Genomic DNA, 53,210 nt, shown 5'->3' with positions numbered 1-53,210 from the left:
TCCTCCAATGACAGGCCTCCTTCTATCCTGTACCTGCCTCACCTGTGACATCATCCTACAATCAAGCAAGGTAATAAACAAATCGATCAAATAAGGCAATAAACAAATCCCCCTGGTCACCATTTCTAGGGGCTTTTGAGGATGATCAAGATAACAGGAATGCCACACATCCCTAGGCTGAATTTATCATGACCCTTGTTCTTAGTTCCAATGTGAATATTCTTATCTGAGCCTACTTCCTTGAGACCAGTGGGAATTGTTTGCCAAATTACAAGGGGCTTCCCCATAACGATCCACATTTCCCATTTTTAAATTTCAAATGTAAGATTGCATCTGTCTCAGGTTGTTCTGACAGAAATGCCTTCCTTACCCATCTTGGAATGTGCATTTCTAAAAGTGATGTATTTATGCCTTAGGTTATCTTGACTGCCAGCTTATTAAATTACCCACTCTGTTTTAGGATCCATTTTTAGTTTCAAGTCATGTATTTTGGCTGTCAACATGTTGATGTTGTAAAAGGTAGGTTTTGTCACAATGTGCAGGAATGAAAATAGTCTCAGGACAAATAGGGTTAACAAGATCAAGCTATATAAGCCTTTCTTGAAGCTTGACAAAGGTAAAATATTGACGTTAAGCCATTGATAATTCTGTCAGTGATATCCACAGCATCAAAACTCAGTGGAGCAGCATTCTGTATATTCATAATCTCAGTATGCAAAGTTAAAATGTCCAGAGAGGTGTTAGAATTATGCCAAATACACTCCAAGACTCTTTGAATTTTCTGCCAATTACAGTAACTCTCACTGTACACTTTAGAAGTAGCACAAATCAATTGATATATAGCATGACACTCTGAACCTCCTCTCCAATAATTTGAACAATATTATAAAGAGGATCAAGTCACTGTTCCAATGTCTGTCTAAATCTTGGTGAATACTCAGAGCATTAGTAACATTTTTTCCTAAATGATTATCAAAAGGAGCTGTCTTTACTTCTTATGTCACAGCAATAGTGATACTAACTAGTAATGTAATCAAAGCTCTCACACCAGCAATAATCAAGCCCACTAACCTCTTGCTTCTGTTTAAAGTCTGACTCACTTCTTCCAGTATCTGCAAGCTTTCATTCAGAATGCCAAGGTCCTGTAATACTCATAGCCAGTATAACAAAAGCTGATTAATAGACACCATAACAGACTTGCCAGATTTCAATACATTATCACAAGTAGAAAGTTTACAATCAATGCAACTTACATTAAATACCATAGAAGAAACAAAAGTAGTTTTAACATGACCAATTAATAAAAGATTCCACTTTTAAGGAAACACAGAAATATACTCTTACTACTCTTGACAAAGCAAACAGAAATCCCATCACCAAATGCATTGAAAATGATGGTCTTATTGTAAGTTGACCCCTTTATCCAGGAAGAGCCAAGCAGGAGAATCTCTGGTCTGGACCACACTGCTGGATAAATCAGTGGTCAGGAACACAGGCTCAGTAGACCTCACTGAGTGCAGGAACCCTCATCACCATCAGTAAGGGAATCAGCGGGATGATGGAATTGTTCCATTTGTTGCACCAGCCTCTCTGGCTACCACCTCCCCCCATTTTTTTCCTGTGATAAAGCACAAACATCCCCTCCTGCCCATGTGACTACAGGGTCAGGTCCATGCCATTGGGCTGTCATAGGAGCCATGCATTTCTCTAAAGTGTCAGTGGTGGAAGTGTGAGGATGACAAAGGTGTTCAGCAGCTGAGCATCCATAAGCATCCAGATTTTAAAATTTTAAATAAAAAGAGAATTATTTAAATAATTTTGTGGTATATGGGAAAATTCCTCCTATTTTATTTTATGAAGATCTTGTTTTAAAGTTTCACGGAGCCAATGCATAATCCCTTGTCATTGAGGATAATAAGGAGTCCCAGTAATATGAGTAATATTGAATTGTTGACAGAAATTCAAATTCTTTATTCTAATAGCCAGTTCCATTTTCTGTTTCAGTCTGATTTGGAATTCCCAGCCTAGAAAAACAGCATAGGTAATGAGTAATTATATACTTAATTGCCACTCCTGTTAAAACAATTGCAATAAGAAAGCCTGAGAAGGTATCGATACTCACATGTACATATTTTAATTTTGAAAAATCAGGAATATGAGTAACATCCATTTGCCACAATTGATTTGGTATGAGTCCCAGAGGATTAACACCATTATGTGGTATAGGAAGAAATTGAGGACATTCAGGACAAGTCTTTACAATTTGGCTTGCACATTCCCTAGAAATACCAAATTGTAGTCTCAAGCCATTACTATTTTGATGATGTAACGAATGAGAATGTTTGGCTCACTGTTCCCGTGTAAAGCCTACAATCTGCCTGGTATGTAAATCTGCTGTGGCACTGCCCTCACTAAGGGGAGTGGGCAGTCAAGTATGAACTCTTAAATGTACTATAAAGGAAGGAACAGTACGTTCTCTTAATTGTTGTTGTATAAATAACTGCAAAATTTGACAATTAGCAGTACCTGAAAAAGGAATAGTTTCAAGCAATCGTAAACCATGAGCTGTATATTGGCTACCAGTATACAAGTTAAAGGCTTGATTTTTCAGCATTTCAAAAAGAGTAGCTACGGGGCTGGAGAGATGGCTCAGTGGTTAAGAGCATTGACTCCTCTTCCAGAGGTCCTGAGTTCAATTCCCAGCAACCACATGGTGGCTCACAATCATCTGTGATGGGATCCGATGCCCTCTTCTGGTGAGTCTGGAGACAGCCACAGTGTGCTCATGTACATAAGATAAAAACACAATAAAAAAAAAAAAAAAAAAAAAGAGTAGCTGCACCATGCAATCCAATTATTTGTGCTGAGGTTGGGGTGGTGGGAAAACTCAAGTGAATGAACATGTGATCCAAATACATTTGCCACTTTCTCAATAGATAAGCCATCCGGAAATACAGTAAACATGTCTCTCCATGCTGCATGTGTAAACTGGAAGGAAATACAAAAGAATGTGTAGAAACAAATTGTAACAATTTGTCTTTCACATAATAAGAGCAATAGGCCAAATACCAGAATTCTGCAATGACCAATTAAATTATGGCATGGATTAAGTAATAAATATTTCATCAGGTTCTTTTCCAAAATACTTACTTCACTCTATCCTACAATTTTGTATTAACATAGCACCAGCCTCATAAAAGGGGGTTAAAACTTTCTTTGGTGGTGAAGAAAGATTAATCCACATTAATGATCCATTCTGTCAAAGAACTGATGTGAGTGCATGAGAAGTAGCAAGAATGCAAATAGCCAACAATTGACCATAGTCTATATACTGCATCTGCTGTTGAATAATTGCTTCCTCTACTTTCTGTCAAGCTATTTTGTCCCTGAGTCCTGACCTGTGCAGAGGAGCAAGGATTCATTTCCCCCTTGAGAAAATCAAACAGAAGCTTAAGCTCTCCTATGGTGAGCTTAAGGTGAGGTCTTAGCTAATTAACATCGATTAGAAGCTTTTGAAAATCATTTAAAGTAGATTGTCTTTTCTTATTTGAGTTTTCTATGCTACAGTATATTTAGGACATAAATATTTTGCCAAATATTCAAAAGAATATTGCTTTTGAATATTTTCTGAAGCAACAACTAATCTCCAAGATTTTAAAACTTATTGTATAAGAGCGAGGCACATAGGAAACCGTCTTCACAGGGATCAGCCAACAACATATCATCCATATAATGAATAAAATACACAAAAGGATACAAAGTCCTAACTTCTTGTATTGAAGCAGCAGTGCACTTTTGACATAAGGTAGGGCTATTAGCCATTCCCTGAGGCAAAACTTTCCAATAATATCGCTTCATGTGTTCATTAAAACTAGAAGGTGGCACAGTAAATGCCAACCTTTTATAATCATCGGGATGCACAGCAATAGTATAAAAACGATCCTTTAAATCTATAATAATTTTACATGTATTTTTTTGGATGGCAGCCAGGGTTGGTTAGCCAGGTTGTAATGCTCCCTTATGTTTCATAGGTTCGTTAACCTTTTGTAAATCTTGTGATAATCCCCTCTTGCTTGATTTTTTCTTAATTACAAATATAGGTGAGCTCTAGGGGCAATTGCAATGTTCAATACAGCCAGTGTGCAATTGCTCCTGCACTCTGTGGAGAGAGAGGTCAGAATATTTTCTAAAGTAAGAAAGAGACCACTGATGCACCCATACAGGAACGTCACTTTTCCAAGTAATTTTATCTGCATAGAATGCAGGCTTGTCAACAGCATCCACTAAAAATACCCTAGGCCTGTTTTTCCTTCTCTGGGGGTAACTACATTGTGTTCTTATTTTCCATGATTTTGTTTTCCTAATCCTTGGTTAGGCAAATAACCACAATCACACATTTGTTGTGAACCTTGTTCTTTGGACTATATTAAAAAACTCTCATGTCCTGCATTATATCTTTTCCCACAAATTAACAATCAGGGACGAAACAATGTAAGGTTGAAAATGTCCTTCGTGGCCTTCCTCATCTTCCCAATGTAAAAGATCCCTGCTTTGCTCAGGACTCTGACTTTGCCCTATCCCTTGTAAAAGAGTAATGGGGGTTGTTTTAGGCCAAGATCCAGGCTAGTGAATAGAAGATGCTACACATACATCTGCTCCGGTGTCCAGTAGCTCTGTAAATTTTTTCCATTTAATCTTAAAGAGAGCTCAGGTCTTTCAGTTTTTATCACTTAGACCCAATAAACATCTGAATAGCCAAGTCCTTTTGCTCCTCAAATATTTGGTTTTACTTTCTTTTTTGTCATAGCAAAGGTATAAAAAGTAATTGAGCAATTCTCTGTCCAGGTTGAATGACAGAAATATGGGTAGGTGAAAAAATCATAGTTTTAATTTCCCCAGGATAATCTGTGTCTACAATTCCTGGGCCAATCATTCATCCTGATGCAGTGGTCCTGCTTTTCCCTAGTAAAAATCCTATCGGTCCTCAAAATATGGATTATATTTTCCAGTAGGGTGAGCCTGCATCGCCATTTCAGGAATACTGTGTAGATGGAGGGACTGGGGTCTTGCACTGCCTGGGGTGGCTCAGAAATTAGTCTAAAAGGATTGATTTGTTGAGAAATGAACTACAGTGCTCCATAAGCCTGTTTGGGGCCTGGGGCTGGCACCCTCAACCATCCTTCTGAGGGAGAGAATTTCCTAAGTCATCTCTCTTAAACCTGAATTCGTTAGCTCAATGTGTCCTTCTCTTGCATCTAGGACAGACCTCTGGTTTTTTCTCATTACTATTTTCCTTAGTTATTTTTGGACAGTTTCTCACTTGGTGCCCTATCTGTCTAAACAACCTCAAGGATACCCACTAATTCTCCTCTTTCTTTTCTGGACAGTTGAAACAAAACTTGTCTAGTTTTTTCCTTTAATGCAGTGTCCATGGCCACATCCTGGACATAACAGGGACCAATATCAGAAAACAGTCAATAGAGTCTTTAATAGATCCAGTCTTTATATAAAGTCTTATGGCAGGCTATGTTTAATTTCTCATATGCCAGTTGCTTTGCTAAAAGCATTCCAGCATTAGCATCTCCAAACATTCTTCCTCTTGCTTTCATCAACTTATCAACAAACTCCTGAACAGTCTCATCAGGTTACTGCCTTATTGCTGGATATCTTGGGACAAATGCCCTTTAGTAGGCAAAGTATTGAAAGCCCTGTGAGCAGCAGTGCCAATTTGAGAATATGTACCAGGATTAAAACATAACTGATTCGGTATTTCTTGATATTGAATCCTGCTAACATCTTTTAAGTAACACAATTGTGAGCTATACCATTTAACTCGGCTGTCTGCTGGCATTTTTGAAACAATTCCATTTTCCATAACAAATAATGTCCTCCTTCCAAACCTTCAGGAGCTAACTGTTTCCAGTCTGCAGGCAGAAGAGCCTCAGTGGACAGGCCATCTAACATAGGCGTGGTGAATGGGGCAGTATCTCCATGCTGAGCACAGGCAATTTTTAATTCAGTTAGCTGATTAAAAGGAATTGGAGTGTGGTATCTAACAGGGTTCCCTTGTTCATCCTCTGCTTCATACACAGGGCATTATCAAACATATCTTCCCCTTATTCTACAGCCTGTTTTAGTCCTGCCTGAAGAGGTGATGTGATGGTTTATATATGCTTGGCACAGGGAGTGGCACTATTAGAGTAGGTATATGGCTTTAAGAACCTCATCCTAGCTGCCTGGAATACAGTCATCCACTAGCAGCCTTCAGATGAAGATGTAGAACTCTCAGCTCTGCCTGCATCATGCCTGCCTAGATGCCATGCTCACACCTAGATGATTATGGATGGAGTGAACTGGTGAACTTCTAAGCCATTCAACTTAAATGTTGTCCTTTGTAAGATGTGTCTTTTTCATAGTGTCTGTTCACAGCAGTAAAACCCTATATACACAGAAGTTAGTTCCAGGAGTGGGGAATTGTGGGAAAGGCCTGACCATGCTTTTGTCTGGAAGAATGTGGATTTGAGGACTTTTGATTTTGAAAACTTTAAAATGGAAAGCTTTAAGTGTGACTTAATGGGCTGTCCTAGTAGGAATATGAAAGACTTTTTTACTGAGATTGATTTGAAGTGTGTAGACCTGCCCCAAGATGATTCACTGGGGAAGAATTTCAGTATGTGGCCTAGAGACTGTTTCTGTAGTATTTCATTGAAAAACGAGACTTTTTTCTGTCCTTGTCTCAAGAGTGTACCTGAGACTAAGGTAAAGAGATTTATATTAATTACATTCACAAAGCCAATCTCAAAGGGGCCAACCAGAAACTTCGTTCTCTCTTTAAATCTTACGAAGTGCACTTTAAACAAACACAGCAAATTGAGAAAATTAAAATATAAAATATGTGGTTCGAAGATGAAAGGGACACCAAGAAGTGAAATGGAGCTGAATCCTGTGTTCTAGGATATTAAATTGGATTAAGGGAGTAATGACCTTGGGCAAGATTCTACCCAGGTAACTTTGGATCTGGCATGGTAATACCAGCCTTTATCCCAGGAGGCAAAGACAAGCAGATCTCTGAGTTCAAGGCCATCCAAGTAAAGAGAAAGTTCTAGTGAAAAAAAAAACATTAAATCTAGGCTTGGTAGACCACACCTTTCATCATATTGCATAGGGACAGCCATACAGATCTCTTAGTTCAAAGTCAGTGTACAGAACAAGTTCCAGGATAGCCAAGCTTAGGCAGTGAAAAAGTTGGAAAAACAGAAAGCTTTTGATAATATGAAAGAACAAGGGTGTCTTGGTCCAGCCTCAGAGAGCTGCAAACTTAAAATCCAGCCTGAGTGGGCCCATCCCCCACTGGGTCCAGCACCGAGTCAACACAGCTGCTTCCCTTTGATCGTGTCATGTATGACACAGATAGGTAGAGATGAGGGAGCAAATATGTTGTCCCATCACTGACACGCAGGTCTAAGCACCAGGCACCTGAAGTTACCCTGCAATTGTCCGGGATTCAACCAAGAGGAGCCCAGCAGCCTGACTCTGTCAGTGATCTGAGCACGTTGTCTCCCTAACCCCCTTTCTGACCAGGCTCCCTAGTGAATGGTGGGATGGCATGTGCGGTGTGCCCAGCGGTACCCAACACACAGGTACCATTTGTTAGACGGCTCAGAAGTCACCTTTCTGCTCTCCTTATGGCTGCCTACCCTGACCACAGGCCTCAGGCATGAGGAGGAAACTACCTTACCTATCTCCATAAGGAAGACTGTTGCCAGGAGAGATTGACCTAACAAGAAACAGAGGGTAAATAAGGGACAGAAGCCAGCATGTGACGAGAACCTGGCCCAACTTAGTGGCCCTGAAAGAACCAGAGTTGGGGGTCAATCTAAGGCCAGTGGGAAAGTTCCACCTCAAACCTCTAAGCACAAAGATCCTCCCTTCCAGGGAGTAGTTAGTTCTCGAAGTGCCTGCAAACCAAACTGTCAAACAAAGCTACCTGTGACTCCCAACTGACCTTCCCTTGCATCCCAACTGTCCCACCTGGAATGTCCAGAATGGACCACTGATCACGAGTCAGCTTGGAGGTCACTTTGCCCCATGAATAATACCCTGTGTAGTAACTAATTGTTTGACTTCTGCCCCAATTATTGGCAAGGTATATAACTTCGTGTCAGAGTCTGCCAGGGTTATCTCCCCTTAAAGTGGGAGGACCCTGACATGTCAGAATTAAACTCCTCTTGCTATTGCATCGATCACTGTCTCCATGAGTCTCATTCAAGAGGTCCTAGAAGAGGTTCAATCAGGATCTCACAGCCCCCAAGATTCTCAGACCATTTCTGTTTCCTCACACTGAGTCTGAGAAATCCCATGTTGTGCGTCTTGCTGCTGACCAACTGGATGACCACAGATGTGTACTGAAGATGGCGCATGCTCCAGCTGCCCTGCCACACTGGGCCTCACTCACCCACAGGGACTAGGGCTTCCCTCTCCCCTGGCCCTTCCTCTGCCATAGGAGCTCTACCTGCCCTTCCCCCACTGCCCTTCCCTTGCCTGTAGGTGCTCCACCCTCTTTTCCTCAAGGCAGGAGACATCCTCCCACTGCACGCACACCCAGGAAAGCCAGGGACTGGATGACAGTCACCCCTCATGTCCTGCCGACCAAGAGCTCCATTAAGGTCTAGAAGGTCTCATTCCCCTCTAAGGCAATGTTCTCAAGCTCCCTAGGCTCTGCGTGGGTAGCATACCAGACGATTGTTCCACAGGCAATGATCAGACCATCCATCTTGAAGCAGGGGTCCACTGGACACCTGCCTACCGTGCTCAGCCCAAAAGAATCACAATGCTCAGCTCCGTAGGAACTGAATCTCTCTGGAACCTCCCTACACTTGGCCAAACAAAACACAGGATTGGCCCTGGAGGCAGAGGACAAAGGACAACCCTGGCTCTCCTTTATAAGGGGACAGGCTCCAAGCTTGGGACTTCCTGATCCTAGGTGCTGTATGGCAGCGGGGCAGCCATGGAGCTGCTGGCTGGGATTGGCCTGTGGCCCATGGCCATATTCACAGTCATCTTCATGTTACTGGTGGACCTGATGCACCGGCGCCAGCGCTGGACTTCTCGCTACCCTCCGGGCCCTGTGCCGTGGCCTGTGCTGGGCAACCTGCTGCAGGTGGATCTCTGTAACATGCCATACAGCATGTACAAGGTGAGGGATTTAGTGGTGGATGGTGACTGAGGTTATGTTGTCAAAAGTGGCACATAGTGGGGGTTGAGGCACAGGTTAGATGGGGACCTATGTACCCACAAGAAAACAGTTTTAGCAAGTTTTGGTTGGAAGCCAATAGGACTTTCTAGGGCAAAAGGTTTTGGGGGCAAAGTCCAGGAGGTGAAGCAGGATGTGATAGCAGCATTCATGTCTTGTTGAAGAAGGCAGCAGGCATAGAGTTCCCAAGTCCCTTATGATCCTGTCAAAGACAACGTCTCAGTGTGGTGCAAGGTCTACTATAGCATTTCAGTCAGGGCACCAATCGGAGAGGGGCTGTGGCTGCCTGAGTCTTTTGCTACTATGTGCTCTCTGGCCTCACTGCCCGTCTTGGAGTCCCAGAATTTCTTTATGTGTGCTGACGTGCTAAGGTGTCCCAGGACAGTTTTCCAACTCTGCCAGGGTCTTGGCTGGGGTGTCACATCTACTGTGATTTCTTTGCTGCAGTTAAAAGATAAGAGGCCACAGTGGTAGGCATCCTCAGGCTGGGGATGGAGCCCAGTGAAGAGAATTTTCCCAGGATATATGAGAACATGTTCAATTACACGCAACACACACACACACACACACACACACACACACACCATACATACACACACATACATACACATACATACAGACACACATACACACACAGATACACACACACACACACACACACAGACGTGCACACAAACATGCTCACACACACATATAGGCACTAGAACCTGCATGTGCACACTGAAAACCTTCCCCACGTTTGCAGAGTGAGTCTGGTTCTATGATCTGTGAGGACCTCCACTTCCTATGTGCTCTGTCCCTCTACTTCAGCTTCAAAACCGCTATGGTGACGTGTTCAGCCTGCAGATGGGTTGGAAGCCAGTGGTGGTGATCAATGGACTGAAGGCGGTGCAGGAACTGCTGGTGACCTGTGGAGAGGACACTGCTGACCGCCCTGAAATGCCCATCTTTCAACATATAGGCTATGGGCACAAAGCTAAAGGCAAAAGGCTGTGTGGGGGCAGAGGTGGAATCAGGGCCAGAAAGGGGGGCAGTGAGCAGAGGAAGGTCGGGAGTTAAGCAAACCAAGAAAAAGTCCCTGGAATCCATTATGGAACCTCGTTAGCATGCCGGAGGGTGGGAGAGCTGTGTTTGGGGGGAAGGGTGAGCTTATGGGGGACGCTGATCTCAGAAGAGGAGAGAAATGAACGGTGGAGAGGGCAGCACAGCCAGGTGTCCTTAGTCACACACAGATGTGCCTGCAGGTGTGGTGCTTGCACCTTACGGGCCTGAGTGGCGAGAGCAGAGGCGATTCTCTGTGTCCACCCTGCGCAACTTCGGTGTGGGCAAGAAATCCCTGGAGCAGTGGGTGACAGACGAGGCCGGCCACCTCTGTGATGCCCTCACCGCTGAGGCAGGTGGGTGATGGGTGTGGGCTGCACGTGGGGATAGGGAAATGGGAACAGTATCGACTTTTTTTTGCATCTCCACTCCCAGGGCGGCCCCTCGATCCTTACACCCTCCTGAACAAGGCTGTGTGCAATGTAATTGCATCTCTCATTTATGCCCGCCGCTTCGACTATGGAGACCCTGATTTCATCAAGGTGCTAAAAATATTGAAAGAAAGCATGGGAGAGCAAACTGGCTTGTTTCCTGAGGTAGGAGAACAAGGGCGGCCTTCTGCGCTGGCCATCTTCCCAGAGGAGGCTGTAGGCAGGGGATTTGGCAAGGAGACATCTGGAAGTGCAAACCACAGGATTAGAACCCTGGAACTTGGCAAGCCTGCAGCAATGCGGGAGGGGTGCAGGGAGGACGTAAACCAAGGTCAGGGCTCCTAGAAGGTGAGAACCTGGTCCCTTTGCACACATGGAAGCCACTAACAACTGTGGGATTTTCCAGATATCCTGTTTGATACCACGGGCTACCAGAGAATGAAGGCTAGGACTAAGGAGTCAGGTGATGGGAGGGAACAAACAGGTCCTGTGTCCACCATGGGGGAGGCTGGAAACGGAGCCTGGCTGAGATCAGCACTAAGCCCATGAATGCAGGAGCCAGAGAGATGGTCTGAGGGTGAAGGTGCTTGCCAGGCAAGCATGACGCTTGTGTTTCCTTGCTGGGAGCCATGTAGAAAGGTGAGAACAGACTCCGGATGTTTATCCCGGACTCAACATCTTGGTTGTGGCAACAGCACTCCTCACAACATGTATACACAAACATACATTGACACAACGACGATTATTATTAATAGAAATCTTGTTTACTCAAGTCATTAAATTAAAGGCAGCACTTTCTATGGTTGTCACAGGTTCTGAACATGTTCCCAGCTCTCCTGCGCATCCCAGGGTTAGCTGACAAAGTCTTCCCTGGGCAAAAGACATTTCTCACCATGGTGGATAACCTGGTGACTGAGCACAAGAAGACTTGGGACCCTGACCAGCCACCTCGAGACCTGACTGATGCCTTTCTGGCTGAGATAGAGAAGGTGAGAGACTATGGACTACGTGCCCATGGTGCTGTCGATAACCCAGTGACACACAAGTGTCACCACCTGGAGTCATCAGGATGGTATCATGGTGGCTGTCCACTCCCTGCACTGAGTCTATTGCCTCATTCTGGCCCAGGCCAAGGGGAACCCTGAGAGTAGCTTCAATGATGCAAATCTACGGCTGGTGGTCAATGACCTGTTTGGTGCTGGGATGGTGACTACGTCTATCACTCTAACCTGGGCCCTGCTGCTCATGATCCTGCATCCGGATGTGCAGTGTAAGCCTGGCCGGGGAAGGGGAGAAAGGAGGGGGAGGGGAGGGCACACTCCTTAAGCTTACTTGGGACACTTGTGGCTCCCAGCACTGGTTTGACCCAGACTCCAGCAAGGATGGTGGCCACCTTACTCCCGTGGACCCAGTCCTTATCACAGAGGTAGTGGAGGGACAAGGGGCACCCTCTGCTGTTCGTTAACTGAGCGGATGCTGTCCTTCCAGGCCGAGTACAACAGGAGATAGATGAGGTCATAGGGCAGGTGCGGCATCCAGAGATGGCAGACCAGGCCCGCATGCCCTTCACCAATGCTGTCATCCATGAGGTGCAGCGCTTTGCAGACATTGTCCCAATGAATTTGCCACACAAGACTTCTCGTGACATTGAAGTGCAGGGCTTCCTTATCCCTAAGGTAAGCCTGGGTCCCCACAGTGTCTAAGTCAGTGTTGCCAGCTACCCAGTGGCCTGAGCTGCTCAGGTAAGAAGGGATGGACTTTACACAACCCAACTCTCAACTCCACAGAACCAACTTCCCCTGGGAAGTACGGGAGGAGAAACAAGAGCAACAGCTGTGCCCTGGAATCCACAGCTAGAAGGGCAAGCAAGGGAAAATACGACAGAGTAGTTATAACAGCCACGACCCACAAAGACATGTGACACCGTGTATATACATCTGTCACTTGTCACATATCCCTGTCATGGCATTAATGAGAGCTGAGAAGCTTCTAGGTCTGGGTTTACAAGAAAGGATCCAGTATGTAAGGTAGAAGCTGTCTGTGCCTGTGAACTTGGTGACTACAGTCTAGGAAGTCACACCCTGTCCATGTCCAAACCATGTGCCTCCTGTCAGGGGACGACCCTCATCCCCAACCTGTCCTCCGTGCTGAAGGATGAGGCCATCTGGGAGAAGCCCCTCCGATTCCACCCTGAACACTTCCTGGATGCCCAGGGCAACTTTGTGAAGCATGAGGCCTTCATGCCATTCTCAGCAGGTACCTCTGGGGGGCCTGACTTCCTGTCTATTCCCAGGGTGGCTGGGAGGGTGGAGCTCCAATCAGGCCCCAGACTGACTGAGCCCCTGTCCCACCACAGGCCGCAGAGCATGCCTGGGGGAGCCCCTGGCCCGCATGGAGCTCTTCCTCTTCTTCACCTGCCTCCTGCAGCGCTTCAGCTTCTCCGTGCCGGCCGGACAGCCCCAGCCCAGCGACTATGGCGTCTTTGCTTTTCTCCTTAGCCCTTCCCCCTACCAGCTCTGTGCATTCAAACGTTAGAAGGAAAGAAATTCTAGTCCAGCCTCTACCTTAGTGTCATACACAGAATAAAACAGTTTTGTGGCTGCCACTTCTCTTCTCATTCAAAATCTCATCCCCGTCTGTGTTCAGTCCTTAGAGAAAGGTCTGGACCACACCTTGGCCTTCTCTGGATCCTTCCTTTGGGGACAACTTGAGTGGTATGAGAAATGGGTAACATCCGTTTAGTACAGAGTCATAGCCTCCAGTTTCAGCACTTGAGAACCCGAGACTAGAGTTTGGCAAGTTTGGGGCTAGCCTGGGGTATAAAGCAAGGTTTAGGACTGCTAGCATACACATCATAAGAAGACACTGTTTCGTGAACACAAGTAAAGGCAGGAAGATAAAGGAAAAACTAAGTAAGAAGGAACAGAGAGCAGAGGAGCCAGAGAGCAGGGGTGCTGGAAAGAAAAGAAAGGAAGGAAGACACTGATGTTCAGGATTGGCAGCTGACCATGTGCCATCCATAAAGATCCTTCCGGGGTAATGGGGTTGGTGACAGACTGCAGGCAGAGGTCAGGTCTCCATGGGTCTCAAGGACAGATATAACAGGCTTCCACTAAGACTCAGCACTGCTCCTGTCTGCAGACATGACATGGTGGTCCCCAAGACCCTGTGGTGCCATGAGTGCCTGGAAAGGCTCCCAGGGTGAGGAAGGCTGCTGTCGTCACAGTGGTGACTGCAGAGAAATAACAGAAGCAAAGCAGCAGCAGGCAAAGTGACAGCAGAGCTCAGGGTGTCTGCACACTCCCAGCTGTCTGTCAGATGTGTCAGAGGGTTGGACTCCCAGTCACCAGTGTGACTCAGGCTGAGGACACGTCTCACAGGGGACCTCAGTGAGCCTCACTGTCCAGGGGCTTGGTGGGTGCCACAGAGATGAGCACCCCATGGCTCCCCTGTCTCCACAAACTGAAGTCACACTCAGGGAACCAGGGATCCACTTGCCCAACCCCCTGTTGCAGGTGTAAATGGTGCCACACGGCCCTCAGCCCCAGCTGTGCAGAGACACTGCTGTCAGCGTGTCCTGGCTCTCAGGCAAGGTCTCCCTCAGCCTGACAGGACTCAGGCCCTTGTCCTGGAATGTGCAGACAGAGCTCCCCCAGCTGAGGTTGCTCTACGGCCCTGGCCACACTCCCTGCCACACCAGGCAGCTTGATGCGTTCGTCTGAGCGTCGTTTTGTTTTATTTCAGTCAGGCATCACTAATATTCACCAGCGTTACCATTGGATTTCCTGTGGTGTTGGGGATCGATCTCAGGGCCTTCTGTACTCTCAGTCAGAACACTCAAGTGCACCGTACCCAAGAGTGTATTTGTGTGTGTGTTCATGCGTGTATTATGTAGGCATATATGTGTGGCATAGGTACATGTGTGTGTGGGCATGTGTGTGTGTATGTGTTGTGTAAGTTTGTGTGCATTGGCATGTGTATATGTTATGAATCCATGTATGTATACATATGTCTGTGTGTACATGTGTGAATATCCATGTGTCCATATGCGTATTGTATCTGTGTGATCAAGAGTCTGTCTGTGTGTATCAGTATCTGTATGTGCGTGAGTTATGTGTGTGTGTCCATCTATGTTTATAGTGTTTCTGCATGTGACTCTGTGTGGGTGTATCTGTGTGTGTTCATGTATGTATATATGTGTCTATCTGTGTGTGCCAACATGTGTGCCTGCATGTTTGGTGTGTGTGTGTATGTATGTGTGTGTATATATATGTCTGCATGCACATGCGCACGCACGCACACAAATACACACACACACACACACACACACACACACACACACACACACACACCGCCTGCTGTCTCTGCTTGTTCCAGTCCTATCAGCAGGACACAGCTAGAGTCCTCTGGAAAGAGAGATGCAAGGTGGAGAAGATGCCACCAGCAGTCTGGCCTGTGGTGCATTCATTTTCTTGATTGATGGGTGCTGTGGGAGGGCACAGCCTCCTGTGGGTGACCACCATGGGTGGGCAGGTAGTCAGGAATGATATAAGAAACAAGACTGACCAGCGATCATCCAGCAGTCCTCCCTGGTCTCTGCATTGGTTGCTGCCTTAGGTCCCAGGCCCTGTCTCCCCTAAGGGATGGCATTATAAACTCTAAGATGAAACAAACCCTTTTCTCCCCGGGTTGTGTGGGATCCCAACAATAGAAACACAGAGACGCCAGACCGGATCCAGTCCAGTTGTTTCTTCTTCTGGCTTTTCTGTGCATGTGTTTTTCTTGGCCTATGGGTTGAACCCAGGGTTGGGCGCATGCTAGTCACACCGCTAACCTTTTGGATGGGCAGGAGACTTGATGGTCCATTTTGTGGTTGTTGTGTTATATTGTTTGCACTCACCTCAAGTTGTCCGATTTCTTTTGCAGTTACCTTACCTCTCCCCATGTGGAAGACTGTTGCCAGGAGAGACTAACCCACCATGAAATAGAGGGCGAATAAGACTCAGAGGCCAGCATGTGACATCCTGGACCAACTTAGGGACTCCTCAAGATTTTCAGATCATGGGGCTGGAGAGATGGCTCAGTGGTTAAGAGCACCGACTGTTCTTCCCGAGGTCCTGAGTTCAAATCCCAGCAACCACATGGTGGCTCACAACCATCTGTAATGAGATCCAATGCCCTCTTCTGGTGTGTCTGAAGACAGCTACAATGTACTTATATATAATAAATAAATAAAATAGTAAAAAAAAAAAAAAAGATCCTCAGACCATTTCTAAGCTCCCTCACACTGGGTCTGAGAAATCCCATGTTGTGCGTCTTGCTGCTGACCAACTGGATGACCACAGATGTGTACTGAAGATGGCGCATGCTCCAGCTGCCCTGCCACACTGGGCCTCACTCACCCACAGGGACTAGGGCTTCGCTCTCCCCTGGCCCTTCCTCTGCCATAGGAGCTCTACCTGCCCTTCCCCCACTGCCCTTCCCTTGCCTATAGGTGCTCCACCCTCTTTTCCTCAAGGCAGGAGACATCCTCCCACTGCACACACACCCAGGAAAGCCAGGGACTGGATGACAGTCACCCCTCATGTCCTGCTGACCAAGAGCTCCATTAAGGTCTAGAAGGTCTCATTCCCCTCTAAGGCAATGTTCTCAAGCTCCCTCGGCTCTGCGTGGGTAGCATACCAGACGATTGTTCCACAGGCAGTGATCAGACCATCCATCTTGAAGCAGGGGTCCACTGGACACCTGCCTACCGTGCTCAGCCCAAAAGAATAACAATGCTCAGCTCCGTAGGAACTGAACCTCTCTGGCCCCTCCCTACACTTGACCAAACAAAACACAGGATTGGCACTGGAGGCAGAGGACAAAGGACAACCCTGGCTCTCCTTTATAAGTGGACAGGCTCCAAGCTTGGGACTCCCTGATCCTAGGTGCTATATTGAGTGTTGGTCATTTGGCTTTGGGAGCCTGGGCAGCAGCGGGGCAGCCATGGAGCTGCTGGCTGGGACTGGCCTGTGGCCCATGGCCATATTCACAGTCATCTTCATATTACTGGTGGACCTGATGCACCGGCGCCAGCGCTGGACTTCTCGCTACCCTCCAGGCCCTGTGCCGTGGCCTGTGCTGGGCAACCTGCTGCAGGTGGACCTCAGTAACATGCCATACAGCCTGTACAAGGTGAGAAACTTAGTGGTGGATGGTGACTGGGGTTATGGTGTCCAAAGTGGCAAATAGTGGGGGTTGAGCCACAAGTCAGACAGGGATCCAGGTCCCCAAGTTGGGTAAGGCTTAGCAATGTTTTTGTGGCAGCCACTGGAACTTTCTAGGGCAAAGTCTCAGGGGGATCAAAGTCCAGGGGGTGAAGGGGGATGAGACAGCAGTGTTTAGTCTATTTGATCAGGACAGCAGCCATAGAGGTCCCAGTTCCCTTATGATCCTTTCAGAGAGGTGGTCTTGACCTGCTGTGAGGTCTACTACACCATGTCAGTCAGGACTCTGAGCAGAGGGAGGGCATGTGGCTGCCTGAATCTCTTGGTACTGTGTGTTCTATGGTCTCCCTGCCCATCTCAGTGACCCAGAGTTTCTCCATGTGGGCTGAGAGGCTAAGATGTCCCAGAATATTTTTCTTGCTCTAGCAAGGTCACAGCTGGGGTGTCCCATCTACTGTGATTCCTTTGCTGCACTTAAAAGGTAAGAGGCCACAGTGGTAGTCATCCTCAGGCTGGGGATGAAACTCAGTGAAGAACACTTTTCCAGGATCTATGAGGACCAAGGTATGACGATAACCAATACATAAACACAAATATACATGTATAAACATACACATATGGACACACACACATGGAAACACACACACACAAACATGAACACACACACGTACACACACATTCACATTCATATATACAAACAAGCATGGGTAAGCACACACAAAATGCACCCACACACATATACACACACATTCACATTCACATATACAAACATGCATGGGTAAATATACACAAAACACGCACACACACATACATTCACGTTCACATATACAAACACAAAACAGAGAGAGAGAGGGAGAGAGAAAGAAAGAGAGAGAGAGAGAGACTGCCTGTGCACACTCACACTTTGACAATGGTTGTGCACTGAGCCTGGTTCTATGATCTGTGAGGACCTCCCCTACCTATGTGCTCTGTCCCTCTACTTCAGCTTCAACACCACTATGGTGACGTGTTCAGCCTGCAGATGGGTTGGAAGCCCATGGTCATTGTCAACAGACTGAAAGCGGTGCAGGAAGTGCTGGTGACTCATGGAGAGGACACTGCTGACCGCCCTCCAGTGCCCATCTTTAAGTTCCTGGGTGTGAAGCCCAGATCCCAAGGTGAAAGGCCATGGTGAGGGTGGAGATCGTTTCAGAGATATGGCAAGGAGCAGAGGAAGCATGGGGCATGAGTATGGGTGGGAATGTGATCAAGAAACTCAAGGAAAAGTCACTGAAGTCGAGGACGACAGCCCAGAAGGCATGTGCTGGATTGGGTTAGCTCATGGCCAGAACGGACCAGAGAAGAGAACTGGGGAGAGCAGGAGGCAGCATAGCTCGGCATCGTTGTTCACACACAGATGTGTTTGCAGGTGTGATCCTTGCACCTTACGGGCCTGAGTGGCGAGAGCAGAGGCGATTCTCTGTGTCCACCCTGCGCACCTTTGGCATGGGCAAGAAATCCCTGGAGGAGTGGGTGACCAAGGAGGCCGGCCACCTCTGTGATGCCTTCACTGCCCAGGCTGGTGGGTGATGGGTGAGGAATGCCGTTGGGCACAGGGAGATATGGGCAGACCATTGATTTGCTTGTATCTCCACTCCATCTCCACTCCCAGGGCGGTCCATCAGTCCCAAGGCCATGCTGAACAAAGCCTTGTGTAATGTGATTGCATCTCTCATTTTTGCCCGTCGCTTTGAATATGAAGACCCTTACCTCATCAGGATGCTGACACTAGTGGAAGAAAGTTTGACAGAAGTCTCTGGTTTTATTCCTGAGGTGGGAGGTTCAGGGCAGCCTACAGAGCCACTTGTGTGCCATCATTCTTCGCTGGAGGAAGCTGTGCGCCAGGGCTGTGGGGGAGGCCTTCTGGGAGTGAACTACAGGAGGACAGGCCCGTTGACAACTGTTGGATGACAGGAGTGGAGAAGTGAATCAAGATCAGGATTTCCAGAAAGGGAGAGAACACACTGGGCCCTCTTTTTGCCTGGGAGACGCAAAGTCTGCAGTTGTCCCTAGGGTAGAATAGTCCTTCTATTCACCTGGGGCTGTGAGAGCCTGTAGGTGGCGCTTGCAAATTTAACAGTTGAGGAGGAGGCAGGTGATGGGTGGGAACAAACAGGCTCTGGGAAGGAGGCTGGCACCTGAGCCTGGTCCAGGTGAATACCCAGCATCCCTAGCACCGAGAGGCCAACCAAATGGTGAGTGGGGAAGGATCCGGGCAAGCAAGCCTGCCACCCGAGTTTGATGTCAGGGACCCATGTAGGATAGAGACAATGGACTCTACACATTGTCCTATCACTTGTTCCCACACACCCCGGCGCATGAGCCCCATACATGGTCATGATTCACTAATAACTGATTTTGTGAAGAGGAAGCTCTGAGACGTCCGTCTGTGTCTCTCACAGGTTCTCAACACGTTCCCAACACTGCTGCACATCCCAGGGCTGGCTGACAAGGTCTTCCAAGGTCAGAAGACCTTCATGGCCTTACTGGATAACCTGCTGGCTGAGAACAGGACCACCTGGGACCCTGCCCAGCCACCCCGAAATCTGACTGATGCCTTCCTGGCTGAGGTGGAGAAGGTGATTGGCAGCCCAAGGAAATGGAGCCAGGGGCCAGGGGCTGAGGTCCTGTGAGCTGTGAGGCCAGAAGGATGGGGTCTTGTGTATCACCAAGTGACTCAGCCCCTGGGCTGCCTGGGGACATTGGGAGGCCATGGTGGGACTTGCTCTCCCTACTGAGCCCATCCTTTCTGCCTGGCCAGGCCAAGGGGAATCCTGAGAGCAGCTTTAATGATGAGAACCTACGCATGGTGGTGGTTGACCTGTTCACGGCAGGGATGGTGACCACCTCGACCACGCTGTACTGGGCCCTACTGCTCATGATTCTATACCCGGATGTGCAGCGTGAGCCTGGCTGGGGCTGGGAGGGAGGTAGAGGCACACTCTCCAGATGACTTGAGACCCTTGTGGCTCCCAGAGCTAACTTAACCCAAACTCCAGTGCTGCTCACTGGTATCTTTCTCTCATGGACTCAGCCCTTAACATGGTTGTTAAACATGGAAGTCGCCAGTGACTGTTTCACTGAGGAGATGCTGTCCCTCCAGGCAGAGTCCAACAAGAGATTGATGAGGTCATAGGGCAGGTGCGGTGTCCAGAGATGACAGACCAGGCCCACATGCCCTACACCAATGCTGTCATCCATGAGGTACAGCGCTTTGGGGACGTTGCTCCATTGAATTTGCCACGCATCACGAGTTGTGACATTGAAGTGCAGGACTTCGTCATCCCCAAGGTAGGCATGAACCTGTCACAATTCCATCAAGATCCACTATCAAACAAGGACAGGAGCTCAAGACCACTACATCCTATTCCTAATGTGCTCACAAGACCAGAGTGCATGCAGGCTGCAGCCATGGAGTCTTCAAACAAAGAGAATTGTCAAATGAAAATGTCCAAAGGAAACATGCAGTGCTGCACATAGAGATAGTGGCCAGGGTGACCACCCATGGGAGATCTGTTACAGAGCCCTCCAAGGTGCTGGGAGGCTCTGTGGTTGAGGTTGAATGAGGGAACCCAGTGTGTGCAGGAAAGAAGTTATGCGTGTGATCCTGGGCACCAGGGTCTCGGCAGTGCCACCCCTGTCCATCTTCATGCCCTGTGCCTTCTGCCAGGGGACGACCCTCATCATCAACCTGTCCTCCGTGCTGAAGGATGAGACCGTCTGGGAGAAGCCCCTCCGCTTCCATCCAGAACACTTCCTGGATGCCCAGGGCAACTTTGTGAAGCATGAGGCCTTCATGCCATTCTCAGCAGGTACCTCTGGGGGGCCTGACTCCCTGTCTATTCCCAGGGTGGCTGGGAGGGTGGAGCTCCAATCAGGCTCCAGACTGACTGAGCCCCTGTCCCACCACAGGCCGCAGAGCATGCCTGGGGGAGCCCCTGGCCCGCATGGAGCTCTTCCTCTTCTTCACCTGCCTCCTGCAGCGCTTCAGCTTCTCCGTGCCCGCCGGACAGCCCTGGCCCAGCACCCATGGCTTCTTCGCTTTTCCAGTTGCCCCCTTGCCCTACCAACTCTGTGCTGTGGTACGGGAGCAAGGACACTAATTCCAGTCCAGCTCTACAGGGCAAGCTGAGCCACGTTTAATAAACCAGTCTTGAGGCTGCTGCTGTTTTCTGCTTCAACCCAGCCCTGTCTCTGCTGGGTCTCAGACAACCGCCTCCAACCAACCTTTGCCACCAGCCTCATTCCTCTCTAAGGGACAACGTGAGTGCTGTGCCGTGTGCTGAGCCTGGTCCACGGGCACAGGCTGCAGGTTCAGCACTCAAGAGCCCAAATCAGGAGGATCGTGTATGTGGATCTTTCCTGGGATATACAGCAAGGCCTAGGTCAGCCTGGGTTATACAGCAAGGACAGCCTGGTGAAACCAAACCAGAGCTATGAAGAGGAAGTGCAAAGAAGACAGACAGGAAGGAGGGAGGGAGAAAGGGAGGAGCAAGGAAGAAAATGAAAAGGTAGGCTGTGTCAGGAGGAACAACTTACCCTGTGTTACCCGCCAAGGCCTGCCATTGGTGACCAGGGTGGTGACAGACTGCAGGCAGAGGTCAGGTCTCCAGGGGTCTCAAGGACAGATATAACAGGCTTCCACTAAGACTCAGCATTGCTCCTGTCTGCAGACATGACATGGTGGTCCCCAAGACCCTGTGGTGCCATGAGTGCCTGGAAAGGCTCCCAGGGACAGGAAGGCTGCTGTCCTCACAGTGGTGACTGCAGAGAAATAACAGAAGAAAAGCAGCAGCAGGCAAAGTGACAGCAGAGCTCAGGGTGTCTGCACACTCACAGCTGTCTGTCAGATGTGTCAGAGGGTTGGACTCCCAGTCACCAGTGTGACTCAGGCTGAGGACACGTCCCACACGGAACCTCAGTGAGCCTCACTGTCCAGGGGCTTTTTTGGTGCCACAGAGATGGATCACCCAAATGGCTACCCTGTCTCCACAAGCTCCAAGTCACACTCAGGTAACCAGGGGTCCACTTGCCCAACCCCTGTCACAAGTGTAAATGGTGCCACATGGCCCTCAGCCCCAGCTGTGCAGAGACACTGCTGTCAGTGTGTCCTGGCTCTCAGGCAAGGTCTCCCTCAGCCTGACAGGACTCAGGCCCTTGTCCTGGAATGTGCAGACAGAGCTCCCCCAGCTGAGGTTGCTCTATGGCCATGGCTACACTCCCTGCCACACCAGGCAGCTTGATTTGTTCGTCTGAGCGTCGTTTTGTTTTATTTCAGTCAGGCATCACTAATATTCACCAGCGTTACCAGTGGATTTCCTTTGGTGTTGGGGATCGATCTCAGGGCCTTCTATACTCTCAGTCAGAACACTCAAGTGCACCATACCCAAGAGTGTATTTGTGTGTGTGTTAGTATGTGTATTATGTAGGCATATATGTGTGGCATAGGTAAGTTTGCATGTAGGCATGTGTGTGTGTTCGTGTGATATATGTTTGTGTGCATTGGCATGTATATATGCTATGAATCCATGCATGTATACATATGTCTGTGTGTGCATGTGTGGATATGCATGTTTCCACATGCATATTGTATCTGTGTGATCAAGTGTCTGTCTCTGTGTGTGCATGTGTTATGTGTGTGTGTCCATCTCTGTATGTGTTTCTGCATGTGTCTGTATGTGGGTATATCTGTGTGTGTCTATGTATGTATATATGTGTCTATCTGTGTGTGCCAACATGTGTGCCTGCATGTTTGGTGTGTGTGTATGGGTGTGTGTGTGTGTGTGTGTGTGTGTGTGTGTGTGTGTGTGTCTGCATGCACACGAGCATGAGTTCCCAGGATGCTCTAGTCCCTGCCCCCAGTGCTGTGGTTACTCTCACACAGCAACAAACCAAGGTGTGCATAGGTGCTAGGATCTGAACTCAGGCCTTTGTGCCTCCCCAGTGAGACCTCTACTCCCTGGACCATGTCTGCAGCCCCTCCCCGCTGTCCCCTGGATATGGTGTCAGAAGCAGCTTTCCTGGAGCACGCACTATGGCTCCTTACTGTCCTTACTTAGATCCACTGTTCCTTTGTAGGTTTTTCTCCTTACTTTGTTCTGCGTGTTTTGGATCTTCTCTACTGCTTTCCAAAACCGCTCTACATTCTGACATCCCGCCAATAGAACCAAGAGGGTGCACGCTCCACAGCCCTGCCCAGCAGCCACACTACAGATGTCACCACTTTTCCAGGTTCTAGGGTCCCAGTCCATCATCCAGGGATGCTGTGGGTAGTGAAGGTCAGTCCTATGGGCTGAGCTGTCTCTCAGTAGCCACAAGAGGGCAGAGAATGCAGCCCTGGCACAAAGGAGGAACAGGCAGGGTTTGAGAATCCCTTTCCCCTGCTCCTGCATGGTCCTGCCCTGGCATCTGATTAACCTTGAATGGGAAAGAAGCCATCCTGTGCCTGCCCATGGGGCTGAGACCCAAATAAATGGACAGGCAGCCTTCAACACCTGGCCTTAAAAGTGCTATAAACAAACACTTTACCATTGGGCCGCATCATTGACACAAACAGCCGTGGGGCTTTTCTCCCCTCTCTGCTTTTGAAGGAATTGTATGGGTGTAGGGGGTCTTATTATTTATTTGTTTTGTTTTGTTGTTTTTTTTAGACAGAATTTTGCTGTGTAGCCATGGCTGTTTTAGAACTCACTCTGTAGACCAAGCCAGCCTCAAACTCAGATCTGCGTACCTATGCCTCCCGAGTGCTGGAATTAAAGACACACACCACCACCCTCTGGCTAAATAAATGGTTTCCTGTATGATGTATTTTGACTATTCCTTTGCTCCCCCAACTCCTCCCAGATAATCCACCGAGGGGTCCTCTTCTTAATGTCCTTGTAAACTGTCATAAGCACTCACGCGTGCACACACACACACACACACACACACACACACACACACACACACCCCGCCTGCTGTCTCTGCTTGTGCCAGTCCTATCAGCAGGACACAGCTAGAGTCCTCTGGGAAGAGAGACGCAAGGTTGAGAAGATGCCCCCAGCAGTCTGGCCTGTGGTGCATTCATTTTCTTGATTGATGGGTGCTGTGGGAGGGCACAGCGTCCTGTGGGTGACCACCATGGGTGGGCAGGTAGTCAGGAATGATATAAGAAACAAGACTGACCAGCGATCATCCAGCAGTCCTCCCTGGTCTCTGTATTGGTTGCTGCCTTAGGTCCCAGGCCCAGTCTCCCCTAAGGGATGGCATTATAAACTCTAAGATGAAACAAACCCTTTTCTCCCCGGGTTGTGTGGGATCCCAGCAATAGGAACACAGAGACGCCAGACCGGATCCAGTCCAGTTGTTTCTTCTGCTTGTTTTTCTGTGCATGTGTTTTCCTGGGCTATGGGTTGAACCCAGGGTTGGGAGCATGCTAGTCACACCGCTAACCTTTTGGATGGGCAGGAGACTTGATGGTCCATTTTGTGGTTGTTGTGTTATATTGTTTGCGTTCACCTCAAGTTGTCCGATTTCTTTTGCAGTTACCTTACCTCTCCCCATGTGGAAGACTGTTGTCAGGAGAGACTAACCCACCATGAAACAGAGGGCGAATGAGACTCAGAGGCCAGCATGTGACATCCTGGACCAACTTAGGGACTCCTCAAGATTCTCAGATCATGGGGCTGGAGAGATGGCTCAGTGGTTAAGAGCAACGACTGTTCTTCCTCAGGTCCTGAGTTCAAATCCCAGCAACCACATGGTGGCTCACAACCATCTGTAATGAGATCCAATGCCCTCTTCTGGTGTGTCTGAAGACAGCTACAATGTACTCATATATAATAAATAAATAAAATATTTAAAAAAAAAAAAGATCCTCAGACCATTTCTAAGCTCCCTCACACTGGGTCTGAGAAATCCCATGTTTGCGTCTTGCTGCTGACCAACTGGATGACCACAGATGTGTACTGAAGATGGCGCATGCTCCAGCTGCCCTGCCACACTGGGCCTCACTCACCCACAGGGACTAGGGCTTCCCTCTCCCCTGGCCCTTCCTCTGCCATAGGAGCTCTACCTGCCCTTCCCCCACTGCCCTTCCCTTGCCTGTAGGTGCTCCACCCTCTTTTCCTCAAGGCAGGAGACATCCTCCCACTGCACACACACCCAGGAAAGCCAGGGACTGGATGACAGTCACCCCTCATGTCCTGCTGACCAAGAGCTCCATTAAGGTCTAGAAGGTCTCATTCCCCTCTAAGGCAATGTTCTCAAGCTCCCTCGGCTCTTCGTGGGTAGCATACCAGACGATTGTTCCACAGGCAGTGATCAGACCATCCATCTTGAAGCAGGGTTCCCGTGGACGTCTGCCTACCATGCTCAGCCCAACAGAATCACAACGCTCAGCTCTGGTAAACTGAACCTCACCGACCCCTCCCTACACTTAGCCAAACAAAACACAGGATTGGCCCTGGAGGCAGAGGACAAAGGACAACCCTGGCTCTCCTTTATAAGGGGACAGGCTCCAAGCTTGGGACTCCCTGATCCTAGGTGCTATATTGAGTGTTGGTCATTGCTCTTTGGGAGCCTGGGCAGCAGCGGGGCAGCCATGGAGCTGCTGAATGGGACTGGCCTGTGGCCCATGGCCATATTCACAGTCATCTTCATATTACTGGTGGACCTGATGCACCGGCGCCAGCGCTGGACTTCTTGCTACCCTCCAGGCCCTGTGCCGTGGCCTGTGCTGGGCAACCTGCTGCAGGTGGACCCCAGTAACATGCCATACAGCGTGTACAAGGTGAGGGACTTAGTGGTGGATGATAACTGGGGTTATGGTGTCCAAAGGGGCAAATAGTGGGGGTTGAGCCACAAGTCAGACAGGGATCCGGGTCCCCAAGAGGGGAGAGGCTTAGCAATGTTTTTGTGGCAGCCACTGGAAATTTCTAGGGCAAAAGTCTTGGGGGATCAAAGTCCAGGAGGTGAAGGGGGATGAGACAGCAGTGTTCAGTCTATTTGATCAGGACAGCAGCCATAGAGGTCCCAGTTCCCTTATGATCCTTTCAGAGAGGTGGTCTTGACCTGCTGTGAGGTCTACTACACCGAGACAGTCAGGACCCTGAGCAGAAGGAGGGCGTGTGGCCGCCTGAATCTCTTGGTACTGTGTGTTCTATGGTCTCCCTCCCATCTCAGTGAACCAGAGTTTCTCCATGTGGGCTGAGAGGCTAAGATGTCCCAGAATATTTTTCTTGCTCTGACAAGGTCACAGCTGGGGTGTCCCATCTACTGTGATTCCTTTGCTGCACTGAAAATGTAAGAGGGGACAGTGGTAGGCATCGTCAGGCTGGGGATGAAACTCAGTGAAGAACATTTTTCCAGGATCTATGAGGACCAAGGTATGACGATAAGCAATACATACACACAAATATACATGTATAAACATACACATATGGACACACACACATGGAAACATACACACACAAACATGAACACACGCACATGGACGCACACGGACACACATGGACACACACATGTACACACACACATTCACATACACACACTCATACACCCATGGACACACATAAACACACACACATGGACACACACACACAAGGACACTCATACACACGGACACAAGACACATACTCACACATTCACATTCACATATACAAAAATGCATACGTAAACATACACAAAATGCACACAAACACACACATACATACACACACACATACGCACACATTCACATTCACATATACAAACATGCATGGGTATAAACACACACACATGGACACACACACACAAGGACACTCATACACACGGACACAAGATACATACTCACACATTCACATTCACATATACAAAAATGCTTACGTAAACATACACAAAATGCACACAAACACACACATACATACACACACATACACACACATTCACATTCACATATACAAACATGCATGGGTAAACATAAACAAAACAGAAAAAGAGACAGAGAGAAAGGGAGACACACACACACACACACAGAGAGAGAGAGACAGAGACAGAGAGAGAGAGACAGAGAGAGAGACAGAGAGAGAGAGAGAGAGAGAGAGAGAGAGAGAGAGAGAGAGAGAGAGAGACTGCCTGCACACTCACACTTTGACAATGGTTGTGCACTGAGCCTGGTTCTATGATCTGTGAGGACCTCCCTACCTATGTGCTCTGTCCCTCTACTTCAGCTTCAACACCACTATGGTGACGTGTTCAGCCTGCAGATGGGTTGGAAGCCCATGGTCATTGTCAACAGACTGAAAGCGGTGCAGGAAGTGCTGGTGACTCATGGAGAGGACACTGCTGACCGCCCTCCAGTGCCCATCTTTAAGTTCCTGGGTGTGAAACCCAGATCCCAAGGTGAAAGGCCATGGGGAGGGTGGAGATCGTTTCAGAGCTGTGGCAAGGAGCAGAGGAAGCATGGGGCATGAGTGTGGGTGGGAATGTGATCAAGAAACTCAAGGAAAAGTCACTGAATCCAGGACGGCAGCCCAGAAGGCATGTGCTGGATTGGGTTAGCTCATGGCCAGAACGGACCAGAGAAGAGAACTGGGGAGAGCAGGAGGCAGCATAGCTCGGCATCGTTGTTCACACACAGATGTGTTTGCAGGTGTGGTCCTTGCATCTTACGGGCCTGAGTGGCGAGAGCAGAGGTGATTCTCTGTGTCCACCCTGCGCACCTTCGGCATGGGCAAGAAATCCCTGGAAAAGTGGGTGACCAAGGAGGCCGGCCACCTCTGTGATGCCTTCACTGCCCAGGCTGGTGGGTGATGGGTGAGGAATGCAGTTGTGCACACGGAAATATGGGCAGACCATTGATTTGCTTGTATCTCCTCCACTCCCAGGGCGGTCCATCAATCCCAAGGCCATGCTGAACAAAGCCTTGTGTAATGTGATTGCATCTCTCATTTTTGCCCGTCGCTTTGAATATGAAGACCCTTACCTCATCAGGATGCTGACACTAGTGGAAGACAGTTTGACAGAAGTCTCTGGTTTCATTCCTGAGGTGGGAGGTTCAGGGCAGCCTACAGAGCCACTTGTGTGCGGTCCTTCTTCGCTGGAGGAAGCTGTGTGCCAGGGCTGTGGGGGAGGCCTTCTGGGGGACAACTGCAGGAGGACAGGCCCGTTGACAAATGTTGGATAACAGGAGTGGAGAAGTGAATCAAGATCAGGATTTCCAGAAAGGGAGAGAACATGGGCCCTCTTTTAGCCTGGAAGACTCAAATCCTGCAGTTGTCCCTGGGGTAGAACAGTCCTTCTATTCACCTGGGGCTGTGAGAGCCTGTAGGTGGCGCTTGCAAATTTAACAGTTGAGGAGGAGGTAGGTGATGGTGGGAACAAACAGGCTCTGGGAAGGAGGCTGGCACCTGAGCCTGGTCCAGGTGAGCACCCAGCATCCCTAGCACCCAGAGGCGAACCAAATTGTGGGTGGGTAAGGATCCAGGCAAGCAAGCCTGCCACCCGAGTTTGATGTCAGGGACCCAGGTAGGATAGAGACAATGGACTCTACACATTGTCCTATCACTTGTTCCCACACACCGCGGCGCACGAGCCCCATACACGATCAGGATTCACTAATAACTGATTTTGTGAAGAGGAAGTTCTGAGACGTCTGTCTGTGTATCTCACAGGTTCTTAACACGTTCCCAGCACTGCTGCGCATCCCAGGGCTGGCTGACAAGGTCTTCCAAAGTCAGAAGACCTTCATGGCCTTACTGGATAACCTGCTGGCTGAGAACAGGACCGCCTGGGACCCTGCCCAGCCACCCCGAAATCTGACTGATGCTTTCCTGGCTGAGGTGGAGAAGGTGATTGGCAGCCCAAGGAAATGGAGCCAGGGGCCAGGGGCTGAGGTCCTGTGAGCTGTGAGGCCAGAAGAGTGGGGTCTTGTGTATCACCAAGTGTCTCAGCCCCTGGGCTGCTCTGGGGACAATGGCAGGCCATGGTGGGACTTGCTCTCCCTACTGAGCCCATCCTTTCTGCCTGGCCAGGCCAAGGGGAATCCTGAGAGCAGCTTTAATGATGAGAACATACGCATGGTGGTGGCTGACCTGTTCACGGCAGGGATGGTGACCACCTCGACCACGCTGTACTGGGCCCTACTGCTCATGATTCTATACCCGGATGTGCAGCGTGAGCCTGGCTGGGGCTGGGAGGGAGATAGAGGCACACTCTCCAGATGACTTGAGACCCTTGTGGCTCCCAGAGCTAACAACCCAAACTCCAGTGCTGCTCACTGGTACCTTTCTCTCATGGACTCAGCCCTTAACATGGTTGTTAAACATGGAAGTCCCCAGTGGCTGTTTCACTCAGGAGATGCTGTCCCTCCAGGCAGAGTCCAACAAGAGATTGATGAGATCATAGGGCAGGTGCGGCGTCAAGAGATGACAGACCAGGCCCACATGCCCTACACCAATGCTGTCATCCATGAGGTACAGCGCTTTGGGGACATTGCTCCATTGAATTTGCCACGCATCACGAGTTGTGACATTGAAGTGCAGGACTTCGTCATCCCCAAGGTAGGCATGGACCTGTCACAATTCCATCAGGACCCACTATCAAACAAGGACAGGAGCTCAAGACCACTACATCCTATTCCTAATGTGGTCACAAGACCAGAGTGCATGCAGGCTGCAGCCATGGAGTCTTCAAACAAAGAGAATTGTCAAATGAAAATGTCCAAAGGAAACATGCAGTGCTGCACATAGAGATAGTGGCCAGGGTGACCACCCATGGGAGTTCTGTTACAGAGCCCTCCAAGGTGCTGGGAGGCTCTGGGGTTGAGGTTGAATGAGGGAGCCCAGTGTGTGCAGGAAAGAAGTTATGCGTGTGATCCTGGGCACCAGGGTCTCAGTAGTGCCACCCCTGTCCTTCTTCATGCCCTGTGCCTTCTGCCAGGGGACGACCCTCATCATCAACCTGTCTTCCATGCTGAAGGATGAGACTGTCTGGGAGAAGCCCCTCCACTTCCACCCTGACCACTTCCTGGATGCCCAGGGCAACTTTGTGAAGCATGAGGCCTTCATGCCATTCTCAGCAGGTACCTCTGGGGAGCCTGACTCCCTGTCTATTCCCAGGGTGGCTGGGAGGGTGGAGCTCCAATCAGGCCCCAGACTGACTGAGCCCCTGTCCCACCACAGGCCGCAGAGCATGCCTGGGGGAGCCCCTGGCCCGCATGGAGCTCTTCCTCTTCTTCACCTGCCTCCTGCAGCGCTTCAGCTTCTCCGTGCGGCTGGACATTGCCCAGCACCCATGGCGTCTTTGGTTTCCAGTTACCCCCTTCCCTACCAGCTCTGTGCTGTGTGCAGGGAGCAAGGACACTAATTCCAGTCCAGCTCTACAGGGCAAGCTGAGCCACGTTTAATAAACCAGTCTTGAGGCTGCTGCTGTTTTCTGCTTCAACCCCAGCCCTGTCTCTGCTGGGTCCTCAGACAACCGCCTCCAACCAACCTTTGCCACCAGCCTCATTCCTCTCTAAGGAACAACGTGAGTGCTGTGCCGTGTGCTGAGCCTGGTCCACGGGCACAGGCTGCAGGTTCAGCACTTAAGAGCCCAAATCAGGAGGATCGTGTATGTGGAGCTTTCCTGGGATATACAGCAAGGCCTAGGTCAGCCTGGGTTATACAACAAGGACAGCCTGGTGAAAGCAAACCAGAGCTATGAAGAGGAAGTGCAAAGAAGACAGACAGGAAGGAGGGAGGGAGAAAGGGAGGAGCAAGGAAGAAAATGAAAAGGTAGGCTGTGTCAGGAGTAACAACTTACCCTGTGTTACCCACCAAGGCCTGCCATTGGTGACCAGGGTGGTGACAGACTGCAGGCAGAGGTCAGGTCTCCATGGGTCTCAAGGACAGATATAATAGGCTTCCACTAAGACTCAGCACTGCTCCTCTCTGCAGACATGACATGGTGGTCCCCAAGACCCTGTGGTGCCATGAGTGCCTGGAAAGGCTCCCAGGGACAGGAAGGCTGCTGTCGTCACAGTGGTGACTGCAGAGAAATAACAGAAGCAAAGCAGCAGCAGGCAAAGTGACAGCAGAGCTCAGGGTGTCTGCACACTCCCAGCTGTCTGTCAGATGTGTCAGAGGGTTGGACTCCCAGTCACCAGTGTGACTCAGGCTGAGGACACGTCCCACAGGGGACCTCAGTGAGCCTCACTGTCCAGGGGCTTGGTGGGTGCCACAGGGATGAGCACCCCATGGCTTCCCCCGTCTCCACAAGCTCCAAGTCACACTCAGGCAACCAGGGGTCCACTTGCCCAAACCCCTGTTGCAGGTGTAAATGGTGCCACACGGCCCTCAGCCCCAGCTGTGCAGAGACACTGCTGTCAGCGTGTCCTGGCTCTCAGGCAAGATCTCCCTCAGCCTGACAGGACTCAGGCCCTTGTCCTGGAATGTGAAGACAGAGCTCCCCCAGCTGAGGTTGCTCTACGGCCCTGGCCACACTCCCTGCCACACCAGGCAGGTTGACACGTTCATCTGAGCATCGTTTTGTTCTATTTCAGTCAGGCATCACTAATATTCACGAGCGTTACCATTGGATTTCCTGTGGTGTTGGGGATCGATCTCAGGGCCTTCTGTACTCTCAGTCAGAACACTCAAGTGCACTATACCCAAGAGTATATTTGTGTGTGTTCATGTGTTTATTATGTAGGCATAATACTGTGGCATAAGTATGTTTGTGTCCAGGCGTCTGTGTGTGTGCGTGTGGTATAAGTTTGTGTGCATTGGCATGTATATATGATATGAATCCATGCATGTATACATATGTCTGTTTGTGCACGTGTGAATATGCATGTGTCCGTATACATATTGTATCTGTGTGATCTAGTGTCTGTCTCTGTGTGTGAGAGTATCTGTATGTGCACGTCTTATGTGTTCTTATGTGTGTATGTCCATCTCTGTATGTGTTTATGCATGTGTCTGTGTGTGGGTATATCTGTGTGTGTCCATGTATGTATATGTGTTTCTATCTGTGTGTGCCAGTGTGTGTGCCTGCATGTTTCCTGTGTGTGTGTGTATGAGTGTGTGTGTGTGTGTGTGTGTGTGAGAGAGAGTGTGTGTGTGTGTCTGCATGTTTGGTGTGTGTGTATGAGTGTGTGTATGTGTGTGTGTGTGTTTGCATGCACATGAGCACACACGCACACACACACACACACACACACACACACACACAATGATGCTACGGCCTGTGCACCTACATGAGGACAGGAGAAGCCAATGTCACGTGTCTTCCAATGCGCCCTTCACCTTTACTATTTGAGAACATGAAGTTCATCCTTTCAGGTAGACTGGCTGGCCAATGAGTTCCCAGGATGCACCAGTCCCTGCCCCCAGTGCTGTGGTTACTCTCACACAGCAACAAACCAAGGTGTGCATAGGTGCTAGGATCTGAACTCAGGCCTTTGTGCCTCCCCAGCAAGACCTCTACTCCCTGAACCATGTCTGCAGCCCCTTGCCTCCTGTCCCCTGGATGTGGTGTCAGAAGCAGCTTTCCTGGAGCACGCACTGTGGCTCCTTACTGTCCTTACTTAGATCGACTGTTCCTTTGGAGGTTTTTCTCCTTCCTTTGTTCTGCGTGTTTTGGATCTTCTCTACTGCTTTCCGGAACCGCTCTACAATCTGACATCCCGCCAATAGAACCAAGAGGGTGTATGCCCCACAGCCCTCCCCAGCAGCCACACTACAGATGTCACCACTTTTATAGTTCTAGGGTCCCAGTCCATCATCCGGGGATGCTGTGGGGAGTGAAGGTCAGTCCTATGGGCTGAGCTGTCTCTCAGTAGCCACAAGAGGGCAGAGAATGCAGCCCTGGCACAAAGGAGGAACAGGCAGGGTTTGAGGACCCCTTTCCCCTGCTCCTGCATGGTCCTGCCCTGGCATCTGATTAACCTTGAATGGGAAAGAAGCCATCCTGTGCCTGCCCATGGGGCTGAGACCCAAATTAATGGACAGGGAGCCTTCAAAGCCTGGCCTTTAAAGTGCTATAAACAAATGCTTTACCATTGGGCTGCATCATTAATGCAAACAGCCATGGGGCTTTTCTCCCCTCTCTGCTTTTGAAGGAATTGTATGGGTGTAGGGGGTCTTATTATTTATTTGTTTTGTTATGTTATTTTTCTGAGACAGAATTTTGCTGTGTAGCCATGGCTGTTTTAGAACTCACTCTGTAGACCAAGCCAGCCTCAAACTCAGATCTGCCTACCTCAGTGCCCAAGTGCTAGAATTAAAGACACACGCCACCATCCTCTGGGTAAAGAAAAATTGGTTTTCCGTATGATGTATTTTGACTATTCCTTTGCTCCCCCAACTCCTCCCAGATAATCCACCAAGAGGTCCTCTTCTTAATGTCCTTGTGAACTGTCATAAGCACGCATGCGCACACTCACGCGCGCACACACACACACACACACACACACACACACACACACACACACCCCGCCTGCTGTCTCTGCTTGTGCCAGTCCTATCAGCAGGACACCAGCTAGAGTCCTCTGGGAAGAGAGATGCACTATTGAGAAGATGCCCCCAGCAGTCTGGCCTGTGGTGCATTCATTTTCTTGATTGATGGGTGCTGTGGGAGGGCACAGCCTCCTGTGGGTGACCACCATGGGTGGGCAGGTAGTCAGGAATGATATAAGAAACAAGACTGACCAGCGATCATCCAGCAGTCCTCCCTGGTCTCTGCATTGGTTGCTGCCTTAGGTTGCAGTCCCAGTCTCCCCTAAGGGATGGCATTATAAACTCTAAGCTGAAACAAACCCTTTCCTCCCCGGGTTGTGTGGGATCCCAGCAATAGAAACACAGAGACGCCAGTCCGGATCCAGTCCGGTTGTTTCTTCTTCTGGTTTTTCTGTACTTGTGTTTTCCTGGGCTATGGGTTGAACCCAGGGTTGGGAGCATGCTAGTCACACCGCTAACCTTTTGGATGGGCAGGAGACTTGATGGTCCATTTTGTGGTTGTTGTGTTATATTGTTTGCACTCACCTCAAGTTGTTCGATTTCTTTTGCAGTTACCTTACCTCTCTCCATGTGGAAGACTGTTGCCAGGAGAGACTAACCCACCATGAAACAGAGGGCGAATAAGACTCAGAGGCCAGCATGTGACATCCTGGACCAACTTAGGGACTCCTCAAGATTCTCAGATCATGGGGCTGGAGAGATGGCTCAGTGGTTAAGAGCACCGACTGTTCTTCCTGAGGTCCTGAGTTCAAATCCCAGCAACCACATGGTGGCTCACAACCATCTGTAATGAGATCCAATGCCCTCTTCTGGTGTGTCTGAAGACAGCTACAATGTACTCATATATAATAGATAAATAAAATATTTTTTAAAAAAAAAAGATCCTCAGACCATTTCTAAGCTCCCTCACACTGGGTCTGAGAAATCCCATGTTGTGCGTTTGCTGCTGACCAACTGGATGACCACAGATGTGTACTGAAGATGGCGCATGCTCCAGCTGCCCTGCCACACTGGGCCTCACTCACCCACAGGGACTAGGGCTTCGCTCTCCCCTGGCCCTTCCTCTGCCATAGGAGCTCTACCTGCCCTTCCCCCACTGCCCTTCCCTTGCCTGTAGGTGCTCCACCCTCTTTTCCTCAAGGCAGGAGACATCCTCCCACTGCACACACACCCAGGAAAGCCACGGACTGGATGACAGTCACCCCTCATGTCCTGCCGACCAAGAGCTCCCTTAAGGTCTAGAAGGTCTCATTCCCCTCTAAGGCAATGTTCTCAAGCTCCCTCGGCTCTTCGTGGGTAGCATACCAGACGATTGTTCCACAGGCAATGATCAGACCATCCATCTTGAAGCAGGGGTCCACTGGACATCTGCCTACCATGCTCAGCCCAAAAGAATCACAATGCTCAGCTCTGGTAGGAACTGAACCTCACTGGCCCCTCCCTACACTTGACCAAACAAAACACAGGATTGGCCCTGGAGGCAGAGGACAAAGGACAACCCTGGCTCTCCTTTATAAGGGGACAGGCTCCAAGCTTGGGACTTCCTGATCCTAGGTGCTGTATTGAGTGTTGGTCATTGGTCTTTGGGAGCCTGGGCAGCAGCAGGGCAGCCATGGAGCTGCTGAATGGGACTGGCCTGTGGCCCATGGCCATATTCACAGTCATCTTCATATTACTGGTGGACCTGATGCACCGGCGCCAGCGCTGGACTTCTCGCTACCCTCCAGGCCCTGTGCCCTGGCCTGTGCTGGGCAACCTGCTGCAGGTGGACCTCAGTAACATGCCATACAGCGTGTACAAGGTGAGGGACTTAGTGGTGGATGATGACTGGGGTTATGGTATCCAAAGTGGCACATAGTGGGGGTCGAGCCACAAGTCAGACAGGGATCCGGGTCCCCAAGAGGGGAGAGGCTTAGCAATGTTTTTGTGGCAGCCACTGGAAATTTCTAGGGCAAACTCGGGGGTCAAAGTCCAGGAGGTGAAGGGGGATGAGACAGCAGTGTTCAGTCTATTTGATCAGGACAGCAGCCATAGAGGTCCCAGTTCCCTTATGATCCTTTCAGAGAGGTGGTCTTGACCTGCTGTGAGGTCTACTACACCGTGCCAGTCAGGACCCTGAGCAGAGGGAGGGCATGTGGCTGCCTGGATCTCTTGGTACTGTGTGTTCTATGGTCTCCCTCCCATCTCAGTGAACCAGAGTTTCTTCATGTGGGCTGAGAGGCTAAGATGTCCCAGAATATTTTTCTTGCTCTGGCAAGGTCACAGCTGGGGTGTCCCATCTACTGTGATTCCTTTGCTGCTCTTAAAAGGTAAGAGGCCACAGTGGTAGGCATCCTCAGGCTGGGGATGAAACTCACTGAAGAACATTTTTCCAGGATCTATGAGGACCAAGGTATGACGATAAGCAATACATACACACAAATATACATGTATAAACATACACACACTCACACACACACAGACACACCCAGACACATGTACACACACATATACACTACACTCACTTATACAAACACACACACACACATGGACACACACAGGGACACACATACACAAGGACACACACAAACACACACACAATCACTTTCACATATACAAACATTCCTGGGTAAACATACACAAAATGCACACACACACACACACACACACACACACATACACACATATACACACATATTCACATTCACATATACGAACATGCATGCGTAAAGAGAGAGAGAGAGAGAAAGAGAGAGAGAAAGAGACTGCCTGTGCACACTCACACTTTGACAATGGTTGTGCACTGAGCCTGGTTCTATGATCTGTGAGGACCTCCCCTACCTATGTGCTCTGTCCCTCTACTTCAGCTTCAACACCGCTATGGTGACGTGTTCAGCCTGCAGATGGGTTGGAAGCCCATGGTCATTGTCAACAGACTGAAAGCGGTGCAGGAAGTGCTGGTGACTCATGGAGAGGACACTGCTGACCGCCCTCCAGTGCCAATCTTTAAGTTCCTGGGTGTGAAACCCAGATCCCAAGGTGAAAGGCCATGGGGAGGGTGGAGATCATTTCAGAGATATGGCAAGGAGCAGAGAAAGCACGGGGCATGAGTGTGGGTGGGAACGTGATCAATAAACTCAAGGAAAAGTCACTGAATCCAGGACGACAGCCCAGAAGGCATGTGCTGGATTGGGTTAGCTCATGGCCAGAACGGACCAGAGAAGAGAACTGGGGAGAGCAGGAGGCAGCATAGCTCGGCATCGTTGTTCACACACAGATGTGTTTGCAGGTGTGGTCCTTGCATCTTACGGGCCTGAGTGGCGAGAGCAGAGGTGATTCTCTGTGTCCACCCTGCGCACCTTCGGCATGGGCAAGAAATTTCTGGAGGAGTGGGTGACCAAGGAGGCCGGACACCTCTGTGATGCCTTCACTGCCCAGGCTGGTGGGTGATGGGTGAGGAATGCAGTTGGGCAGAGGGAGACGTGGGCAGTCCATTGATTTGCTTGTATCTCCACTCCATCTCCACTCCCAGGGCGGTCCATCAATCCCAAGGCCATGCTGAACAAAGCCTTGTGTAATGTGATCGCATCCCTCATTTTTGCCCGTCGCTTTGAATATGAAGACCCTAACCTCATCAGGATGCTGACACTAGTGGAAGACAGTTTGACAGAAGTCTCTGGTTTCATTCCTGAGGTGAGAGGTTCAGGGCAGCCTACAGAGCCACTTGTGTGCGGTCCTTCTTCGCTGGAGGAAGCTGTGTGCCAAGGCTGTGGGAGAGGGCAACTGCAGGAGGACAGGCCCATTGACAACTGTTGGATGACAGGAGTGGAGAAGTGAATCAAGATCAGGATTTCCAGAAAGGGGGAGAACATGGGCCCTCTTTTAGCCTGGAAGACTCAAATCCTGCAGTTGTCCCTGGGGTAGAACAGTCCTTCTATTCACCTGGGACTGTGAGAGCCTGTAGGTGGCGCTTGCAAATTTAACAGTTGAGGAGGAGGCAGGTGATGGTGGGAACAAACAGGCTCTGGGAAGGAGGCTGGCACCTGAGCCTGGTCCAGGTGAGCACCCAGCATCCCTAGCACCCAGAGGCGAACCAAATTGTGGGTGGGTAAGGATCCAGGCAAGCAAGCCTGCCACCCGAGTTTGATGTCAGGGACCCATGTAGGATAGAGACAATGGACTCTACACATTGTCCCATCACTTGTTCCCACACACTGGGGCGCACGATCCCCATACACGATCAGGATTCACTAATAACTAATTTTGTGAAGAGGAAGCTCTGAGACGTCTGTCTGTGTATCTCACAGGTTCTTAACACGTTCCCAGCACTGCTGCGCATCCCAGGGCTGGCTGACAAGGTCTTCCAAAGTCAGAAGACCTTCATGGCCTTACTGGATAACCTGCTAACTGAGAACAGGACCGCCTGGGACCCTGCCCAGCCACCCCGAAATCTGACTGATGCTTTCCTGGCTGAGGTGAAGAAGGTGATTGGCAGCCCAAGGAAATGGAGCCAGGGGCCAGGGGCTGAGGTCCTGTGAGCTGTGAGGCCAGAAGAGTGGGGTCTTGTGTATCACCAAGTGTCTCAGCCCCTGGGCTGCTCTGGGGACAATGGGAGGCCATGGTGGGACTTCCTCTCCCTACTGAGCCTATCCTTTCTGCCTGGCCAGGCCAAGGGGAATCCTGAGAGCAGCTTTAATGATGAGAACCTACGCATGGTGGTGGCTGACCTGTTCACGGCAGGGATGGTGACCACCTCCAGCACACTGACCTGGGCCCTACTGCTCATGATTCTATACCCGGATGTGCAGCGTGAGCCTGGCTGGGGCTGGGAGGGAGATAGAGGCACACTCTCCAGATGACTTGAGACCCTTGTGGCTCCCAGAGCTAATTTAACCCAAACTCCAGTGCTGCTCACTGGTATCTTTCTCTCATGGACTTAGCCCTTAGCATGGTTGTTAAACATGGAAGTCCCCAGTGGCTGTTTCACTCAGGAGATGCTGTCCCTCCAGGCAGAGTCCAACAAGAGATTGATGAGGTCATAGGGCAGGTGCGGTGTCCAGAGATGACAGACCAGGCCCACATGCCCTACACCAATGCTGTCATCCATGAGGTACAGCGCTTTGGGGACATTGCTCCATTGAATTTGCCACGCATCACGAGTTGTGACATTGAAGTGCAGGACTTCATCATCCCCAAGGTAGGCATGGACCTGTCACAATTCCATCAAGATCCACTATCAAACAAGGACAGGAGCTCAAGACCACTACATCCTATTCCTAATGTGGTCACAAGACCAGAGTGCATGCAGGCTGCAGCCATGGAGTCTTCAAACAAAGAGAATTGTCAAACGAAAATGTCCAAAGTACACGCGGAGTGCAGCACACAGGGATAATGGCCAGGGTGACCACCCATGGGAGATCTGTTACAGAGCCCTCCAAGGTGCTGGGAGGCTCTGGGGTTGAGGTTGAATGAGGGAGCCCAGTGTGTGCAGGAAAGAAGTTATGCATGTGATCCTGGGCACCAGGGTCTCGGCAGTGCCACCCCTGTCCATCTTCATGCATGTGCCCTCTTAACAGGGGACGACCCTCATCATCAACCTGTCCTCCGTGCTGAAGGATGAGACCGTCTGGGAGAAGCCCCTCCGCTTCCATCCAGAACACTTCCTGGATGCCCAGGGCAACTTCGTGAAGCATGAGGCCTTCATGCCATTCTCAGCAGGTACCTCGGTGGGGCCTGACTCCCTGACTATTCCCAGGGTGGCTGGGAGGGTGGAGCTCCAATCAGGCCCCAGACTGACTGAGCCCCTGTCCCACCACAGGCCGCAGAGCATGCCTGGGGGAGCCCCTGGCCCGCATGGAGCTCTTCCTCTTCTTCACCTGCCTCCTGCAGCGCTTCAGTTTCTCATTGCCGGCCGGACAGCCCCGGCCCAGCACCCTTGGCGACTTTGGTTTTTCAGTTGCCCCCTTACCCTACCAGCTCTGTGCTGTGGTACGGGAGCAAGGACACTAATTCCAGTCCAGCTCTACAGGGCAAGCTGAGCCACGTTTAATAAACCAGTCTTGAGGGGCTGGGGATTTAGCTCAGTGGTAGAGCGCTTACCTAGGAAGCGCAAGGCCCTGGGTTCGGTCCCCAGCTCCGAAAAAAAAGAACCAAAAAAAATAAATAAATAAATAAACCAGTCTTGAGGCTGCTGCTGTTTTCTGCTTCAACCCAGCCCTGTCTCTGCTGGGTCCTCACACCACCGCCTCCAACCAAACTTTGCCACCGGCCTCATTCCTCTCTAAGGGACAACGTGAGTGCTGTGCCGTGTGCTGAGCCTGGTCCACGGGCACAGGCTGCAGGTTCAGCACCCAAGAGCCCAAATCAGGAGGATCCTGTATGTGGAGCTTTCCTGGGATATACAGCAAGGCCTAGGTCAGCCTGGGCCATACAACAAGGACAGCCTGGTGAAACCAAACCAGAGCTATGAAGAGGAAGTGCAAAGAAGACAGACAGGAAGGAGGGAGGGAGAAAGGGAGGAGCAAGGAAGAAAATGAAAAGGTAGGCTGTGTTCAGGAGTAACAACTTACCCTGTGTTACCCACCAAGGCCTGCCATTGGTGACCAGGGTGGTGACAGACTGCAGGCAGAGGTCAGGTCTCCATGGGTCTCAAGGACAGATATAACAGGCTTCCACTAAGACTCAGCACTGCTCCTGTCTGCAGACATGACATGGTAGTCCCCAAGACCCTGTGGTGCCATGAGTGCCTGGAAAGGCTCCGAGAGACAGGAAGGCTGCTGTCCTCACAGTGGTGACTGCAGAGAAATAACAGAAGCAAAGCAGCAGCAGGCAAAGTGACAGCAGAGCTCAGGGTGTCTGCACACTCCCAGCTATCTGTCAGATGTGTCAGAGGGTTGGACTCCCAGTCACCAGTGTGACTCAGGCTGAGGACACGTCCCACAGGGGACCTCAGTGAGCCTCACTGTCCAGGGGCTTTTTTGGTGCCACAGAGATGGATCACCCGAATGGCTACCCTGTCTCCACAAGCTCCAAGTCACACTCAGGCAACCAGGGGTCCACTTGCCCAAACCCCTGTTGCAGGTGTAAATGGTGCCACACGGCCCTCAGCCCCAGCTGTGCAGAGACACTGCTGTCAGCGTGTCCCGGCTCTCAGGCAAGGTCTCCCTCAGCCTGACAGGACTCAGGCCCTTGTCCTGGAATGTGCAGACAGAGCTCCCGCAGCTGAGGTTGCTCTACGGCCATGGCTACACTCCCTGCCACACCAGGCAGCTTGATGCGTTCGTCTGAGCGTCGTTTTGTTTTATTTCAGTCAGGTATCACTAATATTCACCAGCGTTACCAGTGGATTTCCTGTGGTGTTGGGGATCGATCTCAGGGCCTTCTGTACTCTCAGTCAGAACATTCAAGTGCACCATACCCAAGAGTGTATTTGTGTGTGTTCATGTGTTTATTATGTAGGCATATACTGTGGGATAGGTATGTTTGTGTGCAGGCATGTGTGTGTGTGGGTGTGGTGTAAGTTTGTGTGCATTGGCATGTATATATGTTATGAATCCATGCATGTATACATATGTCTGTTTGTGCACGTGTGAATATGCATGTGTCCGTATGCATATTGTATCTGTGTGATCTAGTGTCTGTCTCTGTGTGTGAGAGTATCTGTATGTGCATGTCTTATGTGTTCTTCTGTGTGTATGTCCATCTCTGTATGTGTTAATGCATGTGTCTGTGTGTGGGTATATCTGTGTGTGTCCATGTATGTATATGTGTTTCTATCTGTGTGTGCCAGTGTGTGTGCCTGCATGTTTCGTGTGTGTGTGTGTATGAGTGTGTGTGTGTGTGTGTGTGTGTGTGAGCGTGTGTGTGTGTGTCTGCATGTTTGGTGTGTGTGTGTATGAATGTGTGTATGTGTGTGTTTGTGTCTGCATGCACATGAGCACACACACACACACACACACACACACACACAATGATGCTACAGGCTGTACACCTACATGAGGACAGGAGAAGCCAATGTCACGTGTCTTCCAATGCGCCCTTCACCTTTACTATTTGAGAACATGAAGTTCATCCTTTCAGGTAGACTGGCTGGCCAATGAGTTCCCAGGATGCACCAATCCCTGTCCCCAGTGCTCTGGTTACTCTCACACAGCAACAAACCAAGGTGTGCATAGGTGCTAGGATCTGAACTCAGGCCTTTGTGCCTCCCCAGTGAGACCTCTACTCCCTGGACCATGTCTGCAGCCCCTCCCCGCTGTCCCCTGGATGTGGTGTCAGAAGCAGCTTTCCTGGAGCACGCACTGTGGCTCCTTACTGTCCTTACTTAGATCCACTGTTCCTTTGGAGGTTTTTCTCCTTCCTTTGTTCTGCGTGTTTTGGATCTTCTCTACTGCTTTCCGGAACCGCTCTACATTCTGACATCCCGCCAATAGAACCAAGAGGGTGCACGCCCCACAGCCATGCCCAGCAGCCACACTACAGATGTCACCACTTTTCCAGGTTCTAGGGTCCCAGTCCATCGTCCAGGGATGCTGTGGGTAGTGAAGGTCAGTCCTATGGGCTGAGCTGTCTCTCAGTAGCCACAAGAGGGCAGAGAATGCAGCCCTGGCACAAAGGAGGAACAGGCAGGGTTTGAGAATCCCTTTCCCCTGCTCCTGCATGGTCCTGCCCTGGCATCTGATTAACCTTGAATGGGAAAGAAGCCATCCTGTGCCTGTCCATGGGGCTGAGACCCAAATAAACGGACAGGCAGCCTTCAACACCTGGTCTTAACAGTGCTATAAACAAATGCTTTACCATTGGGCTGCATCATTGACGCAAACAGCCATGGGGCTTTTCTCCCCTCTCTGCTTTTGAAGGAATTGTATGGGTGTAGGGGGTCTTATTATTTATTTGTTTTGTTATGTTATTTTTTTAGACAGAATTTTGCTGGGTAGCCATGGCTGTTTTAGAACTCACTGTGTGGACAAAGCCAGCCTCAAACTCAGATCTGCCTACCTCGGTGCCCAAGTGCTGGAATTAAAGACACACACTACCACCCTCTGGCTAAAAAATTGGTTTTCCGTATGATGTATTTTGACTATTCCTTTGCTCGCCCAACTCCTCCCACATCATCCACCAAGAGGTCCTCTTCTTAATGTCCTTGTGAACTGTCATAAGCACGCATGCGCACACGCACACACACACACACACACACACACACACACACACACACACACCGCCTGCTGTCTCTGCTTGTGCCAGTCCTATCAGCAGGACACCAGCTAGAGTCCTCCGAGAAGAGAGACGCAAGATTGAGAAGATGCCCCCAGCAGTCTGGCCTGTGGTGCATTCATTTTCTTGATTGATGGGTGCTGTGGGAGGGCACAGCCTCCTGTGGGTGACCACCATGGGAGGGCAGATAGTCAGGAATGATATAAGAAACAAGACTGACCAGCGATCATCCAGCAGTCCTCCCTGGTCTCTGCATTGGTTGCTGCCTTAGGTCCCAGGCCCTGTCTCCCCTAAGGGATGGCATTATAAACTCTAAGATGAAACAAACCCTTTTCTCCCCGGGTTGTGTGGGATCCCAGCAATAGAAACACAGAGACGCCAGACCGGATCCAGTCCGGTTGTTTCTTCTTCTGGTTTTTCTGTACTTGTGTTTTCCTGGGCCTAGAGGTTGAACCCAGGGTTGGGCGCATGCTAGTCACACCGCTAACCTTTTGGATGGGCAGGAGACTTGATGGTCCATTTCGTGGTTGTTGTGTTATATTGTTTGCGTTCACCTCAAGTTGTCCCATTTCTTTTGCAGTTTGACCCTCTGGTTGTTTAACAACGGTGTTGCTAAATTCCACATGCTTGTCCTGTGTCCATTTCACTACTGAAATGAGATTTATAGCCTCATTCCACAGCAGCAGGGAAGATCCTGTTCATCACAGGGTCTCCCGGGCTGCCCTGGAAATCCCTATGTGGGCCAGGCTGGCCTTGAACTCAGAGATCCATCTTCCATTGTTTGCCAACATGGCACCACCAGGTCCGCAGCCAGCACCACAGGGACTGCTGAGTGTGCTCCACTGACACTGACTCCCTCCTGACTCCATAATTTGATTGCTCTGATCCACTCTAATTTTCAAAATCCCTATGGTCTCCCCCCACAGATTCCTTGGCCAATATCTCCTCCTTTATTTTCGCCACCATATCTTCTTCCACCTGCACTGCATACAGCACTTTGATTTCCATATCCTGGTGTCCCATCACCACAGCCCCTCTACTGCCATAGCATAGACATCACTGCAGACTGATCTACTGCATTCTGCAGGACACCACCGTGGCCTCCTCTTCCGTCTAAGTTCCCACAGACACCACAGTCACAGAGACCACCTCCACAAGTTCCTCCAGAGCCCATCAAATGGCCAGTTCTCCCTGCCTGACCTCTCCCTGACCCTGCAGAGCATGTCTCTGGCTTAGAAAGGGCCTGTTCACCCTTTGCCTGTGGTATTTATGAACAATTTGAACAAATGTAGCACGACCAAGTTACAACAACAAGTACTCTCCTTTTCCACTGCGTCTTCTACAATGTCTACTGCCTCGGTCTTGCCAAACTCTGCTATCCTAGCCTCTCCCATAACTCTAACCACAAACATTTCCTTTACTGTTCAGGGAGCAGCAGGTTCTACAGATTCCTGTGCGAGGCAGCTCTCCATGGTTCTACTACGAGTCCTTCAGCCTTGTGTGGTCCAGCACACATCCCGGCATCCACCTGAACACAACAGGAAGTCACAATAACAAAACGCATGGATGCTTTGTTGGGGAGAGGCTGCCTCTCATTACTGCACCATGTCTCAAAATGTCCTCTTCAACTAAGGTGAAGAGTTTTAAAGCTCTAAAATGCAATGCACATCTGCCTCAATTCTCGTAGATTGTTGGGTTCGTGACCATTTGTTTGTAGAGCTACACTTGTCTCTTCCTGGTCAGTCTCAGTCTGGGAACTGATGCTGTACCTTTCCATCCCTTCCCTTTCATTTCTGTCTTGTAACTATTTTCTCATTGTATACCATGGAGGTTAAGTCAAAATACTTACAAGTCTTGGCATTTTGTTACTCACCAAACGTGCAGCTCAAGCAATGGATCTGTGGTTTGAGATGTCATACGGAGCAGACCATGGTGACGGACACAGTCCCCCTGTGGCCTCACACCATGAGGGGCACAGTTACCACCTCAGCATGAAAGTGTCACCAAACCTAGCCAAACTCCGCCATCCTTTGTCCAACCTAAGCTTTCCCAAGGCAGCACTCAAGAGTCATGGCTCTACCACTCAGTGACATCCCACTCCACAATGCCTAGGGAAAAACGGAAGACCTGGAGATGGCTCGGACACTTACTGCTGGTCATCATTTCAACAACATGAGGCAGATAGAGGGCAGGAAAGGGAAATAAATGGTGCACAGGACAGAGTCCAGGAGCAGCGTGCCCAGGTTGCATCTGACCATTTCCAGGGAGTCCAAAGGACAGCGAGCGAGTATCTGTAGACCTGTGTGTAGAGAACTGCAAACCTAGGAGCACCGCTGGCCCTTGACGACCAGGGACTCAAGGCCAGCTGGAGACATAAATATGCAGACACCATTCTCCTAAAGTCACGTGATCCCGACAGACCACAGTTGATCTCATGGCTGAGAGCATATAAACAGGGAACAAAGCTAACAGTGCTGGCAGGAAGAGGGTTAGCAGAGCATCCAGTCTTTTCGCAAGAGCTGGAGACAGAGGAAACTCATTACAGCACACCGTGTGTGAAATCCTGCACGTGTCTGCACATTTACCTCACAAGGGCTCACTTACATGATGCAGGAAAATCCATCCTCCACTGAGGCCTGCACCCAGTCAACAATGCTGCTTCCCTTTGATCATGTCATATGTGACACAGACGGGTAGAGATGAGGGACCAAATAGGTTGTCCCACTGCTGACCCCCAGGTATAAGCACCAGGCACCTGAAGCTACCCTCACGGGTCCAGGAGCCAACCAGGAGGAACCCAGCATCTGACTCTGTCAGTGAACTGAGCAAGTTGACTCCCCAACCCCCTTTCTGACCAGGATCCATTCTGGTGTCCTGACTCCCACACAGGTCTCCTTTCAGGCCATGTTGGGCCTCAAAAAAGACCCTTGTCGTGGCCCCCATCTTTGGAGCAGTTCTAGGGAAACTGGGTTGTGCAGAGCCAAGGATCATGGACAGGAAGAGGAAGAGCAGACGTGGAGGCTTCAGGTCAGCAATCAGCATGGAGTCACCCAGGGGCCCTAGCAGTGGTCAGGACAGAGGTACCCTGGGCAGCAGAAGGGGGAGACCCGAGTACAGTCCTAGCTGTTGGGCTGCATGGTGTGGTCTGTGCTCATCCCCTGCCTCCATCCTGCCACACTGATCGTGCAGCACAGAGAGGCTGCCTGGATTGCACGGGGACGTCTGAGCCTTAGATCTGCAGAGGCTGGGATCCAGCAAGGACAGGGCCTGCACGGTCACTGGCCCTAGTGAATGGTGAGCGGCCATGTGTGGTGCCCAGCACTGCCCAGCACACGGGCACCATTGTTAGACGGCTCAGAGTCATCTCTCTGCTTTCCTCATGGCTGCCTAACCTGACCACGGGCCTCAGGCATGAGGAGGAAATTACCTTACCTCTCTCCATGTGGAAGACTGTTGTCAGGAGAGACTAACCCACCATGAAACAGAGGGTGAATAAGACTCAGAGGCCAGCATGTGACATCCTGGCCTCTTGGGCCAACTTAGGGACTCCCCAAGATCCTCAGACCATTTCTAAGCTCCCTCACACTGGGTCTGAGAAATCCCATGTTGTGCGTCTTGCTGCCTGACCAACTGGATGACCACAGATGTGTACTGAAGATGGCGCATGCTCCAGCTGCCCTGCCACACTGGGCCTCACTCACCCACAGGGACTAGGGCTTCGCTCTCCCCTGGCCCTTCCTCTGCCATAGGAGCTCTACCTGCCTTCCCCCACTGCCCTTCCCTTGCCTGTAGGTGCTCCACCCTCTTTTCCTCAAGGCAGGAGACATCCTCCCACTGCACACACACCCAGGAAAGCCAGGGACTGGATGACAGTCACCCCTCATGTCCTGCTGACCAAGAGCTCCATTAAGGTCTAGAAGGTCTCATTCCCCTCTAAGGCAATGTTCTCAAGCTCCCTCGGCTCTTCATGGGTAGCATACCAGACGATTGTTCCACAGGCAATGATCAGGCCATCCATCGTGAAGCAGGGGTCCACTGGACATCTGCCTACCATGCTCAGCCCAAAAGAATCACAATGCTCAGCTCCGTAGGAACTGAACCTCACTGGCCCCTCCCTACACTTGACCAAACAAAACACAGGATTGGCCCTGGAGTCAGAGGACAAAGGACAACCCTGGCTCTCCTTTATAAGGGGACAGGCTCCAAGATTGGGACTCCCTGATTCTAGGTGCTGTATTGAGTGTTGGTCATTGGTCTTTGGGAGCCTGGGCAGCAGCAGGGCAGCCATGGAGCTGCTGAATGGGACTGGCCTGTGGCCCATGGCCATATTCACAGTCATCTTCATATTACTGGTGGACCTGATGCACCGGCGCCAGCGCTGGACTTCTCGCTACCCTCCAGGCCCTGTGCCGTGGCCTGTGCTGGGCAACCTGCTGCAGGTGGACCCCAGTAACATGCCATACAGCGTGTACAAGGTGAGGGACTTAGTGGTGGATGGTGACTGGGGTTATGGTATATAAGTGGCAAATAGTGGGGCTTCAGCCACAAGTCAGACAAGGATCCGGGTCCCCAAGAGGGGAGAGGCTTAGCAATGTTTTTGTGGCAGCCACTGGAACTTTCTAGGGCAAAGTCTCGGGGGGATCAAAGTCCAGGAGGTGAAGGGGGATGAGACAGCAGTGTTTAGTCTATTTGATCAGGACAGCAGCCATAGAGGTCCCAGTTCCCTTATGATCCTTTCAGAGAGGTGGTCTTGACCTGCTGTGAGGTCTACTACACCATGTCAGTCAGGACTCTGAGCAGAGGGAGGGCATGTGGCTGCCTGAATCTCTTGGTACTGTGTGTTCTATGGTCTCCCTCCCATCTCAGTGAACCAGAGTTTCTTCATGTGGGCTGAGAGGCTAAGATGTCCCAGAATATTTTTCTTGCTCTGGCAAGGTCACAGCTGGGGTGTCCCATCTACTGTGATTCCTTTGCTGCTCTTAAAAGGTAAGAGGCCACAGTGGTAGGCATCCTCAGGCTGGGGATGAAACTCAGTGAAGAACATTTTTCCAGGATCTATGAGGACCAAGGTATGACGATAGCAATACATACACACAAATATACATGTGTAAACATACACATATGGACACACACACATGGAAACACACACACACACAAACATGAACACACGCACACGGACGCACACGGACACACATGGACACACACATGTACACACACACATTCACATACACACACTCATACACCCATGGACACACATAAACACACACACATGGACACACACACACACAAGGACACTCATACACACGGACACAAGACACATACTCACACATTCACATTCACATATACAAAAATGCATACGTAAACATACACAAAATGCACACAAACACACACATACATACACACACACATACGCACACATTCACATTCACATATACAAACATGCATGGGTAAACATAAACAAAACAGAAAAAGAGACAGAGAGAAAGGGAGACACACACGCACACAGAGAGAGAGAGAGAGAGAGAGAGAGAGAGAGAGAGAGACAGAGAGAGACAGAGAGAGACAGAGAGAGACTGCCTGTGCACACTCACACTTTGACAATGGTTGTGCACTGAGCCTGGTTCTATGATCTGTGAGGACCTCCCCTACCTATGTGCTCTGTCCCTCTACTTCAGCTTCAACACCGCTATGGTGACGTGTTCAGCCTGCAGATGGGTTGGAAGCCCATGGTCATTGTCAACAGACTGAAAGCGGTGCAGGAAGTGCTGGTGACTCATGGAGAGAACACTGCTGACCGCCCTCCAGTGCCCATCTTTAAGTTCCTGGGTGTGAAACCCAGATCCCAAGGTGAAAGGCCATGGGGAGGGTGGAGATGGTTTCAGAGCTGTGGCAAGGAGCAGAGGAAGCATGGGGCATGAGTGTGGGTGGGAACGTGATCAAGAAACTCAAGGAAAAGTCACTGAAGTCGAGGACGACAGCCCAGAAGGCATGTGCTGGATTGGGTTAGCTCATGGCCAGAACGGACCAGAGAAGAGAACTGGGGAGAGCAGGAGGCAGCATAGCTCGGCATCGTTGTTCACACACAGATGTGTTTGCAGGTGTGATCCTTGCACCTTACGGGCCTGAATGGCGAGAGCAGAGACGATTCTCTGCGTCCACCCTGCGCACCTTCGGCATGGGCAAGAAATTTCTGGAGGAGTGGGTGACCAAGGAGGCCGGCCACCTCTGTGATGCCTTCACTGCCCAGGCTGGTGGGTGATGGGTGAGGAATGCAGTTGGGCAGAGGGAGACGTGGGCAGTCCATTGATTTGCTTGTATCTCCACTCCATCTCCACTCCCAGGGCGGTCCATCAATCCCAAGGCCATGCTGAACAAAGCCTTGTGTAATGTGATCGCATCCCTCATTTTTGCCCGTCGCTTTGAATATGAAGACCCTTACCTCATCAGGATGATGACACTATTGGAAGACAGTTTGACAGAAGTCTCTGGTTTCATTCCTGAGGTGGGAGGTTCAGGGCAGCCTACAGAGCCACTTGTGTGCGGTCCTTCTTCGCTGGAGGAAGCTGTGCACCAAAGCTGTGGGGGAGGTCAACTGCAGGAGGACAGGCCTGTTGACAACTGTTGGATGACAGGAGAGGAGAAGTGAATCAAGATCAGGATTTCCAGAAAGGGAGAGAACATGGGCCCTCTTTTGCCTGGGAGACGCAAAGTCAGCACTTGTCCCCAGGGTAGAATAGTCCTTCTATTCACCTGGGGCTGTGAGAACCTGTAGGTGGCTCTTGCAAATTTAACAGTTGAGGAGGAGGCAGGTGATGGGTGGGAACAAACAGGCTCTGGGAAGGAGGCTGACACCTGAGCCTGGTCCAGGTGAGTGCCCAGCATCCCTAGCACCAAGAGGCCAACCAAATTGTGGGTGGGGAAGGATCCTGGCAAGCAAGCCTGCCACCCGAGTTTGATGTCTGGGACCCATGTAGGATAGAGACAATGGACTCTACACATTGTCCCATCACTTGTTCCCACACACCGCGGCACAGGAGCCCCATACACGGTCATGATTCACTAATAACTGATTTTGTGAAGAGGAAGCTCTGAGACGTCCGTCTGTGTCTCTCACAGGTTCTTAACGCATTCCCAGCACTGCTGCGCATCCCAGGGCTGGCTGACAAGGTCTTCCAAGGTCAGAAGACCTTCATGGCCTTACTGGATAACCTGCTGGCTGAGAACAGGACCACCTCGGACCCTGCCCAGCCACCCCGAAATTTGACTGATGCCTTCCTGGCTGAGGTGGAGAAGGTGATTGATAGCCCAAGGAAATGGAGCCAGGGGACAGGGGCTGAGGTCCTGTGAGCTGTGAGGCCAGAAGAGTGGGGTCTTGTGTATCACCAAGTGCCTCAGCCCCTGGGCTGCTCTGGGGACAATGGCAGGCCATGGTGGGACTTCCTCTCCCTACTAAGCCCATCCTTTCTGCCTGGCCAGGCCAAGGGGAATCCTGGGAGCAGCTTTAATGATGAGAACCTACGCATGGTGGTGGCTGACCTGTTCACTGCAGGGATGTTGACCACCTCGACCACGCTGTCCTGGGCCCTACTGCTCATGATTCTATACCCGGATGTGCAGCGTGAGCCTGGCTGGGGCTGGGAGGGAGGTAGAGGCACACTCTCCAGATGACTTGAGACCCTTGTGGCTCCCAGAGCTAACTTAACCCAAACTCCAGTGCTGCTCACTGGTACCTTTCTCTCATGGACTCAGCCCTTAACATGGTTGTTAAACATGGAAGTCCCCAGTGGCTGTTTCACTCAGGAGATGCTGTCCCTCCAGGCAGAGTCCAACAAGAGATTGATGAGATCATAGGGCAGGTGCGGTGTCCAGAGATGACAGACCAGGCCCACATGCCCTACACCAATGCTGTCATCCATGAGGTACAGCGCTTTGGGGACATTGCTCCATTGAATTTGCCACGCATCACGAGTTGTGACATTGAAGTACAGGACTTCGTCATCCCCAAGGTAGGCATGGACCTGTCACAATTCCATCAAGACCCACTATCAAACAAGGACAGGAGCTCAAGACCTATTCAAGACATCCTATTCCTAATGTGGTCACAAGACCAGAGTGCATGCAGGCTGCAGCCATGGAGTCTTCAAACAAAGAGAATTGTCAAATCAAAATGTTCAAAGGAAACATGCAGTGCTGCACATAGAGATAGTGGCCAGGGTGACCACCCATGGGAGTTCTGTTACAGAGCCCTCCAAGGTGCTGGGAGGCTCTGGGGTTGAGGTTGAATGAGGGAGCCCAGTGTGTGCAGGAAAGAAGTTATGCATGTGATCCTGGGCACCAGGGTCTCGGCAGTGCCACCCCTGTCCATCTTCATGCATGTGCCCTCTTAACAGGGGACGACCCTCATCATCAACCTGTCGTCGGTGCTGAAGGATGAGGCCGTCTGGGAGAAGCCCCTCCGCTTCCATCCAGAACACTTCCTGGATGCCCAGGGCAACTTTGTGAAGCATGAGGCCTTCATGCCATTCTCAGCAGGTACCTCTGTGGGGCCTGACTCCCTGTCTGTTCCCAGGTGACTGAGAGGGTGGAGCTCCAATCAGGCTCCAGACTGACTGAGCCCCTGTCCTACCACAGGCCGCAGAGCATGCCTGGGGGAGCCCCTGGCCCGCATGGAGCTCTTCCTCTTCTTCACCTGCCTCCTGCAGCGCTTCAGCTTCTCCGTGCCGGCCGGACAGCCCCGGCCCAGCACCCTTGGCGTGTTTGGTTTTCCAGTTACCCCCTTGCCCTACCAGCTCTGTGCTGTGGTACGGGAGCAAGGACACTAATTCCAGTCCAGCTCTACAGGGCAAGCTGAGCCATGCTTAATAAACCAGTCTTGAGGCTGCTGCTGTTTTCTGCTTCAACCCAGCCCTGTCTCTGCTGGGTCTCAGACAACCGCCTCCAACCAACCTTTGCCACCAGCCTCATTCCTCTCTAAGGGACAACGTGAGTGCTGTGCCCTGTGCTGAGCCTGGTCCACGGGCACAGGCTGCAGGTTCAGCACTTAAGAGCCCAAATCAGGAGGATCGTGTATGTGGATCTTTCCTGGGATATACAGCAAGGCCTAGGTCAGCCTGGGTTATACAACAAGGACAGCCTGGTGAAACCAAACCAGAGCTATGAAGAGGAAGTGCAAAGAAGACAGACAGGAAGGAGGGAGGGAGAAAGGGAGGAGCAAGGAAGAAAATGAAAAGGTAGGCTGTGTCAGGAGGAACAACTTACCCTGTGTTACCCGCCAAGGCCTGCCATTGGTGACCAGGGTGGTGACAGACTGCAGGCAGAGGTCAGGTCTCCAGGGGTCTCAAGGACAGATATAACAGGCTTCCACTAAGACTCAGCATTGCTCCTGTCTGCCGACATGACATGGTGGTCCCCAAGACCCCCATGAGTGCCGTGAGTGCCTGGAAAGGCTCCGAGAGACAGGAAGGCTACTGTCCTCACAGTGGTGACTGCAGAGAAATAACAGAAGAAAAGCAGCAGCAGGCAAAGTGACAGCAGAGATCAGGGTGTCTGCACACTCACAGCTATCTGTCAGATGTGTCAGAGGGTTGGACTCCCAGTCACCAGTGTGACTCAGGTGAGGACACGTCCCACAGGGGACTTCAGTGAGCCTCACTGTCCAGGGGCTTTTTTGGTGCCACAGAGATGAGCACCCCATGGCTCCCCCGTCTCCACAAGCTCCAAGTCACACTCAGGGAACCAGGGATCCACTTGCCCAAACCCCTGTTGCAGGTGTAAATGGTGCCACACGGCCCTCAGCCCCAGCTGTGCAGAGACACTGCTGTCAGCGTGTCCCGGCTCTCAGGCAAGGTCTCCCTCAGCCTGACAGGACTCAGGCCCTTGTCCTGGAATGTGCAGACAGAGCTCCCCCAGCTGAGGTCGCTCTACGGCCCTGGCCACACTCCCTGCCACACCAGGCAGCTTGATGCGTTCATCTGAGCGTCGTTTTGTTTTATTTCAGTCAGGCATCACTAATATTCACCAGCGTTACCAGTGGATTTCTTGTGGTGTTGGGGATCGATCCCAGGGCCTTCCGCTCCAGCAGCAAGCACCAGTGAGCCACCCTCAGCTCATTCTCCTTACAGCTCGGTGCTGCAAGTCATGCCTGGTGTGCAGCCACTACCGCAACCCCTCCACAGATCACTGCATCTGCTAAAATGTCACTCTGAACCCCAGGACAGCAGCTCCTCCTTCTGTCCTCTGCACCACCCCAGCACAGCTCATTCTGCTTCTGTTTCTGTGACTTGACAGAGGGCAATCGCACCCTATCTTCCTGTGACGGACTTTAGACTTCAAGGCTCCCACATGTTCAGCAGGCGTCACACTAACTCTTTACAGACAAACGGTAGGAGTGAGCGCTGCTCACCCAGAACTCACTGGTAACTCTCTGGCTTCAATTACGGTAGATAATCCTGGGATATCTGAGAGAAGGGCTCCCATTCGAAGAACTTTCATAGACATATTCTGTTTCTTACAACTCTCGTTTGTTATTTCTTTTTTTTTTTTTTTTTTATTAACTTGAGTATTTCTTATGTACATTTCGAAAGTGTTA

General features: G+C 50.4%; 4 protein-coding genes and 1 pseudogene across 4 annotated transcripts; all 5 read left to right on the top strand.

The window, feature by feature from the left end:
• The first annotated feature begins 9,007 nt into the window (after positions 1 to 9,007).
• On the top strand, positions 9,008 to 13,621 carry LOC116914310 (cytochrome P450 2D3). The gene is made up of 9 exons (XM_032918549.1): positions 9,008 to 9,196; positions 10,064 to 10,235; positions 10,498 to 10,650; positions 10,730 to 10,890; positions 11,538 to 11,714; positions 11,854 to 11,995; positions 12,214 to 12,401; positions 12,840 to 12,981; positions 13,082 to 13,621. Exons 1-9 carry the CDS (start codon positions 9,008 to 9,010, stop codon positions 13,258 to 13,260), a joined length of 1,503 nt encoding a protein of 500 aa, XP_032774440.1. The 3' UTR covers positions 13,261 to 13,621.
• A 3,043-nt stretch (positions 13,622 to 16,664) lies between these two features.
• On the top strand, positions 16,665 to 21,154 carry LOC116914299 (cytochrome P450 2D1). Its single transcript, XM_032918544.1, has 9 exons — positions 16,665 to 16,902; positions 17,920 to 18,091; positions 18,343 to 18,495; positions 18,586 to 18,746; positions 19,376 to 19,552; positions 19,735 to 19,876; positions 20,077 to 20,264; positions 20,644 to 20,785; positions 20,886 to 21,154. The coding sequence occupies exons 1-9, from the start codon at positions 16,714 to 16,716 to the stop codon at positions 21,074 to 21,076; spliced, it is 1,515 nt and encodes a 504-aa protein (XP_032774435.1). The 5' UTR covers positions 16,665 to 16,713; the 3' UTR covers positions 21,077 to 21,154.
• Positions 21,155 to 27,494: 6,340 nt separating this feature from the next.
• On the top strand, positions 27,495 to 30,374 carry LOC116890068 (annotated as a pseudogene).
• Positions 30,375 to 34,979: 4,605 nt separating this feature from the next.
• LOC116914321 (cytochrome P450 2D10-like) lies at positions 34,980 to 39,464 on the top strand. The gene is given in 9 exon segments (XM_032918553.1): positions 34,980 to 35,231; positions 36,277 to 36,448; positions 36,699 to 36,851; positions 36,942 to 37,102; positions 37,717 to 37,893; positions 38,077 to 38,218; positions 38,419 to 38,606; positions 38,986 to 39,127; positions 39,228 to 39,464. Coding segments are annotated over 9 exon segments (1,515 nt in total). The 5' UTR covers positions 34,980 to 35,042; the 3' UTR covers positions 39,419 to 39,464.
• Positions 39,465 to 46,792: 7,328 nt separating this feature from the next.
• LOC116914332 (cytochrome P450 2D10-like) lies at positions 46,793 to 51,490 on the top strand. Its single transcript, XM_032918558.1, has 9 exons — positions 46,793 to 47,097; positions 48,298 to 48,469; positions 48,721 to 48,873; positions 48,964 to 49,124; positions 49,739 to 49,915; positions 50,099 to 50,240; positions 50,441 to 50,628; positions 51,013 to 51,154; positions 51,254 to 51,490. Exons 1-9 carry the CDS (start codon positions 46,909 to 46,911, stop codon positions 51,442 to 51,444), a joined length of 1,515 nt encoding a protein of 504 aa, XP_032774449.1. The 5' UTR covers positions 46,793 to 46,908; the 3' UTR covers positions 51,445 to 51,490.
• The last annotated feature ends 1,720 nt before the right edge of the window (positions 51,491 to 53,210 follow it).

This window comes from Rattus rattus, chromosome 1 (assembly GCF_011064425.1).
Source record: "Rattus rattus isolate New Zealand chromosome 1, Rrattus_CSIRO_v1, whole genome shotgun sequence".
Lineage (NCBI taxonomy): Eukaryota > Metazoa > Chordata > Mammalia > Rodentia > Muridae > Rattus > Rattus rattus.
The sequence above is the reverse complement of the archived record's forward strand: the minus strand, read 5'-3'. Positions and strand labels throughout refer to the sequence as shown.

Excerpts from the sequence above, each read along its gene's own strand:
- LOC116914310 (XM_032918549.1), top strand. The coding sequence starts at position 9,008 with ATGGAGCTGCTGGCTGGGATTGGCCTGTGGCCCATGGCCATATTCACA. Across the intron at positions 10,891-11,537 it reads AAACTGGCTTGTTTCCTGAG|GTTCTGAACATGTTCCCAGC; the intron begins GTAGGAGAACAA and ends TGGTTGTCACAG. Across the intron at positions 12,982-13,081 it reads CTTCATGCCATTCTCAGCAG|GCCGCAGAGCATGCCTGGGG; the intron begins GTACCTCTGGGG and ends GTCCCACCACAG.
- LOC116914332 (XM_032918558.1), top strand. The coding sequence starts at position 46,909 with ATGGAGCTGCTGAATGGGACTGGCCTGTGGCCCATGGCCATATTCACA. Across the intron at positions 47,098-48,297 it reads TGCCATACAGCGTGTACAAG|CTTCAACACCGCTATGGTGA; the intron begins GTGAGGGACTTA and ends CCTCTACTTCAG. Across the intron at positions 49,125-49,738 it reads TCTCTGGTTTCATTCCTGAG|GTTCTTAACGCATTCCCAGC; the intron begins GTGGGAGGTTCA and ends TGTCTCTCACAG.
- LOC116914299 (XM_032918544.1), top strand. The coding sequence starts at position 16,714 with ATGGAGCTGCTGGCTGGGACTGGCCTGTGGCCCATGGCCATATTCACA. Across the intron at positions 16,903-17,919 it reads TGCCATACAGCCTGTACAAG|CTTCAACACCACTATGGTGA; the intron begins GTGAGAAACTTA and ends CCTCTACTTCAG. Across the intron at positions 19,877-20,076 it reads TCTATACCCGGATGTGCAGC|GCAGAGTCCAACAAGAGATT; the intron begins GTGAGCCTGGCT and ends CTGTCCCTCCAG.